Source organism: Quercus suber, unplaced genomic scaffold, assembly GCF_002906115.3.
Source record: "Quercus suber isolate HL8 unplaced genomic scaffold, Cork oak 2.0 scaffold_23, whole genome shotgun sequence".
NCBI classification, from domain to species: Eukaryota; Viridiplantae; Streptophyta; class Magnoliopsida; order Fagales; family Fagaceae; genus Quercus; species Quercus suber.
This window is the reverse complement of record NW_027069488.1, coordinates 2,019,817-2,091,905: the sequence shown is the minus strand read 5'-3', so window position 1 is coordinate 2,091,905 and position 72,089 is coordinate 2,019,817. Positions and strand designations below refer to the sequence as shown.

Genomic DNA, 72,089 nt, shown 5'->3' with positions numbered 1-72,089 from the left:
GTAGCAAATGTGATTGAACAAGGGGGTGATGATTTTAAGATTCTAAGGTTGAGTTATGATAATCTTCCATCATATTTAAAATGTTTTTTTCCCTTTTTTTCTTTGTTTCCTAAAAATTATGAGATTGATAAGATGACAGCGATTCAACTCTGGATGGCACATCAATTCCAATTGTCAAATGATACTCAGCAGTTGGAAGATGTTGCAAATGAATACTTTGAGTATCTACAATGCAATTTTTTGGACAAAGTAGGAGAGTTATATAAGATGCACGATTTATATCATGATCTTGCGCTATCAATTGCATTGCCAAACTATAGACTTGAATATTTGGATGGAAAAACTTGGCATGTATCATTTTCTAGTGTCTCATCTTTTACTAAAACTTTAAGTTTGGTTAAAGCAAGCAACCAGATACGTACAATTCTTTTCACACATGGTTGGTATGCAGCTATGGCCATGGATGGATTAACATTGAGTACATTGATTGAGAGTTTCCCAAAGTTGCGTGCATTAGATTTACATGCATTGAATATTAAAATAATGCCAAATTCCATAGGGAAGTTAATACATTTGAAGTACTTAGATCTTTCTTTTAATCCTATTAAAACTCTTCCTAATTCAATTACTGCACTGTTGAATTTGCAAACACTAAAACTTCAAGAATGTTGTAATCTTGAACAATTGCCTAGGGACATCACAAAATTGGTTAGCCTCAGGCACCTTGATGATAGGGGCTGTTATAAGTTGAGATTGCCTCAAGGATTACGGAAACTAACTGGTCTTCAGTCATTACCATTATTCATTGCGAGGAATAATGGTGGACTAGGTGAATTGAATGGGCTAAACAACCTTAGAGGAACACTTGAGATAAAGATTTTAGAACAATTGGAAGATGCTAACTTAAATTGCGAGGTCAAAAATTTAAGGGAAAAGCAACATCTTGAGAATCTGAAATTAACATGGGCTCACCAAGAAGGACATAATGAGATGATATTAGATAGCCTCCAGCCACATACAAATCTCAAAATTTTGAAAGTGTGTGATTACACTGGTGTGACATTTTCAAGTTGGCTTTCTGCCATCGAAAATCTTGTTGAGATCAATTTAAGGAGCTGTGACAGTTGCAACCACCTGCCACCATTGTCTAGACTCCCATTTCTAGAAAGATTATGGCTTTATAAAATGAAAAATTTGGAATGCATATCAGATCGTGATATAAGTGAGGAAGTTTCTACTTTATCCTTCTTCCCATCATTAAAATCTCTTTCGATTTCAGAATGCCCTAACTTAAAGGGATGGTGGAGGAGCGCATCATTGACAGATCATCAACAACATCAGCATAACCGGTCACTGCCTTCATTTCCTTGTCTTTCTTCTTTTTGGATTGAAAATTGTCCTAATATGACTTCCATGCCCTCCTTGTTTCCTTATCTCGGAGAATACCTACATCTAAGAAACGTTAGCTCAAAGCTTTTTCAAGAGACAATACTTCCCTCTTCCTCCTCTTCTTCGTCCTCTCATCTCTCCAAATTAAAATCTATATGGATATCAGATCTGCCAGATGTTGTGTCTCTGCCAGATGGGTGGGTATCAAATCTAATTTCTCTCGAGTATTTAGACATTTTCTCTTGCAAGGAGTTAAATCTAGGAAGTGACGTGGACGGAATGGAATGGCGACATCTCAATCGCCTCACCCGTCTGTACTTCTCCGGCCTTCCAAAACTGAATTCCTTACCTGTAGGTCTTCAACACGTTACAACCCTGGAAACGCTCTCTATTAGAAATTGTGAGAATCTGAAAACATTGCCTAGGTGGATTGGGAATCTTATCTCGCTTAAATGGTTTACAATTGACAACTGTCTTAATCTGAAATCACCGCCTGACGAGATGCGCGATCTCTCGTCTTTACAAATGCTGCGGATTATCAATTGTCCCGAGTTACAGAGAAGATGCGAAAAGGAAACCGGTCAGGATTGGGGCAAGATCGCACATATCACTACCGGTACGCATTCTATATACCCTTTTTTTTTTTATTGAATTTTTGTTTGCTAGCTGAGAAAACAGTTGTAAATGAAAGAAAGTGAACTTTTTAAAAATTTATTCTCTATCATTTATTGATTTCAATACAATTTTTTGAAAAAAAAAAAAAAAAGAATTTTTCTTTTGGATTTCAAAAATATAGGAACCAATGTATATAATTGAATGGGGCTCACTTTAGCAAAGCTTTTGGTTTTCTATAGTTTTCTAATAATAAAAAAATTTCTGAGATGTATAGAATCTTGGCCAATTTGATTGATTTCATAGCAACCAAATTGTTGAATTGTTTTGAAGTTCTATTATTATTAACATTATTTAATTCCATGACTTGTGTTCTGTCAACAGTTGATATTCGATGAACCATCTGTGGAATATGGTGGCAATAATATTTTTCATAAAAAATTTCCAATTATGTATATGAGTAAATTTTTTCCTGGGCAGAAGTTGACTTTCAAGGTAAAGGCGTGACTGTTCACCTAAATGAGAAAGATTGATGCTTTTAAACGTGAACTTCCTATCTTTGCGGTTGTGGGATGTTGGAATCAATACCAAGGCTTATTAGACTGAACTCATTGGTATTTATTTCATTTCCGTTTTTTACCCTTTATCTGCGCTTAGGATTTTTGATCCTTAATTTATGACTTTGCATATTAAGAGAAAAATGTGACTTTTCCTTCATCATTTACTTCTTTCTAATAAATTGCATCTTTGTATTTCAAATTGAGCTGGATGAAATGATATTTGATGGGCTTCAACTATTGTTTGAACTGAGTAAAATTTGGCTCAAGGTGACATCGAGGTAATATTGCAGGGAGAATTAAATCTTGCAACCATACTGCTGGAATTAGCTCATTGTATAGGAATTTTTCTGGATCAAAGCCTTTTTATATGTAAGCACCCAACTTGCTGTTATATCTTCAAGACAGCTCCTTAAAAAAAGGGTTAAATTACATATTTAGCCCTCAACTTTTGACATTTGATTCAAAAAACCTTATTATACTTTAAAATGTTTCACTTTCGTTCTTAGATTTTCAAAATTACTTTAAAACGATAAGACCTCTTGAACCATTTTAAAATATGAAGATGATTTTAGAATATATCTCAAAAGTTGAGGACAAAATATAGAATTTAACCAGGAAAAAAAGAGACCTAGTTTTCTTTGAGTATTTAAGTACTTGATCTCAAATATGTTACTTATAAATGTGACATCGTCCTTATATACAGTTTGAAAATTCTAATTTTAACTTTATGCCTGCAAAATACATTAATAGAATGCCACACGTTTTTTAAGAGTAAGAAGTACAAGACATGTTGAAATTTGAAAAAGAATTGGAATGTGATATGTTGTAGAATGTAGCTTTAAACAGAGTAGTTCCTGAATAAAAAGCTATAATGATTAATGGTTATTTTGACAGTGTAGACCCTTTGTCGGAACAAAGAAGCAGCAGTGTATATGTGCCTAGGGACGAGGCATTCTCAGAGGTGAAGCAATTGACATTTTCAGCAAAGACCCTAAAATCTGTGATGCATGCACTGCTGCCTCAGCTTGAGATATCACTTCTTGACCCCCACTTGGGATTTCCACACTTCACTACCAGACTCACTATTTTGTGAAGGACTCACATTGCCTAAGCCTACAAATGCCGGCTTCTTTCAGTCAATACTACCAAGGCTAGTGAAGGCTGTAACTGATACTCAAGAGAATCTTTTGCTCTTTGTGACCCCTGCATTCATTAATACTATGCATCTTGTTCTCTTTGTATGACTTTCACTCTCTCTATCTTTGTCTCTGTCTGTCTCTCATTTGTATACATGAATCTTCTTTTGCGGGAGATAAATTTGCTTGGTTCAGGGATGAAGAATTTTCTAGGAAAACTCTAGCTGGTCTTAACCCATATAGCATATAACTAGTTACAGTATGCATTTTTCATGGACTTATACAAAGAAGAATTTATATGATAAAAAAAAATTATTTCCCAATGTCCATCTACGTGTATACACTTAGTGAAGCTACTTCACTACATAGGCAGTTCATGCTAAACACTTGTTTCATCTTCACGATTTGAATTTTGTTAGAGAGAGAGAAAGCAAAAGTCATAACTAATGTGGTGTGACATGGAAGCTTTGCCAGCAGATTTGATTAGAAGGTATTGCAGATGATCTAAATAATATAAGATTGTTTTAGTTTTATTCATGGTTCCTATAAGGCATTATCAGATGAAAAGTTATCTGTGGTTATACTTAGGTTGCTACTTTTTCACTCAGCAGTTTCTCAACTTCTTGATACTTAATGAATTGTCAAGCTTGCAAATTACTTTGCATAACACCCTCAATGAAATTTCAAAACAATAATGATGATCAACTTTCAGGGGAATGGTGCCCCTGACTAGAATGGTGAAATAGAATACATGTGATCAATAATGACTAGACTGTTGAAGTTCCATGGCTGATCCCAAAATTTGGGAACTAAGGCTTGGTTTTGCTATTTTTTCAGGGGAATGGCAGTTGAGGATCCAACGGCTGAGCATGGCTTGAGGTTAACCATCGAAGACTACCCTTTTGCCAATGATGGTTTAATCCTTTGGGATGCCATTAAGCAATGGGTAAGTGATTATGTGAACCACTACTACCCTGAACCATCTCTTGTTCAGTCTGATGGGGAGCTTCAAGCTTGGTGGACAGAAGTTAGAACAAAAGGCCATGCAGACAAGAAGGATGAGCCATGGTGGCCTGTCCTAAAAACACCAGAAAATCTAATTCATATTTTAACAACCATAATCTGGGTAACTGCTGGGCACCATGCAGCTGTGAACTTTGGGCAGTATATGTTTGCTGGTTACTTCCCTAACCGGTCAACTATAGCTTGAACCAACATGCCAACTGAGAATCCATCTGATGAAGAATTCAAGAACTTTTTGAAAAAACCAGAAGTTGAACTGTTGAAATGCTTCCCTTCACAGATTCAAGCAACCAAGGTGATGGCTGTTTTGGATGTTCTATCAAATCACTCACCAGATGAGGAGTATCTTGGTGAGAATATGGAACCATCTTGGGAAGAAAATCCTATCATAAAAGCTGCATTTGAACAGTTTAGTGGTAGACTGAAGGAGCTTGAGGGAATCATTGATGAGATGAACACCAATTTGAAACTGAAGAATAGAGTTGGAGCTGGAGTTGTATCATATGAGCTGTTGAAGCCATTCTCAAAGCCAGGGGTCACTGGAACTGGTAGGGGAGTTCCTAATAGCATATCCATCTAATGCGATGGTAGTAGCATTAGTTTTTGTGTAAATAAAATTGGGTACATGTACTAAGGAATTTCACAACTCTTCCATCCTACATGATTTTCTTGGTCTTGGATAAGATGCTTAAAACTTAAAATGCTATTAGTTCAATTCCAATCACATCTAATTTTTGGTCACCACAATAATTATAGTCAAAACCTCAATAAGCTAAGGAATCAACTTTGAGGTGCATTTTGATGAATTGGGGATTGGAGATTAAAAGACTACATGACTTGCATACAAATCTTAATTGAGATGGGACTTTAGGTAGTATCAGGAGCATCTTGGTGATAATATCGCGATTCGCAAAGAAGCTTTGATGTTGACGTCTCATAGATCGGTGGTGAGATTGGTGGAGCCGGTGATGAGTTGTGGAGGGGGAGAGAAGAACCAAGAGATGGAGGGTGAGTGAGTGACTGGCTAAGTGCCTAAGAGTGAGAGAGATGGGGAGCAAGCAAGTGCAAAATGTGCACATTTACAGAACAGGTAAAGAGAAGGAACAGGCCTAGAGAAGTCACTAAGTGTAGCCCATTACAGAACTTGAGTCAACCCATTACAATCCACAATTTGCATCCAATGGATCAGGGTCTTAGAGAATATTAAAACAAAGGCCAGAACAAATACTATCATTATGGCTTGAACTATTATCTACAGTAATTTTAAGAAAAAAATTTCAATTTCAGTTAAATGAGCTGTTCTAGGCAAATACTAAGTTCACATCCAAGTATAAGTATTACCAAAATAAGAATCCAACGTGCTTGCAATCAGGCCAGCCAACAGGCATGAGCAAAATTTGATGGATACCAGGCCCTAGGCCTATTTGCTGTCTATGCATATTCCTAACCATCATTTTCAAGACTCCAACCAATAGAATTAGTAATCTTGTCATTACTGAACAAATATCGGAAACAAATAACTTTAAACTGAAAAATAAGTAATAGATCAACATTCACTTTGAATTGATAAAATTCACTTACAATGACATTCTGGAAATAGTCTTGCAATTCAAGCATCAAAGATGTATTCTTAAAAAACTTTAGAATTATTTTTAGAATACATATATAGAGAGAATTTTAGCACAAGCTGGCATAAAGAACTTTAAGCCAAAGCTAGTTTTGTCTTCTAAATGCTCAGAATGCCCCTTTATAGAGAGCTCTATCTAGCAATATTGAATTTGAAGTATATCAGAATTTATTTCACAGATATGCTACACTTGAAGTAATGGCATCTGTTTCATAATAAGGTTAAAACTACAACCTTACTCAATATCTTCTATGCTTGTAAAATTTCTACAAAATTAAATATCAATAGCTATGTCATTAATAAATTGTTTAAATTGTTAGTTTTTTTTTTTTTAAGAGATAATTACAACAGCCTGCTAACCCCGCAGCTCGAACCCTTTCCCCCCAAACCCCCATGCATTTTGTGCATTAGGATTTGCCAATTCAGCTACAAGGCCTTTGGCTAAATTGTTAGTTTTTGTAGTTTAAAATTATGCATAAATTATAAGGTTATAAATCATATAGTATATAATATCTGATTGATACAAAATTTATCATGTGTATTAAGAGTGTAAAGAACATACAATTCAACGGTTAGATTTTCAAAATATATAGTAATATTTATTTTATAGTGTAAGGTTGCCTTACACTACAACCAATTTTATAGTTAAACTTTGTCATTATTTTTTATCATCAAATTAAGATATAAATGAGTTTGATTTGCTTTTTCTTTACACCAAACAAGGTCTATTTTATGCAAGCTTGGATTCACATTATAGATATTTTTTTGTTTGAAAATGTGACTAAACTTTTGCAAGGATTTCTTGAATGATTAAGCATTTCTAGAAATTTCTTGAATAATTGAGCTTTTGTAATTGACTTTCTGAACTCAAATAATCATATATATGTAACTAACATAATCAACATTAAATGATGGAAATTCAAACATTTATGAAATATTGTAGCAATTATATATGTAATTGACAAAACTGTAAATATATATATATATATTTCTCTCTCTGGATGTTGCGACCCTCTCTCTCAGTCAATCATAGAATATTGAAGTTGTTCGTTGAATTTGGCTGGTGCAATTTAGTTTGAAATCATTTAGGTTGAGATGTCAATGTATACTTCTTTATGATGTAATGTTTTTTTTTTTTTTCTAAAATTTTTTTAAATTGTTTTTTAAAGGTTCCTTCTCAGGTGATTTTTTAGTTTTCTAAATTTAAATTTATTTTTTCAATAAATCTCTACTAATTCAAAGTTTCTAACAATATCATTTGATCTGCCACCTTTACTAAGCTCACAGTTTAGTGATCCATAAATGAAATTCTTATACAAATTGAAACATAATGGTAATACCCCTTTTTTGTTTAAAAATTAAATATTCTTGAGAAGTTCTAAAAATTTTGGTATGTTAAAGAACCTACACTTCAAATTATCTTGAGTTTCTTCAATTTATGAATCTTCGTTCCATGGTTGATGTTTTTTTCCTATTACAGGATGGTTTTTGCTTTGTATGTCTTTGGAATAATCCTGGATGAACTATGGACTTTGAATTTCCTCTTCAATTTGTATGATTTCTTCTTAATGTGTTAGTTTACTTGCTACTACTTATTAATATATATACTACTAAAAGTTGAAATGTAGTATTTAATGTTACTACGCTCACGTTAAGCCATGTTAGCAGCCATGTCATTTTCATAATATTTTTTTTTGTATTTTCTCACCTTTATCTTCACCATAAAGGCCACCTCTTATTAAATTAATTCTCACCACTATCTCCACCATAATTCCCACCACTATATCTATATATCTATATCTATATTAGTTTCTCTCTTCATCTTTGCCAAAACCTACAATTTCAAACTCTTAATCTAATTCTCACTGGCATTTTCCCTTAAAAACCAACAAACACAACGTTTCGGCTTTAGGAAGTTACGAATCTCAACTCTATCTCCACCATAAAGCCCACTTCCTATTAAATTAATTCACACCACTATCTCCACCATAAAACCCATTTATTAATTCCCACCACTATTTCCACCACTATCTCCACCATAATTCCCACCACTATATATATATATATATATATCTATATCTACATCAATTTCTCTCTTCATCTTTGCCAAAACCTATAGTTTCAAACTCTTAAACTAATTCTCACTAACATTTTCCCTTAAAAACAAACAAACACAATGTTTCGGCTTTAGGAAGTTACAAATCTCAACTCTATCTCCACCATAAAGCCCACTTCCTATTAAATTAATTCCCGCCACTATCTCCACCATAAAGCCCATTTATTAATTCCCACCACTATCTCCACCACTATCTCTACCATAATTCTCATCACTATATCTATATATCTATATCTTATCTATACCAATTTCTATCTTCATCCTTGCCAAAACCTAAAATTTCAAATGCTTAATCTAATTCTCACTAGCATTTTCCCTTAAAAACCAACAAACACAATGTTCCGGCTTTAGGAAGTTACAAATTTGTACCTTTCTGTTAGGTTCTAAAGATTTAGGAATTTGTGTATTTAGAACTCTAATGTGTAATATTGGCAAACCATGATCAAAACAATATGTTTAGTCTTGTTTAGACTTGCTCAAAGTTATATATTTTATGTAAAGTTGGAATTGAGAGGCTGCAGATGCATTGGTGCATTTCGGCCTGGCTCGATCGATTGAAAGTTAGACTCGACCGATCGAAAGTCGGCCAGAATGTTTTTCTGCAGAATTTTCCAACTCGACCCTAACTCATTAAACGTTTTGGGTTTTCTGTTTTTACCCTAGGTATGAAAAGCAAAACCCTAGCCACGTTTTAAGATCTTATTGTATTGTTGCTCATATATTGCGGTTTCTGTGAATTTCTTATGAGATCTTTGAGGAGCTTTCCTTCACAGAAAGTTAGGGTTTTCAAGGTAGAGATAATATCAACATCTTGATGATCAACTCGGTTGCTACCATTGGAGTTAAAAGAATAACAAGCGTGGGTGCTTGTAACTGATTGGAGAATCCAAGAAAGAATGAGTCTGTGGATTCGAAGCTTGCACGTGATCGTGTCAATAAGTTCCACTGGTGGGTAGCATTTGGAAGTCAAGCGGGGAGCTTGTAAGTCCTTTTGTATGAACTTCGATTCTTTCGCATAGTGGATTCAGTTTACCTTGAGGATAGCTAGGTCAAATCCTCCCCAGGTTTTTACCGTGTGGTTTCTTGGGTGAACATATCGTTGTGTTATTTATATTTCCGCTGCTTTATGTTTTTGATATGATTGTATGTTTGTGATAACCTGGAATTGTATAATTTGACTAAGTTAATCACTCGACTAATTAACTAGGTTAATCTAGTTGGTTTAAGGGGTCTAAAACCTTTCACTTACATATTCCTTCTCCTTCAACTTCTTTCTTTATCTCTCTCTACGTTCTTCTCTATGTCCCTCTATCAAAAACGCCAAAGCAACCTTCTCTCATTCTACAACCCTTCCTTCTTCTTACCTCTCGCCTTTCTTTGAATTTAACAACGATGAAGAAGCATGATGGTTGAATCTGAATTGTCTAAATTGGAGCTATTGACAACAGTATTGTTGAAGGCGAGAGTGGCCTTGATGATCGCCTCCTAAGCTGTTCGTTTCTCCAACCCAGAAAACTGAGTCGTCTTGCACAATGATTTAAAGGCTTCCCAACAAGTTTATAACTCCAAAGATCAAAAAAAAAAAAAAAATTTCTTTTTTGTTTGGTAGGTTTCATTGAAATTTACTATATGAATGAAATGTTTTAATTTTGAACGCGGGATTTTAAGAATTTTTACTTATTTTGTAGTATTACATAAAGCCCAATTCGTGGAAATGCAAATCGAAACTTATGGGGAGAATAGAAAGTAAATTTTTTTTTTTTTTTTTTTGGATCAAGAAATGGATGTGTGAATATATATGGAGACTATGGTGATAATTATTTGGTTGATAAATCTTTAATTTGCAAATAATTTGGAGGCCATGCTTAGCAAGTTGTTATATTTAAAGTTTTTTTAATATATGGTTAAATGGTATCCTTTATTGTGAAGCAAACTGGCTGTGTTAGATTGATTATTTAAAGTTTTGTTGTTACATTTGAATTATGCATCAATTCATAATTTTTGTGCTACTATTTAAACCCCCACTTTAAACTTGGATAAATTTCATAGTGTTACTTGTGCACAAATAGTTTGATAAAATTCTTAAGTGATGTTTCATTGACCTTTTTTAAAAATGGCATTTTTCATGCAATATAACAAAAGTTGCCCAACAAATTTTTTTATTTGGATTATGTTTCTCCAACTTAAAATGAATTACTGGCTTCAATGGATGGCACCTATTCTTTGAACTTGATTTTAGGTTTCTTTTGATTCTATTCTTTTAGAAAACATATAAATTCTCCAATTGTAAGTTTTGGTTTGGTTGACAGATCTTGAATTGGCAAGCAAGTAGAAGCTACCTTTAATAGTTTTAAGGTTGGTAATTAAAGTCATTCATTAGCCTAGCAGATGAATTTTTTTTTATAATTTAAATTTAAATTTAAAATTTATTTTATTTTATTTATCTTGGGTCTTATACTATTTTTTTCATTATTTAATCAAAATGTAGAAATTCAGTTTAATTCAAGGTCATCAAAGCTGTTGGCCAATATCTTGTACTCATGGGCCTATCTGTTGGGAACTTAATTGCTTGATGAGATGAAATGGTAAGTGTTTTTTCTTGAATCGTCTTTTTGGGTTGCTTTGAATTAATATATTCTATAGGTGTTCTTTTGGTGTTGCATAACATATGCTCAATGAAATCTCCTTTAAATTTGGTGTGAAATCTTTTCATTCAAAGTTTTTTCCCCTTCTCATGATGTGATAAATCTAAGTAGCTATACTATGGTTGTAAAAAATTAATTTTTCTATGCAAATGATTAATTTGGTTATAATAGAAATTTCCTAAATATATTTATTTAAATAAAATGTTAATTTGATTGTAGACAACTTAACTACTTTCATGACTCCATGAATTGACTAATATGTCATTTACTATGATATACAACAAAATTTGTGCATATTGTTTACAAGTTTAATTTTCTTTCTTGCTTGCTTTGCACTTCCTACAAATGGTTAAAAAAAAAAATTCATTGCTTACTTTGACTAATTTTTCTCATTGTTGATTTCATCAAAGAGCAGTATTACCAACAAAATAAAGAAAAAAAAGAGAAATGGGGAATTGGGGCTGTGGGTCATAATAGGTAGGCTTTTTATTTTTATTTTTATTTTTAAATGTACTGACATGATTTTATGAGATTGTTATGCCCCTTTGTAAATTATTAGCCATTTGCTCTAACCTCTAAATTTGGAATGATGTCCTAGGACTATATAATGGTTGTTAGAGCATCAAAGCCAATTGCAGTGGCTGATGCTGATAGGTTTTCCAGTATGAAAAGGTAGAATGTTGGTGAGTTTTATTTAGTTTCAATTTATTTATAATGTATAAATTGTGTTTCACATCTCTGACCTTATGAAGTTTGACGAGTCCAAACAAGTTCCTATAAGTGCACTTTTGTGAGATTTTTTATCTTCAAAGAATTGGCATAACAATTATCTTGGAATTTATTGTAGCATAGGAATTATAATGCAATCTGCTATATATAGCCATGAATTCTGATTGGATAAAATATTATTTTGGTCCTTAAACTTTGACAAAAATTTGTTTTTGTCCCTAAACTTAAAAAAGTTCTTTTTTCATCTCTAAACTTTGTAAAGAGTTTTTTTAATGGTTTAGAGACAAAAATAGGGATGAACTGATTTCAACAATTTAGGGACGAAATGTAAAGTTTAAGGACATAAATAAAACATTTCAATAGTTTAGGGATGAAAAACGAACTTTTCAATAGTTTAGGGACGAAAAATGAACTCCTTAAAGTTCACGGATGAAAAACAAACTTTTGATAAAGTTTAGGGACCAAAATAATATTTTACCCATTTTGATTCTATCTATTATACCAAGCAATGATTGATGCTTTTGAATGCTTCAAATTCTATCCACAATTTGTTCGGTTTTCATGGATAAGTTTTAGGTTTAGGTTATTCATGATACTCAAATTTAGAGTTTGAACTTTTGGATTAAGTTTACTGTAAATGATTGCATCACTGTGGTGTCTTTCATTGCTATGAAAAGTAAATTTTGACTTGAACAAATAAGATGAACTAAAGTATATATGAATGAAATAAGATGCATGTGGCTGTGTTGTCAATTGCCATTACTCGTATTCTACATCATATATAAACTCTACAATGACGTAGCTCTTCATTATAACGAATGGTCTTGGTTGATGAAAGTGAAAAATCACTACAGACAAAAATCAAAACTGCTATCTTTATTTTGAACTCATGTGCTCAATTAAGATTGATATATATTGGTCTTGGTAAGCAAAGAAAACAAAACTTATTTTTTATTTTGCACACATGCATGCAATGAATATATGAACAAGATGGCTTCAGTCAGTTTGCCAGATAATGTCTTCCAACTCTTTTTCACATTGCTTCACAGAATTAATATCTCATGTTGATGGTGTTTGATGATGTGTAAGGCTATAAGATGTTGAAACATAAGAAACTCTAGGATCTTTTGTTTTTGGTTTTGCATAGGAAGAGCATGCAATTACAAAAGGCAAAACCCACCCACACTCCAAAGGAGAAAAAAAGGGCACTTAGATTTGTCCAAAAGTGACTTTTATTTACTCGAAATCATTGGTTGAAACTATTTCACTTAAAATTGTTCATATGCAGGTTTAAAGAAAAGACATGGGACTCTAGAAGGAGGATGCTTGGGTGAAGATTGTTAGGTGAATTATCTCCAAAATCATATAAGTGTAGAATATATTTATGTAAGGAGGTTTTTTTATATGTAATAATTTATAATAGAAAATAACGTTAATTCATATGTGTAGGGATAAGAGCCCAAATTTGTATATTGGACCTTGGGCCCTATCCGAAAATGTGGATATGTCCGAGAAGGCATAAATGATTAGGAGAGGCCCCAAAGTTAAGAATCACGTAAGTAAAGAATAGAGGAATATAGTACGAGGAGTAGCTCCTTCTTGGATACGATGAATATCGGTCAAACACGTATTTCGATAATTTAGGTGACTTTCCAGGGAGTTCCAACGATGATCAGGATGAATCTCAAGCACGTACAAAGGTGATAAGAATACAGAAATATCTAAAAGAAAAACTGCTACAATCGCATTAAATGCATTGCAGCAACTTTTCTGGCCGCATTTATGTGGAGAAGACCCCTGAACAGTGCAGTCTCAGCTACCACCATTCGCAGAGAGTTAAAGAAGATGTTTGATGGGACATGTACTCAAGTGAAGGCCTAGATGATTAACAAGTGTACGATCAAGAGGGTCTAAAAGGAATTACATAATGTAAAAGACCTCTCATAAGAAGAGGACGAAAAAACAAGGAGAGAAAGATAAGGAAAAAGGAAAATAAAAAATAAAAAAAGAATTACTATAGCATTAAGAACTGTGTTAGCTTCCACAAAGATTGGCTTAATTCATAATTCATCTTCTTGGATACTCATTTCATTGAATTTTAATTGTGTTTTCATGCTTGTTCGTATTTTAAGTCCTTACTAGTCGTTGCTCATTTCACAAAAAGCCCAGCTCTTTCACCCACTCTCTACAAATTTATTGTATTGGGCTCATATCCCATATCTTTCGGGTTTGGGCTACAAACCGTGACCCCACAATATGTAATATGAAGTCGTATAGATTTGTTGGTGCAAAAATGAATGTAGATTTTGCATAAAATTCTCTCATTGCCTTGATTTTTTTTTTTATTAAAAAAAAATTACCATCTTTATTTTCATGTTGTATTCTCCTTTTTCTTTTAGTTTATTTTTGCTAAGCTAATTAGGCTCTTTTCCTTTAGGCTCATATTCCATGTTAATTAGAATTTAGAGGTGCATGTTTAAGAAGAATAAAAAGAATAGATGGGATTCTAGAATGATATTTATGTTAAAATTTGAAAATCCTTTATTTTTTATGATAGCATAATAGTGTTTTAGGTCTAATTATAGTAGATAGCATTTATGATAGCATAATAGTGTTTTAGGTCTAATTATAGTAGATAGCATGCGTGATCCTAAGAAATCACAATTATTATTTTTTAGACCTTAACAGTATCAAATTGGTCTCTTTAATTTTTGGGAAATTATTCTAAAAGCCTTTCTAAGCATTTAGATTCGTTTATATTAATTTATCTTTAATGCAGTCACACATTTGTTTTATCTTTGTTATTATTAATATAAGTGATTTTAAATTTAACTATCCCGTGCATCGCACAGGTTAGCGACTAACGTATATCTAAGACTTAGATTATTAAAAGCTATAGCATTGGCCTATGGATTTATGTTCTTTTCTCCTTTTCTGAATACAGAATTGAACTATGAATAAAAACCAAGATCATAAAATGACTCAAGACTTGCCTTTTGCCTTTATAATTTATACTTTTATAGGGCATAAACCTTTCTATAAAATTAAAAAGAAAAAAAAAGAAAAAGAAAAAAGAAAGGCAATTTGACAATCTTCATTGAAATTTGAAATTGAATAGTGCACAATGATATATAACGAAACTGGAGCAACCAAATCTCACATGCAAAGATTCCTTGGTGCCTTTCTTGCAGGAGATCAAAGAGTGTTCAGGGAAATGAAACCAAAACAAGCTTCTAGGTTGATATACCAAACTTAAAACAACGCTAATCTCTGAAGATAAGTTACAACACACATTAACTGCAAGTCCTACTGAAAACAGGCATAACAACGAGAAGAGATGGCTATGTTTCAGTGACAACAATCCATTATTCTTTTGATAAACATGACAATGGCATTTTATTATAGAGAGAAACATGGGAACACAGAAACTTTTCATCTGAAACATCTGGAAGAAAGGATCCATTAGCATCCGTACAGCTGAAAGCCTCCTGCAATGCACCTCCAATAAAAGCTCTAAAAGCCAGAAACAAACAATAAATTAGTTCATATATCTGATGCATGCAAACAGATTTTTGTTCCTTATATAATATATGCTTGGATTGGGCATAAAGACAATTAAATATTGAGAACCTAAAAAACAACAGCAAAGAGACATAAGATCTCACTTAAAAGAGTATAATATCATGACCAAACATAGACATTAATTAGAAAATTTGTTTAGAATTGATTAATATAAAAACTAGATATTTGCTTCATCTCTCAGCTCATTTCATGTCCAAAACAATTTAAGCGTAAGAAAATGAATATTTCACTCATGAAATTATAAGCAGACAAAGACATAAAAGAGCCAGGGGGAAGTAGTAAACTACAACATCTGATAAGATCCCACATATTCCTTGGATATTTCAATCTAAAAATTCAGTATTAATAAATCATTTGGCAATCACTTCAATTGAAGATTCTACACCCTGAAAAAAACATAAAATTCACAACTTCCTCATGCACAGAGCATCAATGATCATTTTCAAATCTACTCCAAGCAATGAAAACCAAGTACAAATAGCTTTCACCATCAAGAAATAATCCAACCATTCCCATCCATGGGCTCAAGCCTGGAGCACATAAGTCATGGAGAAGAAAGGTCTAAAACTTAGAAAGAACAACAAATGTTGATATCTCATCCATCACACACCATTAAATTTACACATGCCCTTCATGAGAGAGCTGATAATAAGAGTTTTCTTCAATAGGCACTCACAACAACACTAACTAACTACCATATTAGTTGATGAACACAGTGCACATCATAATAGAATCAAATTTAGTAATGCGTTAGCCAATTGAACAATGATTTATCAAATGAATAATCATTAAAATAATATGTGAGTGGATATAATAACATAAAAATTTCTTCCAGGGTAATCTTATTCTACCTATTCTTTAGGTTAATCTTAACCCCTATCATGTTATCATGTCATTCATATTACTGACATCCAATTTAACTGTCAACTCAGGTTAAATTTTGGGTCATGTGAAATCCAAGCATTACTAAATCCACAACAAAATCAGTAAAGAGGCGGCGGAAATTTTTCATTTGATTCCACTTCATACGCAGATCACTATAGGAACTAGAACAAGATTACAAGAATAGCAAAAACCACCAAGAAAGAAAACTAAATATGAAAAACCCCATAGACTATAGTGGTCCCCTGAAGCCAAACCAAGCTCATACATTCACCTAGCTGAAGTTACATATCAATAAGTGATTTCCTCCGTTATTTACTTGAGCTCGCTAAGAGACTCATCATCAATGCATAATTCATAGGCTAAACATTAAAAAAAAAAAAAAAACAAATGGAACATTTTAGTTACAAATATGCCCCAAGCCTACTTCTCCAAGTTACCCAACCTACACAATAACACAAGCCATATCAATCTAGATCCATGACAGCATTTGGCATTACAGGTTCTATTCCAAGTTTAATCACATTAAAACAAGTATCCATATCCATTTCTTCTCCATCTTAAACACAAATTCACTTCAATTCATTACCTTTTATATGCAGAAAGCAGAAGCTAATGCATCCTAAACAACCTAATAATTCATCAAACAAAATATGCACAGCAAGACCGAATAAAAACAAGTAACAACCATTAAAAATGAACACACCACACACACACACACAATCTATTTGCTAATTCTCATCTACACCACACTCTTTGCGTCCAGTTTTCTAAACATCCAAAAATAACTCTATTAACAAATTGAACAAACTAAGGACATACAGGTAAACTAAGAGATCTAAATTACCCGTCAAATTCTACTCCTACTGACAATTCACACACTCACATAAATAAGTCACATTCTCAAATAAAGATTAAATAAAAAAAATTAAATAATGAAAGAAAAAAATTCCATAAATTCACAATAAGAAACACATTCTCATTCACAAAGAGTAGTGAGCAAATTTTCAATTCGAAAACGCAGATAGTGAGTGAGTGGAATACCTGAAATTCTAGGCTGAATTACTTAGTGGGAATCATGCCAGTGTTCCTCGCATAAGCGAAAATGCCGCCGGCCTCGATGACGGGCCCAGCATCCCCAATGGGCTTCAGCTTGTACTCCTTCCCAGTCGTGTGATTGATCAAACGGCTCTCAGCGAGCTCAATGGTGATAGTGTCACCAGTCTTACATTCCTCACAAATTCTACCCTCCGATTCCAGAGGGTACACCTCTCCCGTCGCCACCGAGTTCCTGAAGAATATCCGCGCATACGACTCCGCCACCACCGCCGCCACTCCAGCAGCGCCTAGAGCCACGGGCGCGTGCTCACGAGACGAGCCGCAGCCGAAGTTGTAGCCGCCGATCACGATGGAGTATTTGGTTTGTTCTCGTTTGGTTCAACGAACCGCGTGGTGTAAGAGGATGGGAGGCCGATTAGGGCGTATGAGCCGAGCTTTTCGTACTCGGCGGGGTTAGAGGGGACCAAGGTGAGGTACTCGGCGGGATGATTTGGTCGGTGTCGATGTTGTCGCCGACGACGTAGCAGAGGCCGTGGAATGACGTTTGGGTGGTTGAGGTGGTGGAGGAGGAGGGGGTGGCGGTGGCGCGTGGGATGATGGAGGAGAGGCAGCGTGTGAGGAATGGGTGGTGAGGGGTTTGACAATGAGGTGGGTTGGGGTTTGGGGCGTGTTGGGAAATTTGATAAAATGAGAAGTAGTGTGATAAGAAGGAGAGAGAGAGGATTTATTTGAGATGGTGAAGGTAGGGTTTGGAGAGAGGGACAGTGAGGAGGCTGCCATGGTTTTGGTTGAGGAGAGTCAATCTGTCAAGAGTATCAGATAGCCGAAGGGAAAGAACTAAAAAATCAGCTAAAAAGAGTTTATGATTTTAGAATTAAAGATAGGCCTGGCACAAAATGCAATGGAGCATCGAGCCATCGAGCATGCAAGTCAAAATGGGCGGCCCAAATGTAAGTAAGGCCTTCACGGCTTCACTACTCCCCTTTTTTTTTAATGCATCAATCATCTAAATAAGGGGTTTTTTTTTTTTTTTTTTTGGGAGAAGATCTTAATAAGTATTACCATTGTCAAAATACTCACAAATCATCAAAATTACAATTTGTAAGTTTAGATGCAAATAGAATAATGTTTTAATCCTAAACTATTTTATAACATTTTTACAAACCAATTTTCTCCTCATTTGGGGAATAAAATTTTTTGGTGAGTTTGGTAGAAAACACTCGGGTCTCACCATCTTTTTTTTCTCTCCCCCTCCCAACCAAATACCCTTCAAAAAGTTTTACCTCCTATTCTCTCTCTCTCTCTCCCTAGAATCCACTAATCCAAACATACCCTTACTGACATGGCTAAAAACTAATATGACCGTGTGTTGCCCTACCCCCTCCTCTTTTTATCTCTTCACCAATTTTATTCTTTCTATGGGTCTCCGAATTATTATAAAAATAAATCTAGAAATTAGAATGATAGGAGTAAGTAGTAACATTACAAGAATAAAAAGCAAATATATTATAGTATATTTTAATTAAGTTCTATTTTGGTATCTCAAATTTTTTTAAAGGAAACAATTTTGTCCTTTGATAATTTTTTTTCCATTCTTTGTTGCAATGGCTAATGACATGTTGAGCAAACTTAATTTTATCTATTTATATATATATGACCGAAACCTTTGAAACTCACACAATTTTTCACTTCAGCATTTTTTATTTATATTTTTTAATTTGGTTTAGGACTTTTAAGATGTATTCAAACGCAAACACTTCCTCTCTCATACAATTTTCTATTTTGTTTTGGACTCTTCCTTATCTCTCTCTCTAATTCTCTAGTCACTACATCACTGTTAGGGTTTATTAAGAATTAAATTGAATACTACCACACAATAAACTCACACTCACTCTCAAATAACACAGTCGCCACACCAAACCACAAAGCAGTCTTCTTAATTGTTTTCCCTAACTGTTGTGGATGTTAAGGTTGTTATTTCTTTTCTTTTCTTTTTTTGAGGAACTTTAGGGTTGTTATATTTCTAGGCTTCTGCACCGACTGCATGGTAAACAAGCGTGGTGAAGTTTCCCTCAGATGTCCCCTTTTAACGACTACTCATCAAGTCACTTCTCAAATTCAAGTCTGTCTCTCAACAATGGCACAATATCATTGATGATCCACACCCTGCTTACATGCACCATTCTCGATGTGTTGAAGAACCCAAAATCCTACTTCTTGATCATCACACCCAAAACAAAAAACCAATAGATGTAACAGTTACAAATGTTGGGATCCTCTTGAAAGCTGACTTGAATTTAGTTGCAAAGTTCACAAAATCAGTGACATGTTACCTAGAGGATTGTTGCAATGGTTTGCTTTGCCTTTCAAAAAGTTATGATGATAGATTCTTGGTTTTGTTTAATCCTCTAAGGCAACAACTTCGATCTACCACTACCACCATCTACAGCCTCTCCTAAGCTAGGCAGTAGAAAATATGGATTCTGGTTCGATCGTCCAAAGAACACATACAACATTGTTGTTGTTGCAGTTTTCTTACGCGAAAGTGTTGATGAAAAACCATGCTACAAGTTGTGTGTTGAAGTTTACACTCTTGGTACACCTCATCTCTCATTCGTTTTTATTTTTTATTTTTTTACTCTTCCTTCCCTCCTTCTCTAATTTTCCGGTCACTAGATCACTATTAGGGTTTTTTTAATTATAATTTTACTATGTTTTTGTTAATAAGAATTGTCAATTTATTTGTTATGTAGTTGTATTTTTTATTTTTTTTTTAATTTGCAGCTTTCTGGGGCATTGCACAAACGGCATGAAAATAGCTATCAATGCATTGTAACATGAAACAAAACGTTCTACAAATTTGTCAAGATGGTATGGAATAATCAATAAAGTTCATATCTACCACGCTTGAATATAGGATTGCTTTATTTTTGCACTTTCTTATGGTGTTTTTCTTAGCTTTTACTTTTTTGTATGGTGTGGCAAAAGAAATCATTTGATTGATATTTGGTTTCTATGGTTAATTACCAAGCATCTTAATAAGGACATCAATGGTGCAAATATTTGTTTTGCACCCAACAATGTATCTAAATTCTTTACTCTTTCTTTTGGCTTTTTAGAAGTTTTAACATCTAAATTTTGGGTTCATATTTTGTAATATATGAAATTGTCTTGACAAATTTCAATTGCTATAATCATGGATTATTCTTTTGAAGTAACCTATCTTTCTCTTATATTTTTTTTTACTATGTAACCATATGTTTTTTTGCTGATTCTTCTAATTTTTAAGCCTTTAATAAGTTTAACAACTTAATTTTTTGATTCAATTTTTGCAATATTATAATTTTGTTTCTATTATGTAGTCATATTTTTTTTTAAATAATTTCTAGACACTGATTCTTGACTCTTTCTTTTGGCTTTTTAGAAATTTTAACATTTAAATTTTGGATTCATGTTTTGCAATATATGAAATTGTCTTGACAAATTTCAATTGCTATAGTCATGCATTGTTCTTTTGAGGTAACCTATTTTTCTCTTATATCGTTTCTATTATTAGGAGCATTCCAAGTGCTTCTTAGATTGGTTGTCTTCTATCTCGATTAAAACTCTATGGCCTTTCAACTGGTACATCCTTCTTCTTCTTTTACATTCATATATTCTGATATCTATTCTTTCCAGTGCATTTATTTGCCTTCATTCTCTAACAAAGTCAATTTATTCATCTAATACGCCTTTTTGTTGTTGTTCTTTTATGTGTTAAAATATTATAACTATTGCCTATAACACTAAATTAGCTTTTCCAATTCTCAAAAAAAAAAAAAAAAAAAATCTTTTCCAAAACCTATTGCTCTAGATTAATGACTCTTTCTAAGTGTCAGTGTCATTTCTAAGTGTAAATAATTACTGTTTTCTATATAAAAACTTCTATAGTTTTTATTTTCTTATTTTTGGGTTTTTTTGTTGCATTTTATATGGCAAGAAAAAACCCAGGATTTTGCAAAAAAATTAAGCAATGGGAGGGATTATATTATATTAAAAAAATGATTAAGACTTTAATTTTCATTAAAGAAAGGATGCCATTGATAATAGACATGGCATGCCTAACATTATTGGTGTTAGTATTTTTTTTTTTTTCCCTCTTAAATTGTAACTTATTTTTTCATGTGATCATAACTTTGGCAAATTTGAAATTTAAAATTTTTTTTTAACTAATCCGTGCATTGTACGAGTTAGCGACTAGATTTCAATAAAAGCAATACATATTTTCTCAATGGATCGTATATTGGCCAGGCATTCCTCAAGCCAAACTCTACACATCCAATTAAGCTCCTCAACCCATACACTGTCAACGATTACCAAGCCCCAAACACAACCAAAAGCAATCCGGCCAACATGAAAACATAATCAATTGATTTTACTTCAACATAATCCAACCACCATATCCGAAATACCAAATCAGACATACGTGAACACCTCAAATATTAAAAAACAACTTTTTCGTAGGAAGGTAATGCAATTTCATGGGAAAGCATGACAAGAGTTTATGATTTGAATCATTTGATCATTTCTAATTTTCTATATGTACAATTCGTTCTGTCATGATATATAAACTTGGGAGAGATGTGTTATTAACATACAATGTTACAATTACAAAGTGTTCACCATTGCAAATAGGGGGCGAGGAGATGTGGAAGACTCATTTACTAGTTGCAAAATTGAAGATAAAACAACTAAAATATTGTACAAACGAATGCAGCTAGTAGTTAGAGGTTTGGGATGAGCTTTAAATTCAGATGTCTTAAGTTTGATCCCAGTAGGAGTTCCCTCCAATTACACAAGTCAACCGTAAATTTGAGTTTGCTAAATCTGGAATAGGAATACTAAAAACATTATAACACATCACAGCAGGAATTAGTCCCATATTTCTATCTATGTATATGAACATGTTTTTCAAACAAAAGGAATTAGGTCCTACATTTCTATCTATACATGATCAATATATCACAAACCATAGAAAAGTATCGATCTATATATCTAAAGAGCTATCATGTAAAATCATCCAAGAAAGTCGACCTACACATATCCCTCAATACCATGAAACCATCCACGAGTATCTATGAATCTATATATCCAAAATCTATAGTGTCATCATGGAAAAATCGTCCCAATAGCACCAACAAGGAGCAAATGAAGCCTTAAGGGCCTACACACCATGCAAGACGGTGACCGATCACCTGGCCAGAATATCTGATCCCCGGAAGCTAAGTAAAACCAACCACGGAATAGACATGAGCATAGACACCAGATCGTAAAGTATTAGCAGGGGCCAAACCCAATGGTCCCATGAGCATACAGGTACCATCTATACATCACAAACCATCATATCTATCTATATATCCATCCACCAATCTATGTATCTAAAGTGTCATCACGAACCAACAGTACCAATAAGGAGCGCATGAGGGCTCAAGGGCCAACAAACCATGCAAGACGGTGACTGATCACCCATACAACATACCTGATCCACATGACTGCACGGAAGGCTAGTAGAATCACCCATGCAATAGTATGTATGACAATGGAAACCATCAAGTAGAGCAGCAGTAGAGGCCAAACCAGCCCAACGGTGAGACCTGACGTCATCAAACATGCTGTGTCCACAATAACCATCATCAGTATGCAAGCAACAAGAAGATACCAAGTCAACATTACGTAGTCTCGCATAGGGCAGATTTTGAACGTTCTCCTAAACTGATCCATAACTCTGACCAGGAAGTGTAGTGGTTCCTTACAAATTCTGCAACGCTGTCCCCCAGACTTCATCTCGACCAGTGCACAGTTCTTGCAATAGGAATGGTCGCAATATGTGGGCCTGAAAGGATCTGTAGTCTGTGTCTGGCATACGACACAAGTCTCATAGGTCACTGCTATCGGATCCATCATAATCTGCATATGTTTAGAGAGAAAAATTAGATTCAGCCTAAAACCATCCATATGAATCTATGTATTTAATATGTGTCATCATGGTCAGCCTAAAACACTTTTAATTTGATCTGGATTTTACACCACACCAAACAACTAAAAAACACTAAAAACCATTTTAAGCCGAAAACAAACACAACTGCAATTTATAAATGGTACGTAGTAACTAATTTAACTTAATTTATCATTATAAAAAAAAAGTCTGTTTGGTGGCTCAGAATTGAAAATTTTGCTATAATTAAAGAAAAGTGCCGTAATATAAATTGTAAGTATACAGAGATATGTATCGGTGAGCATGTGGATGTCTCTACTGGTAAAAAAAGTCATTTTTGGGAAGAGCAATGCTGAAAATACAATTTTATTTATTTATTTTTAGATAGATATTGGAGGAGACGGGAGGTGGAATTCAAACAATAAACATTTGAATACCACAAAGAATGTCATTATCACTAGGCTATTGCTTGGGGTTCATTTTTGGACAATTATTTTCAACAACTTGCTAAGGTGACATGTTTTGATTAGGACAACAACACATACATGAGCCTACCAATATCATTGAGACTATTTTTATTATCTACCAATCACAAAAAGTCAAGTAAAAATTTTGCATCACTAGATTTATTGTTTGGGGAAATAAAACCACAGGTATAGAAACTTGGGGATTGTGGTTCGTGATTTTATTCATAATTCAATAAATGCCACATGTTGGTGATTTCTCAAACAATACTATTATTTTCCAATTTACAATTCTCAAGTTTCTCGTTTCTTAAGCATAGTTATTAAATCTGGGTTGGAACTTGACCTAGTATAGCATTCGAATCATTGGGTCACTGGTCAAACAGTTGGTTCTATTAAAAATTTAAATTTTTTTTAGAAAACATCTAACCAGTTAAAAATAAATAGATCAATTTTTAGAAAATTTTGAGCATATGACTAAAAACTCTATTAAAAAAAACTACTCGATTCTCATCCCTAAAATCCGTAGCTCATGAAGAATGCAATGATTTCGGCCAATAAGCCTTTGCAACATTATCTATAAGGCTATATATATATATATATATATAAATAAATAAAAAACACTTGTAAATAGGCTTAAACCCTTGATGGATTCCCTAATCACTCCCTTCCAAAGATGGATTCACTAATCACTCCCTTCCAAACACTTGTTTAGATGATTACCTAAGATGGAATTTCCTGAAAGTAGTTCTCTTGAAGATGAATTATCCCGCTCATTGGATGACCAACATAATAGAATGCTTTTCTAGTTTCTGCGATGACCTACCAATTCCTTCTTGATGGTTCTCTAATCTCTACCCTCCCCCATTCAGCCTAAGAGAGGAATTAGACAGGAAGATCCCTTTTCCCTTTGCCTCTTTCTCCTATGTGCAAATGTGTCCTCGTGGACATTGATCAAAGGAGAAGATTCTAACTCTGTAGTGGGATTAAGATAGCTAGATCAGCCCCTGCCGTCAACCATATCCTGTTTGCAAATGACTCTCTGTTGTTCTTCAAAGTAAATGATAAACTCCCTTTGGTTTCTAGAAGACAAACTATCTTGGTTCTGAAGGATGTCAGGCCAGTTGATTAACATCCAAATATGAAATCTTTTTTAGTCCTAATACCCTCACAGACTTAAGAACAAAATAGGAAAAAACTCTCAACATTAGGTCTGTGAATCAACCAGGGAAATATTTGGCCTTCAATTTCAATTATAGTAGGAACAAAATCTCTCATTTTCAAGCTTTATTAGATAAAGTAAACTCGAAGCTTCAAGGTTGGAGGGCAAAGCTGCTTTCACAAGTTGGAAGGTAACCTTTAAAATCTGTACTCAATTCCATCCCCCTCTATTCTTTTGCATGTTTCAAATTCCCTAAACCTGTTTGTAAAGAATTGGATAGGTCCATTTGCAACTTTTGGTGGGGGCATTAAAATGATAAGAGAAAACTCCATTTAATGAGTTGGGAAGCTTTGTGTCAACCAAAATATTGTGGGGATTAGGTATTAGAAAATCATCTAAACAAGGCTATGTTAGCCAAGAGGGTATGGAAACTATACAACCAACCCAACTCACTCTTCTCAAAAACAGGCCAAGCCAAGTATTTCCCCAAAGGTTCCCCTTTGGATGGAACACAGAAACCACAGGACTCTTGGTTCTAGAAAAGTGTTTGCTATTGCACAAACACCCCTCTTGCTAAAGACCGAATGGAGACTAGGTGCAGATAGAAGTGTAGAAATAAATGATACGGCTTGGTTTCTCCCCAAGCTCAGCTCTTCCCAGCTGGATAGTTTGAATATTCATTGAGTTTTTGATCTCATAGATCAGAACTCTAGAACCTGGAACTATCAAATAGGTGTATAATTATGAGGAAGCAAAAGTAATCAGTTCAATTCCCATTACAAGGACAGACGGTGAGGATAGAGTCATCTGGCCTTTTTCTAACAGCAGGGAGTAAGTATGAAGTAAAAAAAGGCTACCAATCCATTATGGTAGCCCAACAAGATAGGAACAACAACAACAAACAAAACCTTAGTTCCAAAATTTTGGGGCCAACTATGGATCCTTAACATATTAGTTAAGGTCGGCCAAATGTATTCTTTGCCATCATTCTACTATAACTTAATGAGTACTCTATGATCACACAACACTCCTAATGCACTTCTCCACTTCATCCACCTTGCTCTTATCCTATGATTCGCATCCTCTTCAATTTCTCCATCTAGTGCCACAACAACTAAGGAAAAATTCTTAAAATACAACTATTTTTTCAAAAACAATAATAAAGAATAAAATTCAGCTGTTAAACCTCAACCACAAATAGTAAAAAACAGCAAGAAAATTACCTCAATTGCCACAAGTCCACCTTTCACTCTTCTTTTGCAAGCTTCTCAGTTTGCAAAAACTCAAGCTACAAAGATAGATAAATAATTAACTAACCATATAATTTTAAGTGATTTATAAACAATTAAGCCAAAATTACGAACATTAAAGTACATAAAAAAAAAAAGAAAAAAAGAAAAAGAAAAAAGAATCGGAATATGAGATAGGAGAACAATTTTAAATATAATCGGAAATTAGAGCAAGCTTCTCAGTTTACAAAAACTCAAGCTACAAAGATTGATAAATAATTAACTAACCACATAATTTTAAGTGATTTATAAACAATTAAGCCAAAATTACGAACATTAAAGTGCCCAAAAAAAAATGAATCGGTATATGAGATAGCAGAATAGATTTAAATATAATCGGAAATTAGAGCAAGCTTCTCAGTTTACAAAAAATCAAGCTACAAATATTGATAAATAATTAACTAACCATATAATTTTAAGCAATCTATAAACAATTAAGCCAAAATTACGAACAATAAAGTACCTAAAAAAATTGAATCAAAATATGAGATAGTGGAACAGTTTTAAATATAATCGGAAATTAGAGAAAAAGATTTACAAATATAAAGAACATAATCAGTCCAAAGAACTTGATTTAATCAAAATCCCCAAACACATGCTAAGGCCAAAAAAAATATATATATATATATATATAGATAATTTTACAGGATAAGTAATTAACTAGACGTATAATTTTAATCAAACTATAAACAATTAAGCTAAAAATATGAACTATAAAGTACCTAAAACAAATTGAATGGGAATGTGAGATAGCAAAACAGTTTTAAACATGATTTTAAGGAACAGTTACAAGTTGAGAAGAAATGCGCAGATCGGTTCTAGAAGTTAGCACGAGCTAGAAAAAATGCGCAGATACTTACAGAGCTTTAGTTGAGGTGCGCACACTCGATCTTCGCAAGCGATCTCAGTTCTTCTCCTCTAATACAAGAACAAGAACAGATTCTAAGTTAGAGAGAAGAGCAGAGAGAGAGACATGCAAAATTTTAGTTGAGAAGCGCACTCGATCTCGATCTCAGATCTCCATTCTCTAACACAAGAACAAGAACATGTTCTAAGTTGTAGAGAGAGAGAGAGACTCTTACAATTTTTTGATTCGAAGAAAAGCGCGCAAAACACAAGACACTGATTCGTATGTTATGTATTTATAGTGTTCCCGCTGTTTTTCTAACAGGGACTATTTAAAAAAAAAAAAAACTAATTCGTAATTAAGTTCTATGAAAATATCTTACAAGTATCAAAAAGTCCTCGTTTCTTTTTTTTCCATTTTTATTATATTTTTTTTAGGATACAAGTTCTCATTTTCATTCGTAAAATTGGTGTGAGTATGGACTTCCAAGGACTTTTTTTTTTTAGAATGACTTCGAGAACTTAGCACTACTTCGTTTGTAGTATTCAATTTTTACTGATTAACTTAGTTGATCTATTCAAAAATGGTCCGGCTTGTGTCCAGTAAAAGTTTTCATTGGACACGTTGGATTGTGGACATGTGTCCACTCTTGGACACGTGTCCGAATCTGGACGTGTCCAGTGGAAATTTTCAATGGATACAAGCCCCTCCCATTCAAAAATTACCATGTCAATTAAAAATTTAAGTCTACCTATTGGCTATCACACTTGTTAGGCAAAATGGTACTCTCTCCACATGCTAGTCTGGTTAGAGGAAGAGGGATTCGAGCGGTAGTGTCTTTTTAATAATTTTAATTTTTTGTCCATTCTTTAATAACACTAGCTTGTAACACCATGTATATGCATAAATACACTAAAAGATATAAAATAAAATGTATAATATAATTAGGAGCAGACACTATATATTGAAACTCTAAAAAAAAATGCATAATATAATTCATATATAAATAATTTAAATACTATTGATAATCATTTTTATATTTTGTCAACTCTTTAAAAAATTTTGTAAGGATATTATTAGGTATAAAATGTAAATTGTCCATTTTTTTTATAATTATTGTGAAACGCTTTTTTTTTACGATTCATTTATTTTAATTTCTTTGATTTTTGTACTTAATAACTCACTTGGATAAATATTTATGATGTGATCCCACGTTTAATTCTAAAATTAAGAAATAAAATTCTTTAAGAATAAATAATTTAGGATATATGGCACAAAATTGGAACTCCAATTTGGAATTTTAATTTAAATTTCTCTCAGTTTCACTTATTATTATATATATAGATGGCTAATAAGATGTTGAGCAAATGGTCTTTTTAATAAAAGCTACACATATTTTCCTTGTGATGAAACATCATAGGATAATAGTCGTGAATTCCTCAAGCTAAATTCCATAGTCGGCTAATTTCCCATTTTTAATCAGTACTTTCCATGGGTTAGTGTCCCACCAAATAAATAATTGGAGGAGTGAATTAGGTATAAAATGTAAATTGTCCATTTTTTTATAATTATTGTGAAACGCTTTTTTTTTTTACGATTCATTTATTTTAATTTCTTTGGTTTTGTAGTTAATAACTCACTTAGATAAATATTTATGATGTGATCCCACGTTTGATTCTAAAATTAAAAAATAAAATTCTTTAAGAATAAATAATTTAGGATATATGGCGCAAAACTGGAACTCTAATTTGGAATTTTAATTTAAGTTTCTCTCAATTTCACTTATTATTATATATATAGATGGCTAATAAGATGTTGAGCAAATGGTCTTTTTAATAAAAGCTACACATATTTTCCTTGTGATGAAACATCATAGGATAATAGTCGTGAATTCCTCAAGCTAAATTCCATAATCGGCTAATTTCCCATTTTTAATCAGTACTTTCCATGGGTAGTGTCCCACCAAATAAATAATTGGAGGAGTGAAATCCTAATATAAATGAAAAATAAGTAGTAAGTCCTTGGAGATAAACTACCATAAGCTAATTGTTAATAGAACCATTTTTTTTGTTCCAATGTGACATTTTTGGTTTGACCTCCTCTTTCTGCTCCCTTTCTTCTACAACCGCGAACCACTTGAAGTCTTATAAACTACCCACAACACGGTATTGACTGAAAAACCACTAGTCAACACCACTTTAACAAACCCCAAACACTGCCAAAACCATTCCAGCCACTGTGGAAACACAATGAATTTGATTTCACTTCTCCAAAGTAATGAACTACTACAAGCAAAGAAATGGAAAGCTAGAGGACAGAGGCCAGAGGCCAGAGCTCTATAACTTTTACTCAAGAGAGTGATTACAATTGATGACTACTAATACAATTAAGTCTTCGTTTTACATGCATTCAAAATTTAGAAGAAAAAAAATGCAAAATAATTTTTTTTTTTATTTAAAAAAAAAGAAGAAGAAGAAAGAAAGAAAGAGAGAGAGAGATGTCCCTGTTATTCTTTTACATATATATACACAGAATAAGTGGGGAAAATAACAACTTTGTTTGGGGTATGTAATACGGTGTGTTTCTTTTAGTTGATTAATACACTTTGAAATCCTAGCCCCGCCAACCACTCCCTCTAGGCATAAGCACTTGAGAAATAATATGTTTACAATATTTTTACAACAAATCCTAAGTGGCAGATTGTTACTGGTTGTTATTATTGAGAGCAAAAAAGTAATCTTAATATCAATTTCAAATTTGAACCAATAACAACTAACTACCTGTGATTTGTTGTAAAATTGTTGTAGACGTAGCATCTCTCTAAGCACTTAGGGTCAGATGGAGCGAGCACAAAACCACTAGGACAATTTCAAGAGAAATAAGAGTACAATGCTTATATAGACTACTAAATATAAACTCTCATTCTAACAGAAATAGGAATTTTAAGCCAACCTATTTTAATTCTGGTTGACTTAGGAAACCTAATTCTAAACAACTTATGAAATCCCAATTGTTGAATTATAAAAAGACCCTTAATTAAATAAAATACTAAAAACCTAATTAACTACTGAGCCTAAAATAGAATACCAATTAAAATACAATAGACTCCAAAATCAAATAAGACTAAATTAAAATAAATCTTTGCTTAAATTTCCCACATCACCCTCAACTTCTTTCTAAACTCCTTTTTGATGCATTAAGATCTACACACACATGAGAATCCCTTTAAGTACCTCTCACGCGAAAGGCATCTCTACTAGTAGAACTCTGAACCCAAGAGATTATCTCATCAACAAGCAAGCCATGAGAATAATTAGACATATTATGCTCCAAGTGGCTCAAACCAACGGTAGATTTACATATTTGTAGAACAAGCAAATTAATATTGGGTTAGTCTATGGTTTGCATAGGGTTAACTTGGACAATGCTTCCACATTACCCCACAGGAAATAAGATCAACTCCTATACACGTGGAGGAAGATTAGATTCCTGGAAATTCAAATTTCTAGTATCTCTCCTCAGTCTCCTCATCAAACTGCAAAAATTAATGGAGTCATTAGCTTCCAAACCTCATTAGTTCCCATTAATTTGCAAAGCACATGATATAACTATCACCACATCTCATCCACCAGTACAAATAGTGGTAACCAAATGGAGTTGCCAAATTGCAATTGGGGAAGGAGAAATTAGATATGCCAATAATTAATTGCCTGATCTAAATGTCAATATATAGTCAACTTCATGTTTTTAGGGATTTATATTAATTGAAATTATGACGAAAACTTGGAAAGTAATCAGAATTACCCAAAAATGAAAGGTATTAATCATATTTTCCTTTAAAGGATTCCATGGTCCCTGAAAAGATCTTAGAAAGAAAATTACAGAGCACTCTAATGCTAATCCGAATCCGATATCACATCAAGAGTCGCGAGTGATAAGAGTCATGATAAACATCCAGGCGACAAACAGAGGGCGCATGGCTCTGAACGGAGACCTAACAATGTAGAATAGGAAGGTGAAAGGCAGGAAAAACAGCGAAGCCACGGGTTCGAACAAGCGCCACCACGAGCATAATGCGGCCACAATTGCGCTCCCGTGTGACACCAATGGGCAACCGTTACACCCTGTAACCAACACATTATCAATGATTAATCTCTTCATGAACAAAAGCACTTTGGTTATCACTAATAAAAAGGTAAATTTTCTTTAACCTATTTGCAAGAGTTTTAGAAGCCAATTTATACACAACATACATAGGCTAATAGGGCAAATTATCTAGTAGGATTTTTGTTTTGGGAATGAGAGTTCTATGTGCCCAAAATTCCCTTAACAAACAAGGCTTGAAATTGAGCTCACAAATTACTTGTATAGTGGGCTTAGTGTTTCCTACTAAGGGTCGTTCCTTGCAAAGCGACCCAATGACACCCCTTAGCTCTCACGAACTCCCTTTCTTTCCTTTCTAAGTTGCTTCCCTCTTGGTGGTATTAGCTCTCTCTCTCTCTCTCTCTCTCTCTCTCTCTCTCTCTCTCTTGTTTTCTCCCTAGAATTGCCCCCCTCCCCACTCTTCACTTACTTCTGCTATTTATAACTTGAGATTAGTGGAGGTTCCATGATTACATTATGGTCTTACTCATGTGTGTGGGATCCAATTTGATTATTCCTAACAAGAGATAAGCACTATGAAACAGTGGTGATGGCATTGGAACTGGTTCCTGCCTCAAAAAGATTGCTCAGCAGCGCATTCCCCAAGCAATACCAGTTGCCAAGGACATGGATGTTCCAAGCGAACACATTCCAGATCAAGTCACAATTGACTGGTATGGGCTTGTCTATCATGCATCCAGAATGAAATGGACTTACTATGAGGTTTGGGCTCAATTTTGGTCTTTGAGAATGTTTGGGCCAAGGCCCAAGACTCAATGGGCCTGGATCATACCCGTACAAGAGTAATATGAGTTTCATTCAAATTTGGCTGCACAATACTCTTATTAAGAAAATCCATACTGTTTCAGTTACAGAAGTATTTACAGAAGGCCAAAAATGTCAGGAAAAAAGATGGGGCATAACATCAAGGTCAGGAGCAAGAGTTGCATACATTTGTTTAAATGCTTGAGAGACTTAAAAAGCTTAATTTGAAGTCAGCATCCAATTCATCTCTACTGTCACTTTCGAATGCACAACATCTAAAATTTCACTAAATTTCGTAGGTTGATCGGTGGTAAAAATATCAAAATAATATCCTACTTAATACTTCCTCAATCTTGTGATCCTCCTCTTTCCATATACCACCCACATCAAAAATACCATTGATTTGGCTTCATTGTAACTGACTAGAGGACTTTGCATGGAAAAAATGAGGTATTTCGGTCACCTAATTACAATAATGTGATATGAGATCTGATTCCACATTACATTCTCTCAAACCATCCATTCACTTAAAAAAAAAGTTTATTTATCCCGAATAGATTGAATTATTTCTGCTGGAAATGGAATGAGTATATGTCCAAACATTTTTTAAATTACTTTTTAATTGACTACAAGCAAAAAAAAAAAAAAAAAAAAAAAAAAAAAGCCTAAAATGCAAGCAAGAAAGTATATACATTTTCCGAGTGGGTTAAGTTGGGTCCTTTCTTCTTAATTCGGGCCCACATAGTTTCCTTTGGGACAAGCTGAACACTTCGCTGGTCCAGACCACACTCATTAGTCACTCCCACTATAAAGCCTTAGATAGCCAGTACAGTAGTACACACATGCACACTCACTCCCCTTTAATAAGCGAGCGAAAACGGAAAACACGTCTCCTTACTGCGCAGTTGGTCTCTGATCCCTCCGGTACACTCTCTGTCTCTCTGAAACCCTAATTTTAACTCTTACTTGATTCAATCTCCTCCTTTGCTAGAGATACGAAGTTTTGGATTTCTCTTTAATCAGTCAGCTTTACTGAATCTCTGAAAGTGTTTTTTTGTGAATGATTGATCGCATTGACAGTATCGATGTCCTTTCGTCTAATCCTCTTTGGCGTTCTGGTTGGAATCGTAAGCCTGACACGGCGTCTATCCAGACTAATGGCGGACGAAACAAGTCACAGTAGCAGGAGAAGGGACTCTGTACCTCCTCGTCGTCGGTGGTTATGCACAACTTGTCGATTTGCAGAGATACTTAACGGCGGCGGTAGCAGTGACGAACTTCGCCGATTGACAGAGACTCTTTTGAGCGGCGAAACTCGCACTCATGCGANTGTAACGGTTGCCCATTGGTGTCACACGGGAGCGCAATTGTGGCCGCATTATGCTCGTGGTGGCGCTTGTTCGAACCAGTGGCTTCGCTGTTTTTCCTGCCTTTCACCTTCCTATTCTACATTGTTAGGTCTCCGTTCAGAGCCATGCGCCCTCTGTTTGTCGCCTGGATGTTTATCATGACTCTTATCACTCGCGACTCTTGATGTGATATCGGATTCGGATTAGCATTAGAGTGCTCTGTAATTTTCTTTCTAAGATCTTTTCAGGGACCATGGAATCCTTTAAAGGAAAATATGATTAATACCTTTCATTTTTGGGTAATTCTGTTTACTTTCCAAGTTTTCGTCATAATTTCAATTAATATAAATCCCTAAAAACATGAAGTTGACTATATATTGACATTTAGATCAGGCAATTAATTATTGGCATATCTAATTTCTCCTTCCCCAATTGCAATTTGGCAACTCTATTTGGTTACCACTATTTGTACTGGTGGATGAGATGTGGTGATAGCTATATCATGTGCTTTGCAAATTAATGGGAACTAATGAGGTTTGGAAGCTAATGACTCCATTAATTTTTGCAGTTTGATGAGGAGACTGAGGAGAGATACTAGAAATTTGAATTTCCAGGAATCTAATCTTCCTCCACGTGTATAGGAGTTGATCTTATTTCCTGTGGGGTAATGTGGAAGCATTGTCCAAGTTAACCCTATGCAAACCATAGACTAACCCAATATTAATTTGCTTGTTCTACAAATATGTAAATCTACCGTTGGTTTGAGCCACTTGGAGCATAATATGTCTAATTATCCTCATGGCTTGCTTGTTGATGAGATAATCTCTTGGGTTCAGAGTTCTACTAGTAGAGATGCCTTTCGCGTGAGAGGTACTTAAAGGGATTCTCATGTGTGTGTAGATCTTAATGCATCAAAAAGGAGTTTAGAAAGAAGTTGAGGGTGATGTGGGAAATGTAAGCAAAGATTTATTTTAATTTAGTCTTATTTGATTTTGGAGTCCATTGTATTTTAATTGGTATTCTATTTTAGGCTCAGTAGTTAATTAGGTTTTTAGTATTTTATTTAATTAAGGGTCTTTTTATAATCCAACAATTGGGATTTCATAAGTTGTTTAGAATTAGGTTTCCTAAGTCAACCAGAATTAAAATAGGTTGACTTAAAATTCCTATTTCTGTTAGAATGAGAGTTTATATTTAGTAGTCTATATAAGCATTGTACTCTTATTTCTCTTGAAATTGTCCTAGTGGTTTTATGCTCGCTCCATCTGACCCTAAGTGCTTAGAGAGATGCTACGTCTACAACAATTTTACAACAAATCACAGGTAGTTAGTTGTTATTGATTCAAATTTGAAATTGACACTAAGATTACTTTTTTGCTCCAACAATAACAACCAGTAACAATCTGCCACTTAGGATTTGTTGTAAAAATATTATAAACATATTATTTCTCAAGTGCTTATGCCTAGAGGGAGTGGTTGGCGGGGCTAGGATTTCAAAGTGTATTAATCAACTAAAAGAAACACACCGCATTACATACCCCAAACAAAGTTGTTATTTTCCCCACTTATTCTGTGTATATATATGTAAAAGAATAACAGGGACATCTCTCTCTCTTTCTTTCTTTCTTCTTCTTCTTTTTTTTTAAATTTATTTTGCATTTTTTTCTTCTAAATTTTGAATGCATGTAAAACGAAGACTTAATTGTATTAGTAGTCATCAATTGTAATCACTCTCTTGAGTAAAAGTTATAGAGCTCTGGCCTCTGGCCTCTGTCCTCTAGCTTTCCATTTCTTTGCTTGTAGTAGTTCATTACTTTGGAGAAGTAAAATCAAATTCATTGTGTTTCCACAGTGGCTGGAATGGTTTTGGCAGTGTTTGGGGTTTGTTAAAGTGGTGTTGACTAGTGGTTTTTCAGTCAATACCGTGTTGTGGGTAGTTTATAAGACTTCAAATGGTTCGCGGTTGTAGAAGAAAGGGAGCAGAAAGAGGAGGTCAAACCAAAAATGTCACATTGGAACAAAAAAAATGGTTCTATTAACAATTAGCTTATGGTAGTTTATCTCCAAGGACTTACTACTTATTTTTCATTTATATTAGGATTTCACTCCGCCAATTATTTATTTGGTGGGACAACCCATGGAAAGTACTGATTAAAAATGGGAAATTAGCCGATTATGGAATTTAGCTTGAGGAATTCACGACTATTATCCTATGATGTTTCATCACAAGGAAAATATGTGTAGCTTTTATTAAAAAGACCATTTGCTCAACATCTTATTAGCCATCTATATATATAATAATAAGTGAAATTGAGAGAAACTTAAATTAAAATTCCAAATTAGAGTTCCAGTTTTGCGCCATATATCCTAAATTATTTATTCTTAAAGAATTTTATTTTTTAATTTTAGAATCAAACGTGGGATCACATCATAAATATTTATCTAAGTGAGTTATTAACTACAAAACCAAAGAAATTAAAATAAATGAATCGTAAAAAAAAAAAGCGTTTCACAATAATTATAAAAAAATGGACAATTTACATTTTATACCTAATAATATCCTTACAAAATTTTTTAAAGAGTTAACAAAATATAAAAATGATTATCAATAGTATTTAAATTATATATATATATATATATATGAATTATATTATGCATTTTTTTTTTTAGAGTTTCAATATATAGTGCCTGCTACTAATTATATTATACATTTTATTTTATATCTTTTAGTGTATTTATGCATATACATGATATTACAAGCTAATGTTAGTAAAGAATGAACAAAAAATTAAAATTATTAAAAAGGCACTACCGCTCGAATCCCTCTTCCTCTAACTAGACTAGCACGTGGAGAGAGTACCATTTTGCCTAACAAGTGTGATAGCCAATAGGTAGACTTAAATTTTTAATTGACATGGTAATTTTTGAATAGATCAACTAAGTTAATCAGTAGAAATTGTATAACTACAAACGAAGTAGTGCTAAGTTCTCGAAGTCATTCTAAAAAAAAAAGTCCTTGGAAGTCCATACCCACACCAATTTTACGAATGAAATGAGAACTTGTATCCTAAAAAAAATATAATAAAAATGGAAAAAAAAAGAAACGAGGACTTTTTGATACTCGTAAGATATTTTCATAGAACTTAAATACGAATTAGTTTTTTTTTTTTTTTTTTTAAATTTTAAATACTCCCTGTTAGAAAAACAGCGGGAACACTATAAATACATAACATACGAATCAGTGTCTTTTGTGTTTTGCGCGCTTTTCTTCGAATCAAAAAATTGTAAGAGTCTCTCTCTCTCTCTCTCTCTCTCTCTACAACTTAGAACCTGTTCTTGTTCTTGTGTTAGAGAATGGAGATCTGAGATCGAGATCGAGTGCGCTTCTCAACTAAAATTTTGTATGTCTCTCTCTCTGCTCTTCTCTCTAACTTAGAATCTGTACTTGTTCTTGTATTAGAGGAGAAGAACTGAGATCGCTTGCGAAGATCGAGTGTGCGCACCTCAACTAAAGCTCTGTAAGTATCTGCGCATTTTTTCTAGCTCGTGCTAACTTCTAGAACCGATCTGCGCATTTCTTCTCAACTTGTATCTGTTCCTTAAAATCATGTTTAAAACTGTTTTGCTATCTCACATTCCCATTCAATTTGTTTTAGGTACTTTATAGTTCGTATTTTTGGCTTAATTGTTTATAGTTTGATTAAAATTATATGTTTAGTTAATTACTTATCCTGTAAAATTATCTATATATATATATATATATATTTTTGGCCTTAGCATGTGTTTGGAGGTTTTGATTAAATCAAGTTCTTTGGACTGATTATGTTCTTTATATTTGTAAGTCTTTTTCTCTAATTTCCGATTATATTTAAAACTGTTCCACTATCTCATATTTTGATTCAATTTTTTTAGGTACTTTATTGTCCGTAATTTTGGCTTAATTGTTTATAGATTGCTTAAAATTATATGGTTAGTTAATTATTTATCAATCTTTGTAGCTTGATTTTTTGTAAACTGAGAAGCTTGCTCTAATTTCCGATTATATTTAAAACTGTTATGCTATCTCATATACCGATTCATTTTTTTTTAGGTACTTTAATGTTCGTAATTTTGGCTTAATTGTTTATAAATCACTTAAAATTATGTGGTTAGTTAATTATTTATCAATCTTTGTAGCTTGAGTTTTTGTAAACTGAGAAGCTTGCTCTAATTTCTGATTATATTTAAAACTGTTCTGCTATCTCATATTCCGATTTTTTTTTTTTTTTTTACACTCCTCCAATTATTTATTTGGTGGGACACTAACCCATGGAAAGTACTGATTAAAAATGGGAAATTAGCCGACTATGGAATTTAGCTTGAGGAATTCACGACTATTATCCTATGATGTTTCATCACAAGGAAAATATGTGTAGCTTTTATTAAAAAGACCATTTGCTCAACATCTTATTAGCCATCTATATATATAATAATAAGTGAAACTGAGAGAAATTTAAATTAAAATTCCAAATTGGAGTTCCAATTTTGTGCCATATATCCTAAATTATTTATTCTTAAAGAATTTTATTTCTTAATTTTAGAATTAAACGTGGGATCACATCATAAATATTTATCCAAGTGAGTTATTAAGTACAAAAATCAAAGAAATTAAAATAAATGAATCGTAAAAAAAAAGCGTTTCACAATAATTATAAAAAAAATGGACAATTTACATTTTATACCTAATAATATCCTTACAAAATTTTTTAAAGAGTTGACAAAATATAAAAATGATTATCAATAGTATTTAAATTATTTATATATGAATTATATTATGCATTTTTTTTTAGAGTTTCAATATATAGTGTCTGCTCCTAATTATATTATACATTTTATTTTATATCTTTTAGTGTATTTATGCATATACATGGTGTTACAAGCTAGTGTTATTAAAGAATGGACAAAAAATTAAAATTATTAAAAAGACACTACCGCTCGAATCCCTCTTCCTCTAACCAGACTAGCATGTGGAGAGAGTACCATTTTGCCTAACAAGTGTGATAGCCAATAGGTAGACTTAAATTTTTAATTGACATGGTAATTTTTGAATGGGAGGGGCTTGTATCCATTGAAAATTTCCACTGGACACGTCCAGATTCGGACACGTGTCCAAGAGTGGACACATGTCCACAATCCAACGTGTCCAATGAAAACTTTTACTGGACACAAGCCGGACCATTTTTGAATAGATCAACTAAGTTAATCAGTAAAAATTGAATACTACAAACGAAGTAGTGCTAAGTTCTCGAAGTCATTCTAAAAAAAAAAAGTCCTTGGAAGTCCATACTCACACCAATTTTACGAATGAAAATGAGAACTTGTATCCTAAAAAAAATATAATAAAAATGGAAAAAAAAGAAACGAGGACTTTTTGATACTTGTAAGATATTTTCATAGAACTTAATTACGAATTAGTTTTTTTTTTTTTTAAATAGTCCCTGTTAGAAAAACAGCGGGAACACTATAAATACATAACATACGAATCAGTGTCTTGTGTTTTGCGCGCTTTTCTTCGAATCAAAAAATTGTAAGAGTCTCTCTCTCTCTCTACAACTTAGAACATGTTCTTGTTCTTGTGTTAGAGAATGGAGATCTGAGATCGAGATCGAGTGCGCTTCTCAACTAAAATTTTGCATGTCTCTCTCTCTGCTCTTCTCTCTAACTTAGAATCTGTTCTTGTTCTTGTATTAGAGGAGAAGAACTGAGATCGCTTGCGAAGATCGAGTGTGCGCACCTCAACTAAAGCTCTGTAAGTATCTGCGCATTTTTTCTAGCTCGTGCTAACTTCTAGAACCGATCTGCGCATTTCTTCTCAACTTGTAACTGTTCCTTAAAATCATGTTTAAAACTGTTTTGCTATCTCACATTCCCATTCAATTTGTTTTAGGTACTTTATAGTTCATATTTTTAGCTTAATTGTTTATAGTTTGATTAAAATTATACGTCTAGTTAATTACTTATCCTGTAAAATTATCTATATATATATATATATATATTTTTTTTGGCCTTAGCATGTGTTTGGGGATTTTGATTAAATCAAGTTCTTTGGACTGATTATGTTCTTTATATTTGTAAATCTTTTTCTCTAATTTCCGATTATATTTAAAACTGTTCCACTATCTCATATTTTGATTCAATTTTTTTAGGTACTTTATTGTTCGTAATTTTGGCTTAATTGTTTATAGATTGCTTAAAATTATATGGTTAGTTAATTATTTATCAATATTTGTAGCTTGATTTTTTGTAAACTGAGAAGCTTGCTCTAATTTCCGATTATATTTAAATCTATTCTGCTATCTCATATACCGATTCATTTTTTTTTGGGCACTTTAATGTTCGTAATTTTGGCTTAATTGTTTATAAATCACTTAAAATTATGTGGTTAGTTAATTATTTATCAATCTTTGTAGCTTGAGTTTTTGTAAACTGAGAAGCTTGCTCTAATTTCCGATTATATTTAAAATTGTTCTCCTATCTCATATTCCGATTCTTTTTTCTTTTTCTTTTTTTCTTTTTTTTTTTATGTACTTTAATGTTCGTAATTTTGGCTTAATTGTTTATAAATCACTTAAAATTATATGGTTAGTTAATTATTTATCTATCTTTGTAGCTTGAGTTTTTGCAAACTGAGAAGCTTGCAAAAGAAGAGTGAAAGGTGGACTTGTGGCAATTGAGGTAATTTTCTTGCTGTTTTTTACTATTTGTGGTTGAGGTTTAACAGCTGAATTTTATTCTTTATTATTGTTTTTGAAAAAATAGTTGTATTTTAAGAATTTTTCCTTCGTTGTTGTGGCACTAGATTAGTAATTTTCGATGTTTAAAGATTAAAAAAAAAGAAGAAGAAAAAAGGAAGCAATTTCTACTGATTTTAGGTTTACAAACTAATATGGTAGTGAAAGTGATTTATGAATTTACTACTTAATATATTAATTTTTGTGATTAGTGACATGTTTGTTTATAAATATTATTTAAAATATTGTGAAATTTGTCACCTTAACATTTGAATTTGTTTATAAACCGTCACCTTAACATTTGTGAAATTTGTCATATCATTAGGCTTATTATAGTAGCCTAAGGTTTATCACCATACATTATCCATTATACATTTTTGTTTTAAAAAATTGTTGAGCTCTTTATGTTTATCTTCTGCAAATAGTGTTCAGCAATTATATATTAATATTGCATTTTTTTATGACCACACAAAATACTGAGTTACAGAAATAGCCTAAGGTTCCATGTAGTTTATAGTTTATACAAAACATTGTTGCCGGTTTAGCCCATTTTGTAACAACATCTAGGACCTGCCTATTAACTTTTATGCTCCCTACAGATATTCCTTCAGCCTTCCATAGAGCCATGTCATCCACTCGACTTGACATAGTCGAACCAGCTTGTTTTTTTCTTTTCACTATTTCATGGAGTTGCTTGTCCTTTGTCAAAATTACCATGCCTGTGAACTGTCTCACCATTGCTTGGTATAGTGCTTCCTTTACAGCTAGAATGACTGACTGTTTTCAACTGGGGTTGTTACTGGAATAGCAACCTTTGAATATTTCAGTCCCTTCTCGGTCTTTAGCCAGAAATACAAATCCCCCTCTGCCTTCCTTGCTTTTGCCATGTCCTGCCACTAGCAGTATGAGTTGCCAATCTTGTTGCCCACTTTGTCTCTCCTCTGACAGGGGCTTAGCTACTGTGATGGCACTGTCTGCTCCTTGTATGTAGGCCTTGTGATACCTGTCAATCAAAAGGTTACAAGATATTTGTGTCTTGTGGATTTGGATTCTTACCCTCAATTAGGAACAAATTCCAAACGTCTAATGGAAAAATGTAGAGAGGTATTTAAAGATCTTCATATGATTTTAATTGATCTAGAAAGCATAGGATAGGATCCCTAGAGACGTTATACGGTGGATTTTGGAAAAGAAAGGAGTTTCTTTGAAGCATATTAAGAATATGTACAAAGGAGCTGTAACTAGTGTGAGAATAAGTAGAGGAATCGCAAGTGAGTTTCCTATCACTATATGTTTGCATCAAGGATGAGCTTTAAGTCCATTTCTTTTTGCACTAGTGATGGATGAGCACACTAAATCAATCCAAGAGGAAGTGCCTTGGTGTATGCTTTTAGCACATGATATAGTTTTAGTGGATGAAACTAAAACTAGAGTTAATGCTAAGTTAGAAATTTAGCGAGACGCTCTAGAATATAGGCTTTCGATTAAGTAGGACTAAGATAGAGTACAAGGAATGTAATTTAGTAAAAGCAGAAACATAAACGAAGGGGAGGTAAGACTTGATGGTTAAGAGATACAAAAGAGCAACAACTTTTGATAACTTAGATCAATAATTCATAAAGATGGAGAAATTGAAGAGGATGCGAATTATAGGATAAGAGCAAGGTGGATGAAGTGAAGAAGTGCGTTAGGAGTGTTGTGTGATCATAGAATACTCATTAAGTTATAGTAGAATGAAGGCAAAGAATACATTTGGCCGACCTTAACTAATATGTTAAGGATCCATAGTTGGCTCCAAAATTTCGGAACTAAGGCTTTGTTTGTTGTTGTTGTTGTTCCTATCTTGTTGGGCTACCATAATGGATTGGTAGCCTTTTTTTACTTCATACTTACTCCTTGCTGTTAGAAAAAGGCCAGATGACTCTATCCTCCCCATCTATCCTTGTAATGGGAATTGAACTGATTACTTTTGCTTCCTCATAATTATACTCCAACTGGAGGATTTGATAGTTCCAGGTTCTAGAGTTCTGATCTATGAGATCAAAAACTCAATGAATATTCAGACTATCCAGCTGGGAAGAGCTGAGCTTGGGGAGAAACCAAGCCGTATCATTTATTTCTACACTTCTATCTGCGCCTAGTCTCGATTTGGTCTTTAGCAAGGGGGGTGTTTGTGCAATAGCAAACACTTTTCTAGAACCAAGAGTCTTGTGGTTTCTGTGTTCCATCCAAAGAGGAACCTTTGGGGAAATACTTGGCTTGGACTGTTTTTGAGAAGAGTGAGTTGGGTTGGTTGTATAGTTTCCATACCCTCTTGGCTAACATAGCCTTGTTTAGATGATTTTCTAATACCTAATCCCCATAATATTTTGGTTGACACAAAGCTTCCCAACTCATTAAATGGAGTTTTCTCTTATCATTTTAATGCCCCCACCAAAAGTTGCAAATGGACCTATCCAATTCTTTACAAACAGGTTCAGGGAATTTGAAACATGCAAAAGAATAGAGGGGGACTGAATTGAGTACAGATTTTAAAGGTTACCTTCCAACTTGTGAGAGCAGCTTTGCCCTCCAACCTTGAAGCTTCGAGTTTACTTTATCTAATAAAGCTTGAAAATGAGAGATTTTGCTCCTACTATAATTGAAATTGAAGCCCAAATATTTCCCTGGTTGATTCACAGACCTAATGTTGAGAGTTTTTTCCTATTTTGTTATTAAGTCTGTGAGGGTATTAGGACTAAAAAAGATTTCATATTTGGATGTTAATCAACTGGCCTGACATCCTTCAGAATCAAGATAGTTTATCTTCTAGAAACCAAAGGGAGTTTATCATTAACTTTGAAGAACAACAGAGAGTCATTTGCAAACAGGATATGGTTGACGGCAGGGGCTGATCTAGCTATCTTAATCCCACTACAGAGTTAGAATCTTCTCCTTTGATCAATGTCCACGAGGACACATTTGCACATAGGAGAAAGAGGTAAAGGGAAAAGGGATCTTCCTGTCTAATTCCTCTCTTAGGCTGAATGGGGGAGGGTAGAGAACCATCAAGAAGGAATTGGTAGGTCATCGCAGAAACTAGAAAAGCATTCTATTATGTTGGTCATCCAATGAGCGGGATAATTCATCTTCAAGAGAACTACTTTCAGGAAATTCCATCTTAGGTAATCATCTAAACAAGTGTTTGGAAGGGAGTGATTAGTGAATCCATCTTTGGAAGGGAGTGATTAGGGAATCCATCAAGGGTTTAAGCCTATTTACAAGTGTTTTTTTTTTTAATTTTTTTATAGCCTTATAGATAATGTTGCAAAGGCTTATTGGCCGAAATCATTGCATTCTTCATGAGCTGCGGATTTTAGGGATGAGAATCGAGTAGTTTTTTTAATAGAGTTTTTAGTCATATGATCAAAATTTTCTAAAAATTGATCTATTTATTTTTAACTGGTTAGATGTTTTCTAAAAAAAATTTAAATTTTTAATAGAACCAACTGTTTGACCAGTGACCCAATGATTCGAATGCTATACTAGGTCAAGTTCCAAGCCAGATTTAATAACTATGCTTAAGAAACGAGAAACTTGAGAATTGTAAATTGGAAAATAATAGTATTGTTTGAGAAATCACCAACATGTGGCATTTATTGAATTATGAATAAAATCACGAACCACAATCCCCAAGTTTCTATACCAAGGGATCTTCCTGTCTAATTCCTCTCTTAGGCTGAATGGGGGAGGGTAGAGAACCATCAAGAAGGAATTGGTAGGTCATCGCAGAAACTAGAAAAGCATTCTATTATGTTGGTCATCCAATGAGCGGGATAATTCATCTTCAAGAGAACTACTTTCAGGAAATTCCATCTTAGGTAATCATCTAAACAAGTGTTTGGAAGGGAGTGATTAGTGAATCCATCTTTGGAAGGGAGTGATTAGGGAATCCATCAAGGGTTTAAGCCTATTTACAAGTGTTTTTTTTTTTAATTTTTTTATAGCCTTATAGATAATGTTGCAAAGGCTTATTGGCCGAAATCATTGCATTCTTCATGAGCTGCGGATTTTAGGGATGAGAATCGAGTAGTTTTTTTAATAGAGTTTTTAGTCATATGATCAAAATTTTCTAAAAATTGATCTATTTATTTTTAACTGGTTAGATGTTTTCTAAAAAAAATTTAAATTTTTAATAGAACCAACTGTTTGACCAGTGACCCAATGATTCGAATGCTATACTAGGTCAAGTTCCAAGCCAGATTTAATAACTATGCTTAAGAAACGAGAAACTTGAGAATTGTAAATTGGAAAATAATAGTATTGTTTGAGAAATCACCAACATGTGGCATTTATTGAATTATGAATAAAATCACGAACCACAATCCCCAAGTTTCTATACCCGTGGTTTTATTTCCCCAAACAATAAATCTAGTGATGCAAAATTTTTCTTGTGAATTTTTGTGATTGATAGATAATAAAAATAGTCTCAATGGTATTGGTAGGCTCATGTAAGTGTTGTTGTCCTAATCAAAACATGTCACCTTAGCAAGTTGTTAAAAATAATTGTGAAAAAAGGAGCCCCAAACAATAGCCTAGTGATAATGACATTCTTTGTTGTATTCAAATGTCTATTGTTTGAATTCCACCTCCCGTCTCCTCCAATATCTATCTAAAAATAAATAAATAAAATTGTATTATCAGCATTGCTCTTCCCAAAAATGACTTTTTTTACCAGTAGAGACATCCACATGCTCACCGATACATATCTCTGTATACTTACAATTTATATTACGGCACTTTTCTTTAATTATAGCAAAATTTTCAATTCTCAGCCACCAAACAGACTTTTTTTTTTTTTTTTTAATGATAAATTAATTACTTGTTAAATTAGTTACTACGTACCATTTATAAATTGCAGTTGTGTTTGTTTTCGGCTTAAAATGGTTTTTAGTGTTTTTTTAGTTGTTTGGTGTGGTGTAAAATCCAGATCAAATTGAAAGTGTTTTAGGCTGACCATGATGACACATATTAGATACATAAGATTCATATGGATGGTTTTAGGCTGAATCTAATTTAGTAATTTTTCTCTCTAAACATATGCAGATTATGATGGAGATAGCAGTGACCTATGCACTACAAAAAAATCGACTTGTCCCAGCGTTTTTTTCCCGGCGTTTTTACAAAACGCTATAATAGATAAGCTTGTATCAGCGCTTAAAACCGGCGCTTTTCAAAGCGCTGCAATAGGAGACCTATAGCGGCGTTTTTCAAAAACGCTGGTATAGGAAGCCCAAAAACGCTAGGATAGGGTTACTGACTTTCCTTGTGGAAAAGACCTATCCCGACGCTTTTAAAAGCGCTGGGACAGCTCTTTCTCCATAAGGGAATGAGAATGACCTGTCCCAGCGCTTTTAAAAGCGCTGGGACAAGTCCCTCCATTCCCTTATGGGAAAAGACTTGTCCCGGCGCTTTTGAAAGCGCTGGGACAGGCCTCTCTCTGTAAGAGAATGGAGGGACCTGTCCCAGCGCTTTAAAAAGCGCCGGGACAGGTCCCCCCATTCCTTTATGTGAAAAGACCTGTCCCGGCGCTTTTAAAAGCGCTGGGATAAGCCTTTCTCCGTAAGAAGATAGAGAGACCTGTCCCAGCGCTTTTAAAAGCGCTGGGACAAGTCCCTCCATTCGCTTACGGAGCATGACCTATCCCAGCGCTTTTTGAAGCGCTGCAATAGGGTCAACCTATTCCAGCGCTCCGAAAGCGCTGGGATAGGTCACCTAAAACGCTGGAATAAGTCATATAGGAAATGACAAAAATACTCCTAAAAACATAAAATGACCAAAATACTCTTGAAACTCAAAAAATTACCAAAATACCTCCGAAACCTAAAAATTGCAAAAATACCCCCAAATCCCAAAAAATGACCAAAATACCCCCAAAACTTAAAAATTACCAAAATATCCCCAAAACCCCAAAAATGACCGAAATACCCTCAAAACCTAAAAATGACTAAATATACCCGAAACATAATAAAATGACTGAAATACCCCAAAAATCCAAAAAATGACCAAAATACCCTCAAAACCTAAAATTACCAAAATACGCCTAAAACCTAAAAAATGACCAAAATACCCCCAAAACTTGAAAATTACCAAAATCCCCCCCGAAACATAAAAATTGACCGACTTATAGGTTTAGGGTGTATTTTTATCGACTTACAGGTTTAAGGGGCATTTTGGTCATTTTTTAGGTTTCGAGGATATTTTGGTCATTTTAAGGTTTAGGGTTATTTTGGTCATATATACGTATTTCAGTTAATTTCTAGATTTTGAGGATACTTCGATCATTTTTTAGGTTTCGAGGGTATTTCAATCATTTTTAGGTTTTTAGATTATTTTGGTCAATTTTTAGCTTCGGGGTTGTTTTGCCATTTTCAAGGTTTCGGGGGGTATTTTGGTCATTTCTAAGTTTCACGGTTATTTTGGTTAATTTTTAGGCTTCGAGGTTATTTTGGCCATTTTTTTGGTACTATTCATGTATTTTGGTAATTTTTTAGGTTTTAGGGGTATTTTGGATATTTGCTTTTGGTTTGGGGGTATTTTGGTCATTTTTAGGTTTCAGATGTATTTGGTCATTTTTTGGGTTTCATGAGTATTTTAATATTGTTGGTTCTCGAGTCTAATCTTACATTTTTTTTAGCTATTACATTATATTTTACTAATTTTTTGTGAGGAATTATATTTTATTAATTTGAAGTATTAAATTAAAATATATTAAATTAGTTTGAAGTATTAAATTAAATTAAATTTTGTTAAATTGAATTATTAAAAAATATTTTTATTAATTAATATAATTTATTTTATTAATTTGTACCGTTAAATTATATTTTATTAATTTGAAGTATTATATTCAATCTTATTAATTATTAGATTATACTCAATTAATTTGTAGTATTAAAATGTATTTACCTAATTGAAAGTATTAATTATATTGTTATTAATTAGTAAATTATATTTTATTGACAATTGTATCATTAAATTTAATTTTAGTAATTTGAAGTATTAAATTATATATTTGTTAATTTGTAGGATTAAATTATAGACATATACAAGTCACATGTAAGGATATATTTCTCAAAATATATTGTCAATCATATGCACCTGAAACTTAATTTGTAGCATAATAATATTAAAATTTAAAGTTAAATTATATAACTATGCTTATATTATATTATATATATATATTTACTTACAAAATTTTAGGACTAAGAATAATTATTACGTTAAGAATCTAATTATCTAAACTTCTTTTATCAAATTTTTTTTTTTTTTTTTTTTTTTGTTTATCATTTTTGAAAGGTAATAACAACGTTGCCATCACGAATGGCTTGATTGAAACATTTGGTATTAAATTACGTTCTTATAAAAAAGGTATATCCAAAAAAAAAAAAAAAAAGCATGTCACGCTTTAGGAAAGAAAAAGAAAAAAGAAAAGTAGAAAACAAGGAGGATCAGCACAAATAATAAATAATTAGAATTAAAAAAAAATCAATGGATAAAAACAAAACACCAAGAAAGATCAACGGATAAAAACAAAAGGCAAAAGTTAGGGTTTTTTTACCCTATCACATTTTCAGCCGCCTCACTCTCTCTTCCTCATCCTCAGCTTCGAGTCTTTCTCTCCCTCACTTCGCCAGCTCTCCACACCTTCTCTCTCACTTTCCCAGCGAAAAAGCAATGGAAACAGACGCAGACACAGATGTGACCTGGTTCCAACCAACACCGAACCCGAGGCCGAGTCCGCCTCCTCAAGCTCAGCCCTTCTGGCTTCTTCGTCTTCTTCTTTTAAGAAAAACAACAAACGCTTCGAAATCAAAAAGTGGAATGCCGTTTCTCTTTGGGCTTGGGGTTATTTCTCTTATCAATTTTCCCTTCTTATCTCTTTTTATTTTTGTCTGAATTTGGTTGCTTAATTTGTTGGTTTTGTTTGATTGCAGATATTGTGGTCGATAACTGTGCCATCTGTAGGAACCACATCATGGATCTCTATATGTACCCCCTAATTTTGAGCCTTTTTTTTTTTTTTTTTTAAGTTTTAATTTTTTGGGTTTTTTCTAATATGGGGTTTTGATTAGGCATTGAGTGCCAGGAAAATCAGGCTAGTGCTACTAGCAAGGAATGCACTGTTGCTTGGGGTAAGAACTAACCTTAATCCTTTTTCTTCTTTTTTTGTTTTGTTTTGTTTTTTTGTTTTTTTGTTTTTTTTTTTTTGTTCTTATGAATATTTGTGTAATCTTACCCAAAAAAAAAAAGTGAGATATGAAAACCTAACTACAAAACCCTACACTCAAGTTTAGAAAACCTAACTACAAAATTAAATCCAAGAAAAACACTCAGAAAATCGATTGATATTCTACAGAAAATCGATTGAGTTATTCGTTTTGTCGTGAATCTTTATTTGTGGTTTTTATGTGTCAAGGATCTTCTTCCTCTTTCTGGATCATGGATCTTCTTCCTCTTTCTCCTTCAAATCATATGCAATATTTCAACACTTTCCTTTCTGTAATTGTTGGTATGAGATAAAGGACTCTCTAGAAATAAACTTTTTTAACATCTTAATTAGTTTGGGGAATGGCTTTGTTGATTGCGCTAAGTTGTGGAATAAAATGTCTATTGGTTACATTTTATGTATGTGTGTGCTGATTCTATATCACTTTGATTATATGATCATCACTGTACATTTGTTTACATATTATGTTTGCATTGTATTGCAGATTCCACTTGGGGTGGTTTTAGCCATTCCCCCATTTAACTATCCTGTCAGCCTTGCTGTGTCAAAGATTGCTCCTGCACTGATAGCTGGAAACTCCATTGTGCTCAAGCCTCCAACTCAGGTACTTTGCCCTATGAATAAAATTATGAGTTATATTGCCAATTGCTCATCATGATAGTGTATGTAATCTCCATACATATCCACCTCTAACCCTCATTACTGAAACTGAATGAAGAGGTCTAGAAAAAGTAAATATATCCACAGCATTTGAAGGAGGAACTCTCCATCCTTCAAAGGGATTCTATGCCAAAGACTGAAGTCATGGCCAAAAATGAGTAAAAACTAAGATCAAATACTTATCCTGTCTTTGTTGTTCTTATTATAGTATTAATTAATTTCTCTGTTTTTTGTATTTGAAATTTTTTTTTAAAATTTTGTTGCTGTAATGGAAGTAGGACTAAATAAAAATGAAATGATACTAATCACTGCAATGGTTGAGTCCACAAAACCAAACCAAAAATAAATAGCAAGATTTCTTGGCAATAACCATAGACTAAGACTCCTAGTGTAAGTGTAAAAAGTCATAAACAGTGCACAAAGATCCCATTTTAGCAGGTCTTGGAGAGCTCATTGGCAGTGGTAGATCTTCTTCTTCTTCTAGAGACATTTTCATTACTCAGACAGACCCACTCTACACATATTATGTATATTTGATATAAGGTAGTGCAGTGGGTGTTATACAGACACTTGGATTGTTCCCTTGTGTGTAGGAAATCCTTGTCCATTGAAATATATGATATTTTAGCAAATTAAATGCTACTAATTAGTTGTCATCATAAATAATTATCTTGAGAAAGTAGAAACCAATTGGTGAAGCAATTATTTCTATATTTATAAATGGTCACTTTGCTTTTGCAGGAGTGGCAGCTTATTTGAAGTTTACCTTCTTCTTTCCGTGGGCAAACAGTGGGCAAACAGTGGGATTGCTAAAGGATGAGTAAAATCTGCTTCTTAATTCCCTTAAATTGTAAAATGATGTGTCTAAATTACTGCTGTGGTGGGTTGTTGTTTTGGAGCAAGCGGGTGGCTTGCATGGAGAGAAAATGTGGTGTTTTTTTTATATGAGGAGTGTTGTTTGTTTTGTGAATAATGTCTTATTGTTCAATTTGTTGTCAATTTCTCATATTTTGTCTAAGTAAATACATATAGTATGCTGTGGTGGAGTATTTTCTATTATGAGTGTTGTTTGTTTTGTGACTTACATTTTTGAAAATCAATAATGTGCAATGGTGATCGAGATCGTAGTGTAGGTACGCCTCATAACATTCTAGACACTTGGGATATATTATTTTGTGTATAACATTCTAGACATTTGGGATGTAATTATTGATTTGGTGTAATTAAATATATTTAGTTTCTTGGTTTAATGTGGTATTGTATTTGCTATTGGAAAATATGAATTGTGGTTCATTACAGTTGCTATAAAACAGGTATTGGAAAATATGTATGGTAGGTACATTACAGGTGCTAAATTTTTTTTTTTTTTTTAAAAAGGACCTATACCAGCACTTTCAAAAGCGCTGGCATAGGTCCTTTTAAATTATATTGATTCAAGGCCTATACCAGCGCTTTCAAAAGCGCTGGTATAGGCCTTTTTAATTTTATTCATTAATGACCTATACCAGCGCTTTTGAAAGCGCTGGCACAGGTAGTAAAAAGCGCTGGTATAGGTTATGTTCACATTTTCATAAAGGCTGTCTCGACACAAGTAAAAACGCCGGAACAGGGTCTGAAAGCGCCGGGACCTATCCTAGCGCTTTTGAAAAGCGCTGGTACAGGTCTGCATGACCCTATCCCGACATTGAAAAACCAGCGGTTTGAAGCGCCGGGAAAAAAAACGCTGGGATAGGAATTTTGACCCTATCCCAGCGCTTTTTGGGGCTATCCCAGCGGTTTTGAAAACGCTGGGATAGTCCCGTTTTTTTGTAGTGATGAGACTTGTGTCGCATGCCAGACACAGACTACAGATCCTTTCAGGCCCACATATTGCGACCATACCTATTGCAAGAACTGTGCACTGGTCCAGATGAAGTCTGGGAGACAGCGTTGCAGAATTTGTAAGGAACCACTACACTTCCTGGTCAGAGTTATGGATCAGTTCAGGAGAACGTTCAAAATCTTCCCTATGCGAGACTACGTAATGTTGACTTGGTATCTTCTTGTTGCTTGCATACTGATGATGGTTATCGTGGACGCAGCATGTTTGGTGACGTCAGGTCTCACCGTTGGGCTGGTTTGGCCTCTACTGCTGCTCTACTTGATGGTTTCCATTGTCATACATACTATTGCATGGGTGATTCTACTAGCCTTCCGTGCAGTCATGTGGATCAGGTATGTTGTATGGGTGATCAGTCACCGTCTTGCATGGTTTGTTGGCCCTTGAGCCCTCATGCGCTCCTTATTGGTACAGTTGGTTCGTGATGACACTTTAGATACATAGATTGGTGGATGGATATATAGATAGATATGATGGTTTGTGATGTATAGATGGTACCTGTATGCTCATGGGACCATTGGGTTTGGCCTCTGCTACTACTTTACGATCTGGTGTCTATGCTCATGTCTATTCCGTGGTCGGTTTTACTTAGCTTCCGGGGATCAGATATTCTGGCCAGGTGATCGGTCACCGTCTTGCATGGTGTGTAGGCCCTTGAGGCTTCATTTGCTCCTTGTTGGTGCTATTGGGACGATTTTTCCATGATGACACTATAGATTTTGGATATATAGATTCATAGATACTTGTGGATGGTTTCATGGTATTGAGGGGTATGTGTAAGCCGACTTTCTTGGATGATTTTACATGATAACTTTTTAGATATATAGATCGATACTTGTCTATGGTTTGTGATATATTGATCATATATAGATAGAAATGTGGGACCTAATTCCTTTTGTTTGAAAAACATGTTCATATACATAGATAGAAATATGGGACTAATTCCTGCTGTGATGTGTTATAATGTTTTTAGTATTCCTATTCCAAATTCAACAAACTCAAATTTACGGTTGACTTGTGTAATTGGAGGGAACTCGTACTGGGATCAAACTTAAGATATCTGAATTTAAAGCTCATCCCAAACCTCCAACTGCTAGCTGCATTCGATTGTACAATATTTTAGTTGTTTTATCATCAATTTTGCAACTAGTAAATAAGTCTTCCACCTAATCAGAAAAGGTGAGATATTTAAACCTCCTTCCCACATCTCCTCACCCCCTATTTGCAATGGTGAACACTTTGTAATTGTAACATTGTATGTTAATAACACATCTCTCCCAAGTTTATATATCATGACAGAACGAATTGTACATATAGAAAATTAGAAATGATCAAATGATTCAAATCATAAACTCTTGTCATGCTTTCCCATGAAATTGCATTACCTTCCTACGAAAAAGTTGTTTTTTAATATTTGAGGTGTTCACGTATGTCTGATTTGGTATTTCGGATATGGTGGTTGGATTATGTTGAAGTAAAATCAATTGATTATGTTTTCATGTTGGCCGGATTGGTTTTGGTTGTGTTTGGGGCTTGGTAATTGTTGACAGTGTATGGGTTGAGGAGCTTAACTGGATGTGTAGAGTTTGGCTTGAGGAATGCCCGGCCAATATACGATACATTGAGAAAATATGAATTGCTTTTATTGAAAACTAGTATGTTACTCCGTACTACCGCACGAAACTGGTTAATTGTAATTATGTTATTAGCCAATTTTTTGTTTTTTTTTTTGTTTTTTTGGGTTTATCACACGGATGATAAAATTAAATCAAACAATGAAAAATATATATTGCATTTTATTATTTAACTAATGCTGTTGGTCTTTTTTTTTTTTGGTTTATCATACATAGGATAGTATTAGATAAAACAATGAATAAAGAAAAGAGAATATTGTATTTTATTATTTAAGTGATGATATAGTGAAGAAAAAAGAGTATACTACATTTTATTATTTAAAATATATAAAGGGACATTAAAAAATAAAAACTGATCATTGAGCTTGGAATCTTCTTGGAGGTGCCAATAAAACGCTAATGTATGAGAGTGCGAAGCAAGGAAGAGTGGGATTGAACATTGTGTTTGAACCTGGCCTTACTTTGAGAAATTCGTAAGGAGGAGGAGAGGGTAGTGTGTGGATCTAGTTGGTAGAGGTTGAGAGAGGAGGAGACATGGGATGACGATATGAAATTAAGAAGAGATTATGTTTTGCTTTTATAGTCTTTCTCGTTGGACTTCTTGGTTCTGGTTGTGGAATTAGAAGAGCTCCAAACTCTATTGAGATCACCTATAAAAGTGTGCAGGTGAGATGTTCTTACTTAGACTAATGAGTATTATTATTATGGTTTTCTTGGTTTCCGTGTTAAATGTTAATACATTATTTATTTGGGTACAAAAATTAGAAAATTTAGATAAGATACATGACACAAAATTTGAGTTCAATTCATAATCTCCATAAAAGTGTGCAGGTAAAATGTTCTTGCTTAGGCTAATGAGCATTATCATTGTGGTTTTCTTGGCTTCCGTGTTAAATGTTAATGCATCATTTATTTGGGCACAAAAATTAGAAAATTTAGATAAGATACATGACACAAAATTTGAGTTCAATTTATAATCTCCATAAAAGTGTGCAGGTAAGATGTTCTTACTTAGGCTAATGAGCATTATCATTGTGGTTTTCTTGGCTTCCGTGTTAAATGTTAATACATCATTTATTTGGGCACAAAAATTAGAAAATTTAGATAAGATACATGACATAAAATTGGAGTCAAATTTATAATCTAATTAGAGTTTTTTTTTTTTTTTTTGAGTTTTGGTTAGGACAAGTGGCGCAAAATTGAGAATCCAATTGAAATCTAATTGGATTTTCTCTCTGCTTCACCTATTATTATATATATAAATATATAGACTAGTCACTAACCCGTATAATGCATGGATTAGTTAAACAAAATTTTTAAATTTCAAATTTGCCAAAGTTATGATCACTTGAAAAAATAAGTTACAATTTAAGAGGGGGAAAAAAAAAAAACTAACACCAATAATGTTAGGCATGCCATGTCTATTATTAATGGCATCCTTTCTTTAATGAAAATTAAAGTCTTAATCATTTTTTTTAATATAATATAATCCCTCCCATTGCTTAATTTATTTGCAAAATCCTGGGTTTTTTCTTGCCATATAAAATGCAACCAAAAAACCCAAAAATAAGAAAATAAAAACTATAAAAGTTTTTATATAGAAAACAATAATTATTTACACTCAGAAATAACACTGACACTTAGAAAGAGTCATTAATCTAGAGCAATAGGTTTTGGAAAAGATTTTTTTTTTTTTTTTTTGAGAATTGGAAAAGCTAATTTAGTGTTATAGGCAATAGTTATAATATTTTAGCACATAAAAGAATAACAACAAAAAAGCGTATCAGATGAATAAATTGACTTCATTAGAGAATGAAGGCAAATAAATGCACTAGAAAGAATAGATATCAGAATATATAAATGTAAAAAGAAGAAGAAGGATGTACCAGTTGAAAGGCCATAGAGTTTTGATCGAGATAGAAGACAACCAATCTAAGAAGCACTTGGAATGCTCCTAATAATAGAAAAAATATAAGAGAAAAATAGGTTACCTCAAAAGAACAATGCATGACTATAGTAATTGAAATTTGTCAAGACAATTTCATATATTGCAAAACATGAATCCAAAATTTAGGTGTTAAAATTTATAAAAAGCCAAAAGAAAGAGTAAAGAATCAATGTCTAGAAATTATTAAAAAAAAAAAAACATATGACTACATAATAGAAACAAAATTATAATATTGCAAACATTGAATCAAAAAATTAAGTTGTTAAACTTCTTAAAGGCTTAAAAATTGGAAGAATCAGCAAAAAATATATGATTACATAATAGAAAAAATATAAGAGAAAGATAGGTTACCTCAAAAGAATAATCCATGATTATAGCAATTGAAATTTGTCAAGACAATTTCATATATTACAAAATATGAACCCAAAATTTAGATGTTAAAACTTCTAAAAAGCCAAAAGAAAGAGTAAAGAATTTAGATACATTGTTGGGTGCAAAACAAATATTTGCACCATTGATATCCTTATTAAGATGCTTGGTAACCATAGAAACCAAATATCAATCAAATGATTTCTTTTGCCACACCATAGAAAAAAGTAAAAGCTAAGAAAAACACCATAAGAAAGTACAAAAATAAAGCAATCTTATATTCAAGCGTGGTAGATATGAACTTTATTTATTATTCCATACCATCTTGACAAATCTGTAGAATGTTTTGTTTCATGTTACAATGCATTGATAGCTATTTTCATGCCGTTTGTGCAATGCCTCGGAAAGTTGCAAATAAAAACAAAACAAAAAAACAAAAAAAATACAACTACATAACAAAAAAATGGACAATTCTTATTAACAAAAACACATTAAAATTATAATTAAAAAGCCCTAATAGTGATTTAGTGACCGGAAAATTAGAGAAGGAGGGAAGGAAGAGTAAAAAAATAAAAAATAAAAACGAATGAGAGATAAGGTGTACCAAGAGTGTAAACTTCAACACCCAACTTGTAGCATGGTTTTTCATCAACACTTTCGCGTAAGAAAACTGCAACAACAACAATGTTGTACGTGTTCTTTGGACGATTGAACCAGAATCCATATTTTCTACTGCCTAGCTTAGGAGAGGCTGTAGATGGTGGCAATGGTAGATCGAAGTTATTGCCGTAGAGGATTTAAACAAAACCAAGAATCTATCATCATAACTTTTTGAAAGGCAAAGCAAACCATTGCAACAATCCTCTAGGTAACATGTCACTGATTTTGTGAACTTTGCAACTAAATTCAAGTCAGCCTTCAAGAAGATCCCAACGTTTGTAACTGTTACATCTATTGGTTTTTCGTTTTGGGTGTGATGATCAAGAAGTAGGATTTTGGGTTCTTCAACGCATCAAGAATGGTGCATGTAAGCAAAGTGTGGATCATCAATGATATTGTGCCATTGTTGAGAGATGGACCTAAATTTCAGAAGTGACTTAATGGGTAGTTGTTAAAAGATTTCAAAGAGGACATCTGAGGAAAATTTCACCACACTTGTTTACCATGCAGTCAGTGCGGAAGCCTAGAAATATAACAACCCTAAAGTTCCTCAAAAAAAAAGAAAAGAAGTAACAACGTTAACATCCACAACAGTCAGGGAAAATGATTATGAAGACTACTTTGTGGTTTGGTGTGGCGACTGTGGTATTTGAGAGTGAGCGTGAGTTTATTGTGTGGTAGTATTCAATTTAATTCTTAATAAACCCTAATAGTGATGTAATGACCAGAGAATTAGAGAGAGAGAGATAAGGAAGAGTCCAAAACAAAATAGAAAATTGTATGAGAAAGGAGATGTTTGCGTTTGAATACATCTTAAAAGTCCTAAACCAAATTAAAAAATATAAATAAAAAATACTGACGTCGAAAATTGTGGGAGTTTCAAAGATTTCGGTCATATATATATATAGATAGATAAAATTAAGTTTGCTCAACATGTCATTAGCCATTGCAGCAAAGAATGGACAAAAAATTATCAAAGCACAAAATTGTTTCCTTTTTAAAAATTTGAGATACCAAAATAGAACTTAATTAAAATATACTATAATATATATGCTTTTTATTCTTGTAATGTTACTACTTACTCCTATCATTCTAATTTCTAGATTTATTTTTATAATAATTCGGAGACCCATAGAAAGAATAAAATTGGTGAAGAGAAAAAAATAAGAGGGGGTGGGGCAACACACGGTCATATTAGTTTTTAGCCATGTCATTAAGGGTATGTCTGGATTAGTGGATTTTAGGGAGAATGAAAAAAGAAAAGAAAAGAAAAGAGAGAGAGAGAGAGAGAGAGAGAGAGAGGAAGGAAAACTTTTTGAAAGTTATTTGGTTGGAAGGGGGAGAGAAAAAAAAAGTTGCGAGACCCGAGTATTTTTTACGAAACTCACCAAAAAATTTTATTCCCCAAATGAGGAGAAAATTGGTTTATAAAAATGTTATAAAATAGTTTAGGACTAAAACATTATTCTATTTGCATCTAAACTTACAAATTGTAATTTTGATGATTTGTGAGTATTTTGACAATGGTAATACTAGGGGTGGCAAAATTTGACACGACCCGCGAACCCGACACGACTAACCTGTTTATAAACAGGTCATGGGTTGAGACTAAATGGGTTCGGGTCATATTCAGGTCGACACGGCTGACCCGTTTAATAAACGGGTCGTGTTCGTGTTTAACATGTGAACCCGTTTGACCTGTTTGACCCGTTTAGGTAATAAAGGTATTAAATTTTGTTATTATTGCTTAATTTTTGTTGTTGTAATTATATGTTTATTATTATATTTATGGTTGTAATTGTATTTTAATTTTAGATATATAGAAATTAATAATAGATTATTTAGATCATGTATGACCTATTAATCAAACAGGTTATTAGATCATGTATGACCTATTAATCAAACAGGTTATTAGTATTAATTTTTACATGACTTATTAATTAAACAGGTTAAACGTGTCGGGTTGGGTCAACCTGTTTAATAAACAGGTCGGGTTAGGGTTGAAGTTGTAATTATATGTTTATTATTATATTTATGGTTGTAATTGTATTTTAATTTTAGATATATAGAAATTAATAATAGATTATTTAGATCATGTATGACCTATTAATCAAACAGGTTATTAGATCATGTATGACCTATTAATCAAACAGGTTATTAGTATTAATTTTTACATGACTTATTAATTAAACAGGTTAAACGTGTCGGGTTGGGTCAACCTGTTTAATAAACAGGTCGGGTTAGGGTTGAAGATTCTTGACACGTTTACTAAACAGGTCGGGTTCGGGTCAACCCATATAGTAGAGTACTTATGACTCGACACGACACGAACCCGACCCGCGAACACGAATTGACACCCCTAGGTAATACTTATTAAGATCTTCTCCCAAAAAAAAAATCCTTATTTAGATGATTGATGCATTAAAAAATAAAGAAAAGAAAAAGAAAAAGGGGAGTAGTGAAGCCGTGAAGGGCTTTACTTACATTTGGGCCGCCCATTTTGACTTGCATGCTCCATTGGCATTTTGTGCAAGGCCTATCTTTTAATTCTAAAATTTTAAACTCTTTTTAGCTGATTTTTTTAGTCCTTTCACCTTCGGCTATCTGACACTCTTGACAGATTGACTCTCCTCAACCAAAATCATGGCAGCCTCCTCACTCTCTCTCTCTCCAAACCCTACCTTCACCACCTCAAACAAACCCTCTTTCTCTCCTTCTTATCACACAACTCGTTTTATCAAATTTCCCAACACATCCCAAACCCCAACCCACCTCATTGTCAAACCCCTAACCACGCATTCCTCACGCGCTTCCCTCTCCTCCATCATCCCACGCGCCGCCGCCACCCCCTCCTCCTCCACCACCTCAACCGCCCAAACATCATTCCACGGCCTCTGCTACGTCGTCGGCGACAACATCGACACCGACCAAATCATCCCCGCCGAGTACCTCACCTTGGTCCCCTCTAACCCCGCCGAGTACGAAAAGCTCGGCTCATACGCCCTAATCGGCCTCCCTTCCTCTTACACCACGCGGTTCGTTGAACCAAACGAGAACAAAACCAAATACTCCATCGTGATCGGCGGCTACAACTTCGGCTGCGGCTCGTCTCGTGAGCACGCGCCCGTGGCGCTAGGCGCCGCTGGAGTGGCGGCGGTGGTGGCGGAGTCGTATGCGCGGATATTCTTCAGGAACTCGGTGGCGACGGGAGAGGTGTACCCTCTGGAATCGGAGGGTAGAATTTGTGAGGAATGTAAGACTGGTGACACTATCACCATTGAGCTCGCTGAGAGCCGTTTGATCAATCACACGACTGGGAAGGAGTACAAGCTGAAGCCCATTGGGGATGCTGGGCCCGTCATCGAGGCTGGTGGCATTTTCGCTTATGCGAGGAACACTGGCATGATTCCCACTAAGTAATTCAGCCTAGAATTTCAGGTATTCCACTCACTCACTATCTGCGTTTTCGAATTGAAAATTTGCTCACTTTTCTGTGTGAATGTGTTTCTTAAGATTGGAAAAAATATGGGAAGCAGCATTGTCCAGCAAGACTGGAAAAAATACCATGTTGAGATTTCATGCATTTAAGATTCAATACATGCAACTGGATGAGCAAAAGAAACTAACTACTCAGCTTATAAATGCATTAGATTTGTGCCAACCTGGTTTTCTGGGTGAATTTGTTGATATTTCAAATTTCTAAGACTATTTTGAGTATAGAACCTAGATTTGTGGTTAACCCTCGAAGCAATCAAATTTATCCACACAAAAACGATTGAGGAGTCAGGGGTACACAGCTTTGGATCCAATTGTGTTCAACTCTGAATAGGTAAATTTTGTTGTCAACTTGTGCAAGAAAAGGTTCTCTATAAATTATAGACTATAATCTTATTTATCCGCACAGTTCATACCAGGAAAATCTCATTGGTCAAAGTTGGAAAAACCAAGAACCAAAAATGGCAACAAAACTACCCCCAAAGTAAAATATAAACAAAAAAGTGTGTGTGTATATATATATATGTCCATAAAAAAAAATAAAAAAAAAACCCTTGAAAGAGATGTGGGTTAAAATAGAACCCACGCAAATTATGTCAGACAATAAAACAATTTAATTGTGGTTTAAATGACCACACCCACAACCAGCAAAATTAGATAAAATTTCCTAGAGACGAATCTCAACTTAAGAATCCAGACGCAAGAATGCAGTAGCAAAGCTCAAAATCCAGATTGAAACACGCTAAAGGCAAAAGCTTGAGAATCATTAATTGCACCAGAATAAATATCAAAATAACAAATAAAATGCAGTGAAGAACCAGATCAAGATATCAACTAATAAAATTTTTAAGTAGAACATAATTCGAGTCTTTCAATATCCAAAATTTCCAGCTCCAAATAACCACTACCATTCCGCCAGACAATATCCAAAAAAGAGATGCAAAAGTTGAAAGCAACAACAAAATCTAACGGTAGCAACGAAGGGAGAGGGTGTTATTTCTCTTCCAGTTTGCCCTGCGAGAAGGATGTGCCTTGTGGTGGAGGTGACCCTTTCCACGTAATCCCCTGTATTTCTTACCAGCAGAAGTGAGACCACGGAGCTCCCTGTGCTTGTGTTAAGCACCAGCAAGCCAATTGATTCTTGTGTCAATTTTGATTGCATTATGAGCAACATCAACTAGAATTACCTCATAGTACTTGTAAGTAGAGTCCTGTACCAGGAAATTGCAACATACAAGAACAAATCAGAAATCACCCCCAGCAACAATTACACAGCAGCAACGTGGTAAATGAAAGAGTAGGCAACAAACCTCGTTCAACCAGTATGAATTCAGAACCCTGAGACCACCCAACTGAAGACCAGCCCGTTCCTCTGCAACTGACCTCTTGCTGCGCTGAAACTTCAGTTGTGTAACACCCTGGTTTGTGGGCTTCCTGTACACAATACCCTTGGGAACAGGCCTCTTCTGACCACCACGTCTAACACGAACACGATAGACCACATATCCCTGCAAACAAGAAAGTGTTCACTCAGAAATACATATGGATGACATACTGTTTGTGAGCATGTTCACAAAAGACAAATTATATAAGAGAGGATGAAATGACATGTTGTAAAGTCATGGTGAGCAAATGTCAATAATGATTCACATTTTTCATTACTTAACCAAATTTTGGATTTATTTATCAGAAGAAATAAAATTCATCAGCAACATTGAATTCACAACTAAACATGCCTCTGTTCCAACCGCATCTTAACTTGAGCTCCAAAGAGGGACTGGGGCTGCTAGGCATATCGGATCAAGACAAAAGCAAGATTCAGAAGATGAGAACTTGCTTTGGTCAGACGATTGATTGTAAATTTAATGTTGCTGGTCTCAGGAAGCATCTTTTCATGTTTCATAAACACCCTCCAAAGGAGAAATGCATTCACATTAAGATGCAGCTAATCCAGCACTAAAGGATTGACACATTGTAAATCTTACAAAATTAAGAGATCGCTTGTATAGGAAAGCAATGGTATAGGGGGTGTACTAAGAGTGTCTTATTCCTGGAGTGCTACTAAGAAACTAAATCCTTAACATCAAAGTAAAAAGAAAAAAAATTATAAACAGACCACAGAACAGGTTGCAGATACAATGGTGAAGAGGAAAAAGGAACATGCAAGCATATCATAGAAGCAAATTCAATCCTAGTTGTTTTAGAATGAGGAAATTTCAATAAAGCTGATAAGATATTTCATGGGCATATATCGCTCAAATGTGGCTAAAGCTCCAACCAAGCCTAACCATAATTCAATTACAGTCAACATATAATCTCTACAAGGTAACTAAAGCACCTCCTACCTGCTTTGCCTTGTAACCCAAGGGACGAGCCTTGTCAGGGTGAGTAGGCCTGGTGACACGAACAATGGCAGACTGTTGGCGGTACTCCCAACACCTCACCCTCTGCAAGAAACGCATAACATCAGATTGTTTCTTCCTCCATAGCTCCGACACGTACTTGTAAGCCCCTATTGTCACCAAAACAACAACGTAAATAATAATATACCACATATTATTCACACTTGGTATACAAAACCTCCATCTGCTTTAAGCAAATGTTTTTCATATGGTAAAAAAGGATCAGAAAATCAACCCACCAAAGAGAAAAATCAAACACAAGTTTTCCTTGGTAAATAGATTACAAAATATAATCACACTATCTCATTTTCTAGACCTTTTATAGTTTGTAGTGTAATTAATTATTTGCTTATTGTGAATTTATGGTATTTTTTACTTTCATTATTTCAAATTTGTTTTTATCTAATCTTTTATTTTGAGAATGTGACTTATTTATGTGAGTGTGTGAATTGTTAGTAGGAGTAGAATTTGACGGGTAATTTATATTTCTTAGTTTACCTGTATGTCCTTAGTTTGTTCAATTTGTTAATAGAGTTATTTTTGGATGTTTAGAAAACTGGACAGCAAAGAGTGTGGTGTAGGTGAGGATTAGCAAATAGATTGTGTGTGTGTGTGTGTATTCATTTTTAATGGTTGTTTACTTGTTTTTATTCGGTCTTGTTGTGCATATTTTGTTTGATGAATTATTAGGTTGTTTAGGATGCATTAGCTTCTGCTTTCTGCATATAAAAGTTAATGAATTGAAGTGAATTTGTGTTTTAAGATGGAGAAGAAATGGATATGGATACTTGTTTTTAATGTGATTAAACTTGGAATAGAACCTGTAATGCCAAATACTGTCAGGGATCTAGATTGATATGGCTTGTGTTATTGTTTAGGTTGGGTAACTTGGAGAAGTAGGCATGGGGCATATTTGTAACTAAAAATGTTCCATTTTTTTTTTTTAAATGTTTAGCCTATGAATTATGCATTGATGATGAGTCTCTTAGCAAGCGCAAATAAATAACGGAGGAAATCACTTATTGATATGTAACTTCAGCTAGGTGAATGTATGAGCTTGGTTTGGCTTCAGGGGACCACTATAGTCTATGGCGTTTATCATATTTAGTTTTCTTTCTTGGTGGTTTTTGCCATTCTTGTTCTAGTTCCTATAGTGATCTGTGTATGAATTGGAATCAAATGAAAAATTTCTGCCTCTTCACTGATTTTTGTTGTGGATTTAGTAATGCTTGGATTTCACATGACCCAAAATTTAACCTGAGTTGACAATTAAATTGGATGTCAGTAATATGAATGACATGATAACATGATAGGGGTTAAGATTAATGTAAAGAATAGGTAGAATAAGATTACCCTGGAAGAAAATTTTATGTTTATTATATCCACTCACATATTATTTTAATGATTATTCATTTGATAAATCATTGTTCAATTGGCTAACCCATTGCTAAATTTGATTCTATTATCATGTGCACTGTGTTCACCTTCATTGGTAAGGGTAGGAGCAATGACAGAATCTTTGTTGGGTAAGTGAATGAGGGGGAGACCTTGGTAGAAAGATGTGTAAATTTAATGGTTTGTGATGGATGAGATATCAACATTTGTTGTGCTTACTAAGTTAGACCTTTCTTCTCCATGATTTATGTGCTTCAGGCTTGAGCCCATGGATGGGAATGGTTGGATTATTTCTTGTTGGTGAAAGCTATTTGTACTTGGTTTTCATTGCTTGGAGTAGGAAACATGAGTAGATTTGAAAACGATCATTGGTGCTCTGTGCGTGAGGAAGTTGTGAATTGTATGTTATTTTCAGGGTGTAGAATCTTCAACTGAAGTACTGAATTTTTAGATTGAAATATCCAAGGAATATGTGGGATCTTACCGGATGTTGTAGTTTACTACTTCCCCCTGGCTCTTTTTGTCTTTGTCTGCTTATAATTTCATGAGTGAAATATTCTTTTTCTCACACTTAAATTGTTTCGGACATGAAATGAGCTGATAGATGAAGCAAATATCTAGTTTTTGTTTTAGACCTATATATTAATCAATTCTAAACAAATTTTCTAATTAATGTTTATGTTTGGTCATGATATTATACTATTTTGAGTGAGATCTTATGCCTCTTTGCTGTTGTATTTTAGGTTCTCAATATTTAATTGTCTGTATGCCCAATCCAAGTATATATTATATAAGGAACAAAAATCTGTTTGCATGCATCAGATATATGAACTAATTTATTGTTTGTTTCTGGCTTTTAGAGCTTTTATAGGAGGTGCATTGCAGGAGGCTTTCAGTTGTACGGATGCTAATGGATCCTTTCTTCCAGATGTTTCAGATGAAAAGTTTGTGTGTTCCCATGTTTCTCTCTATAATAAAATGTCATTGTCATATTTATCAAAAGAATAAAGGATTGTTGTCACTGAAACATAGCCACCTCTTCACGTTGTTATGCCTGTTTTCAGTAGGACTTGCAGTTAATGTGTGTTGTAACGTATCTTCAGAGATTAGTTTTGTTTTAAGTTTGGTATATCAACTTGGAAGCTTGTTTTGGTTTCATTTCCCCGAACACTCTTTGATCTCCTGCAAGAAAGGAACCAAGGAATCTTTGCATGTGAGATTTTGGTTGCTCCAATTTCGTTATGTATCATTGTGCACTAGCAATTTCAAATTTCAATGAAGATTGTCAAATTGCTTTTCTTTAAAAAAAAAAAAGAAAAAATTTTTTTTAAATTTTATAAAAAGGTTTATTCCCTATAAAAGTATAAATTATAAAGGCAAAAGGCAAGTCTTGAGTCATTTTATAATCTTGGTTTTTATCCATAGTTCAATTCTGTATCCAGAAAAGGAGAAAGGAACATAAATCCATAGGCCAATGCTATAGCTTTTAGTAATCTCAGTCTTAGATATACGTTTCATTTTCATCATTGGTGGAGGAAAGTTTTTCGATCTAAGAGTCTGTTTGGATATTGCTTATTGCTGAAAACTGAAAATAATGTAGCAAAATAATTTTTAAATGTGTGAATAGTGCCGTGAAATCCAGTTTTAAAGTTGTTTTTGCTAAAAAAAAGTATTTGTGGTTCTCGTAAACAGTGCATAGGACCTAGAACCTACTAAAAAAAACACATCTGCTGGAAAACTCGCAAAACGTGCTTTCCAAACTCACACTAGGATTCACCATATTTAGAACACATTTTGGATAGCCATTGGATCAAAAGGATGATTATCATCCATAATATGCTACTGCAAACTTTCATTTAGGAATGGCTCTCAATAAAGTCTTCTGTCAACAACTCGAGGCCATTACATTCCCACTTCTATTCACTATAGTGATTATGAAGTTTACACAGAATGCATACTCGTTAATTCTTACCAGATTGTCATAATTGCATTGTTCATAACCATTTCAACTAGTTCAAAGCTTACCAATATTCAGGAAGTATTCTGATGTGATATAGGAAGGGTGGGGATTGGGCTTGGTAAGAACCAAAGATACTAGTGGAATGGACCGGAATATTAGGGGCTTATCATGTATCATGTGTAGTGTGCCTCTACAACAAGAGATTACCTTCACTACGAGGATTCTTAAGCTGTTGTGTGACTGAGTTTATCTTTCGACCACCCATAAGATAGTTGGGACTACTTGTGTAAACAAGATTTGTTTTTGGGAGGGCTCTCACTTCGACGGATGGTTTTTGTTGGTGTCTAGAAGACCACAAGTTGTGGTTATTGGCCTTGTACTATAAGCTAAGCTGTTCACCTTGTAGGATGGTTTTTCTTACCCTATGGAGCCGTCATCGCGTATAGGGTAGCATGGGTCCGGGGGCACGTACTAAGAACAACATGTGGTCTAACCAACCCCAAGCCCTCCTTGGAGGGCTCACGACGATGTTCCTTTCCCCTTCCGGTCCATGTTCCATTTCTGGAACAATCACTGCCTTCTTGTCTTATTGCATAAATACCGGATATCACCAAGAAAGATTTAGGGGTAAGCTATCCCCAGTGTACTGGTTTTTGAATAAAAATGCTACTTACCTAGTTGTCTATGATCAGCCATGTGGTTCTCAGCTTGTGTATGAGAGTTGGGATGATCATAATGTAAGGGGGAAAAAATTGTGTCCAGCTTAGTTCATTTTAGGTGCTAATAAGTTCTGTTTGCTTTGTAGATTTTACCCCTGCCATAAATATGATTTAAAGTCATGGCCTCATATTTCACGATAGTGCATTGTTTCTTAATCTTCGGATTTCTACTAGTGAAGACGAAGCTTGTGTGAAATTTTAGTCTTGCTAGTTACGGCCATTGCATGGCATTGACTTGCACCACACCTTGCTTGCAGTGTTATGGTAAATAGAGAAATGGGGTTTAGTTCGATAAAAAAAAAAAACCCAAACCACTTGGAAGGAAGCCATAAAACCACAAAGTGAATCCCCCAACCTCCTCAAAGCCTCCACTGCAGTCTGATTGTAAGAAATTTTATGCATCAAAAGGAAGGGATGTCTACTCACTATTGGACGTGTGACAACCTCACATCCCCAAAAATTTGAGGGAAGTTACATGTGGGTGATTGTAAAATAATAACACACATGTCTGTATCTTACGCACACCACTTTTGTACATAAATCGTGATTTGAAAGTGTATATGTGTACAGTGTGTGTAAGAGATATTTCCCTTGTAAAATAATAGCACACATGTATGTTACGAATATCTTACACACAACACTTTTGCACATAAATCGTGACTTGAAAATGCATGTGTATCGTGTGTAAAAGATATTTCCTAGCATTTAATGCATGACAGTTATATCCATGAAATCCTCAATAGCGAGGGTCATGTCATTCTACTGATTGATTGTCAATCCAAAATTACTTTAATTAGGTTGATGTTGGAAATGGGTCTTTCTATGTTTATTTAGTAAGACTGTTTTGTTCAAGAGGAGCCTTTTAGGTTAGCAAGGGCTTCTTTGTTGTACCTAGCATAGAGCGTGACAAGGTCAATAGTTACAATAAACTTTGCAATGATGAATGCTTGTAAGTCAGAAGGTTTGATTGGCAATGAACCGCTATCTGTATTGGGTTTATAGGCCTACTGACCTATCTAAGCTTGGTCATGGGCTCATGATCATGGGTCCCTCACACACATGATCAAATTAATCTTATATAAATGAATGCATCCTAATCGATGATAACTGAAACAAGTGTTGTTCTTATTTCTTATATCTTATTTGGATAGAAAATCCCTCAATGTGAATTACATGGAGTATTTTTTTGGCACTAAAAAATTAATGAAAAAAAAAAAAACAATTTCATAAAGATGCCATGGTTTTATGAGTCCCTCCTACTAAAATTCTTATCATTATTCATGTGACATGTCTTTTATTATCCAAATAAGTTTTAAACATAATTTACATGACTTTTTATTACTTTTAATTAGTTCATAATCACTCATTGCAAGAGCAAATTGAAACACTTTAAAAAGTTAAAAAAAAAAAAAAAAATTTCTTAAATTTTTTTAGAAGTCTATGACATACTATTTGAAAGCACCCCTGGGATTATTATGTAACTTATCTAATCATTATATTGAAGTTTGCAATCTAGCACAAATGGTGATAAGCCATAAAGGGTCGAATTCAAATCTTCAATTATTGAAATATTATTCGGCTGTAAGGCCATTGCAAAAGAAGAATTAATGATACCAAAAAGTGAATTGCGGGATGCCAGTGGTTGGACTTGGATCTAGTTCATTTTATCTTCTTCTCTTTTTTTTTTTTTTTTTTTTTTTTTTTTTTTGAGAAAATAGTTCATCTTGATGGGCATGTTAAGTCATTAGAGACTGTCAAGGTGTAGATCATTTTTGTCTATTGTCATTAATTAATGTTGACTAGCCAGTTACATTAACTTGATTGGATATCAGACTAAGCGTGCATTTGGAAGTTGATTATTAGTTGGCTTATTGCTTCTTCTTTTTTGGGTCTTATTTGTGGTTCTTATATGACTATTTTCAAATGGCTTTTTCCTTTTGTCTATAAAAAAGTACTGGTAAGTTTTTATAAATTAAAGGCTATAAAAAGTAATTTTACGAGGAAAACCAACCCATAAATTAAACTCAAATAAACTCATCTCATTTCATTCTCTGAATTTATTTGCTATCTCTTACAACCACTAAATATGATACTCCCTCTAAAATAATAACTCTGGATGATAAATAATTGTTCAAAAACAATCAAGATAACAATGAAAGAACAAATAAAATTTCAGTGAATAACAAGATACTTGATGGCTTAGAGGCACATTAAAATCACTTTCTTCAAGATAATACTTTTCCCCACTCAAAGTTGCTAAAGGTGTTATAGTTCTATGATCGAACTAAGCCAATAATTCTTTGTATTGGAACTTGAGAATTCTTGTGAATTTCTATTATGGTGAAAAATTATATAAAGTATTGAAAATGGAATAATAACTATTTATAGACAATGTGGTGTGGCACTTCAATAGGCACTTTTGTAAAGTCACATTGGTTGATTCAACACTAAAGACAATTAAAAAGACCTTTACAAACAATTTTTGCAAAAAACCTTTGTTACAAAATTTTAACCAACTTATTTTTTTTAACCTTGATAAGTTTTTTTTTTTTTTTAAATGAAATAACCTTGATAAGCTAATGAATATTGATGATGCCAAAATCGTCAGTTGAGTCACTCATCCAATCCGAAGTATTAGACGATCTCGTAGGACCTGCAAAATAAAGGAGAGATAGATCAAAGAGACCATCGGGTTGTGCCCGGTGGTGGAGCCTTCAATGCTTAAGTTAGTATCAATCCATATATTTTGTATTTAGATAGTGTTTTGTAGTAGTTTTTGATGTACCTCCACAAGTGAGACGGACTGTCCCTTTTATAGGTGATTGGATAGCTATTATACATAATTGGAGGTGATTATTACCCATGTGTAACAGTCATCATATTGATGGGCGTTTAAGACCGATGAGTAACGGTCGCCATTAATGTGTTGAATGTGCTTGAACGGTTACATCTTTTGGTCTACTAATGATGCAAGGTTGTCCATATTAATGGACGACCTTAATGATTTTTAGGACTCATCAGTTGCCCCCCCCCCCCCATTCCCAAGTCTGATTTTGCTTTATGCTGGTCAGACTTAGGGAATGTTCTTGACTTGTTTAGATTCAGGCTTCTTTATCTTCAACTACTTTCTTCTTCAAGAACGATAGTATTTTTATAAATACTTCTTAGTATTTGCCTTTTGAAGGTCTTTTTGGACGTTCGAGGGATCATAGCTTGGTCTTGAAAGTGAGCAAATTTCTTTGGACGATCATTTTTTATCACTGCTGAAGAACAAGTTAATTTCTTTGGACGACCATTTTTTATCACTACTGAAGTGTAAGGTGATTTCTTTGGATGACTATTTTTTATCACTACTGAAGAGCGAGGTGATTTCTTTGGACGACCATTTTTGATCACTTCGATGCTTCTTTTTTTATTCATTTTCTGGTTGTCACATCTGATATTATTGATTTGCATTTGACTTGCGTTTGTGTAAGAATCCTTGTTTGCTTACACTCGTCTAAGGGTATTTAGTCACTTAGCCACTTTTGGGTGACTTACATCCAGTTACGGAGCTTCGTCATTTAGGCTTCGTCAGTGATTTACATCCGTCTTGGCAGAATTTTATCATTTAGCCATTTTTTGGGTGACTTACATCCAGTTACAGAGCTTCGTCATTTAGGCTTCGTTAGTGATTTCCATTCGTCTTGGCAAAATCTTATCACTTAGCCATTTTTTTGGTGACTTGCATTCATTTAAGAAATCTTGTCACTTACGCTACGTCAGTGATTTACATCCGTCTTGGCGGAATCTTATCACTTAGCCATTTTTTTGGTGACTTACATCCATTTAAGGAATCTTGTCACTTAGGCTTCGTCAGTGATTTACATCCGTCTTGGTGGAATCTTATCACTTTTTTTGGTGACTTACATCCATTTAAGGAATTTTGTCACTTAGGCTACGTCAGTGATTTACATCCGTCTTGGCAGAATCTTATTACTTAGCCATTTTTTTGGTGACTTACATTCATTTAAGGAATCTTGTCACTTAGACTTCATCAATGATTTACATCCGTCTTGGCGGAATCTTATCACTTAGCCATTTTTTTGGGTGACTTACATCCATTTAAGGAATCTTGTCACTTAGGCTTCGTCAGTGATTTACATCTGTCTTAGTGGAATCTTATCACTTAGCCATTTTTTGGTGACTTACATCCATTTAAGGAATCTTGTCACTTGCTGCTGGAAATATTCCTTGACGCTACGTCATTTTAGACCTTCTTAAGGCCATGTTGATATCTACATTATGTAGCACATGCACTTGCCAAGACTTGGTTAAACAAGAATTTTAGAACAATTCATGCATGAATAATAAGTTACCAATAGCTTAAGTAGACATTTTTCTTATTTCCTTGTAATCCTGGAGTTTTACCTCTTTTATGATCTGTCTAGTAATGCATACATTTTTGCATGAAACCTTACTAGGTGTAAATTTTTATAGACAAATATAAAAGTGACAAAGATAAATGTGTTATCTTAAATGATGATATTATTTTGTCACATACCTTGATCTTTTTATTACTGAGATCTTCTTGACAAGCTCTTCCCTTTTTAAGATGACGAGCTCTTCCCTTTTCAAGATTTTTTTTTTTTTTTAAGCTCAACATGATACTTCATGTCTAAGGCCTAGATCTTTTTTTCTTCATTCTTTTGAAGGTGCAAGGACTAAGGCATGTTGACTGTTCGTGGTTATATTCCCTTCCTTTAGGGATGGAGGCTATCTTGGGGACTTCTATTAGTACTTCCTTTATCATTTGATGGCAACCAGTGAAATGACCATTGCTTTTTGTCTCTTTGTTAAGACAGTGGCCTAGTTGGCCAATGTCTTTTCTTATTCTTCTCGGGCTATTCACTTGACTGTTATGATCAACTATCTAAAGTCCTGTCATTCTGCAATTTATACACATACTTGCAAAGTGTTTCATTAAACACTTGTCATATGAGTAAAAGAGACCACTGGTAAGAATTTATAGGGCTTTTTGCCTTTGCTCTAGTTTGTTTTAAGGGGTGATCCCATTAGGGTTAAGATTGGCATGTGCATAAGATAAGATTCTTCCAAACACATGCCTAATTGGTTATGCATATACTACAATTTAAAAAGAGTACTTATGCTTGATACATGATCTATCATCATACTTTCACATTCAATAAATATTCAAGCTAAATTTTTAACACCATGTCTTTTACATATCATTGTGTGAGCCATTATATATCAAACATATAGCATACTGATATAACAATTATGTATCAAACATATAGCATACTGATATAGCATTTTTTTTTTTAAAGAAAGAAATATTCATGATGCTATGGAAAGATTCTAGGCTTTTCCATGATTTTTGGCCTTGGTACAAAATTACATTATAGCAGTGTCAACAATTATATATAGATAGAGATAGGGTGGTATGATGCTATCATGTCACATACCTCTAATCTCCTTTTTAGTAAGCTCTTCTTGATGAGTTCTCATTCTTAATCCTGTGGACTTGAGATTATATGTACAATCGAGATAGTCTAGATACTCTAGTCTAGTTGTTGTACTACATGTATTCTTGCTGCGTAAAACATTAGGCTTGGAGCAACATTGTCAAGCAAGAAATTACAAATGTTATTAACCACAAATATATAAAATTTGTTGTGGCTTATGGGCGGTTGATGCGTCCATAACATAGTCTTTAGCATAGTATACCTTTTGCATAGCACAAATATGCATGTGCATAACATAAAGAAAATGTAATTTAATTCATACTGAGCACTAAAATAATGGCTCAATTTGTGAAAGTATGGTGCTCAAATATATAGAAACCACAAAAGTTTTCATGAAACCATGTAGTGGATTTATGCATCAATTGTTAAAGCATGTTCGATAAGCAGACAAGTGTACAGGAGGAAAACTCAAAACCCCAAACACATACGTAACCAAAGATTTTGGTATGACATGTTATATCATGAGCTATGTGAATAATGATGTCTCCTATTGTTGATATCTTTTTCATTTAAAGAATTCATATGGATATAATCTGATACTATTTTGAGAGTAGATTGTATGATGACAATTTGAAACATGTTCATTCTCAAAGTCAAAGCAGCATGTATATGCTCATGATCATTATGCATGAATTTGGTAATCATTTATGCGCTTATAGGATTTCTACTAAAAACGATTCTGTTGAGAATTATTCCTTCCATAGTTCCACTACTTGCATCCACTAGTGTATAACATATGTGATATTGTTGATCAAAAAGAAAATAACTTCTCACACATGTAACCAATTTAGTTGTGCACGTACATATGCTAAAAGATATAATTTAGGCATGTCACGTTCCAAATTTAAAGGGAGCAAGAATCTCTTGTTAGATGAATTTCAATCCTAATAAAATCTGGTTCCATGCTATTAAATTTCCAAATCGAGATTTTGGTATTTGGTAAAGCAATTAATTAAATTTGACTTTTACTATCTTTAATAACGAAAATTAAGATACTTAAATTTGATAAAAATAATGGAGGCTGAGAGCCTTTACCTTAAGTGGTCCTTAATTG

The 72,089-nt window shown here is 33.8% G+C and overlaps 6 protein-coding genes, 2 long non-coding RNA genes and 1 pseudogene across 9 annotated transcripts in view; 6 read left to right on the top strand and 3 right to left on the bottom strand.

Moving 5' to 3' along the window:
* The window catches only part of LOC112016711 (putative disease resistance protein RGA4), a 3,891-nt gene extending 1,417 nt beyond the window's left edge, over nucleotides 1-2,474 (top strand). The window contains exons 1-2 of the mRNA XM_065765538.1: nucleotides 1-2,005; nucleotides 2,386-2,474. The exon at nucleotides 1-2,005 is cut by the window's left edge and continues 1,417 nt beyond it. Of these exons, the coding sequence (XP_065621610.1) occupies nucleotides 1-2,005; nucleotides 2,386-2,399 (2,019 nt within the window). The 3' untranslated portion in view covers nucleotides 2,400-2,474. The remainder of the gene's footprint in view (nucleotides 2,006-2,385) is intronic.
* Nucleotides 1-5,426, top strand: part of LOC112037831 (disease resistance protein RGA2-like) — a 23,032-nt pseudogene extending 17,606 nt beyond the window's left edge.
* Nucleotides 4,914-5,300, top strand: LOC112016713 (linoleate 13S-lipoxygenase 2-1, chloroplastic-like). The gene has a single exon (XM_065765926.1). It carries the CDS (start codon nucleotides 4,914-4,916, stop codon nucleotides 5,298-5,300), a length of 387 nt encoding a protein of 128 aa, XP_065621998.1.
* A 9,485-nt stretch (nucleotides 5,427-14,911) lies between the features above and the next one.
* LOC112033683 (3-isopropylmalate dehydratase small subunit 1-like) lies at nucleotides 14,912-18,231 on the bottom strand. The gene is given in 5 exon segments (XM_065765526.1): nucleotides 14,912-15,350; nucleotides 17,346-17,722; nucleotides 17,725-17,847; nucleotides 17,850-17,970; nucleotides 17,973-18,231. Coding segments are annotated over 4 exon segments (771 nt in total). The 5' UTR covers nucleotides 18,141-18,231; the 3' UTR covers nucleotides 14,912-15,350; nucleotides 17,346-17,363.
* A 4,066-nt stretch (nucleotides 18,232-22,297) lies between these two features.
* LOC112033681 (uncharacterized) lies at nucleotides 22,298-27,359 on the bottom strand. The gene is made up of 3 exons (XR_002885266.2): nucleotides 27,110-27,359; nucleotides 26,184-26,248; nucleotides 22,298-23,306 (listed from the first exon to the last, which is right to left on the bottom strand). It is a non-coding gene; the product is annotated as an uncharacterized LOC112033681 (long non-coding RNA).
* Nucleotides 27,360-38,891: 11,532 nt separating this feature from the next.
* On the top strand, nucleotides 38,892-45,236 carry LOC136064198 (uncharacterized). The gene is made up of 3 exons (XR_010625889.1): nucleotides 38,892-39,141; nucleotides 40,003-40,067; nucleotides 45,209-45,236. It is a non-coding gene; the product is annotated as an uncharacterized LOC136064198 (long non-coding RNA).
* A 2,449-nt stretch (nucleotides 45,237-47,685) lies between these two features.
* Nucleotides 47,686-50,299, top strand: LOC111992642 (uncharacterized). Of its 2 annotated transcripts, XR_010625816.1 has the most exons (5): nucleotides 47,686-48,007; nucleotides 48,097-48,151; nucleotides 48,235-48,294; nucleotides 48,874-48,993; nucleotides 49,791-50,299. XR_010625816.1 is itself a non-coding variant. In XM_065765523.1 (3 exons), exons 1-3 carry the CDS (start codon nucleotides 47,837-47,839, stop codon nucleotides 49,806-49,808), a joined length of 309 nt encoding a protein of 102 aa, XP_065621595.1. In that variant the 5' UTR covers nucleotides 47,687-47,836; the 3' UTR covers nucleotides 49,809-50,299. The 2 variants fall into 2 exon arrangements, 1 of the variants encoding a protein (XP_065621595.1); XM_065765523.1 differs by lacking the exons at nucleotides 48,097-48,151; nucleotides 48,235-48,294 and having other exon boundaries at nucleotides 47,687-48,007.
* A 7,809-nt stretch (nucleotides 50,300-58,108) lies between these two features.
* On the top strand, nucleotides 58,109-64,129 carry LOC111992687 (3-isopropylmalate dehydratase small subunit 1). Its single transcript, XM_024024550.2, has 2 exons — nucleotides 58,109-58,977; nucleotides 63,692-64,129. The coding sequence occupies exon 1, from the start codon at nucleotides 58,183-58,185 to the stop codon at nucleotides 58,957-58,959; it is 777 nt and encodes a 258-aa protein (XP_023880318.1). The 5' UTR covers nucleotides 58,109-58,182; the 3' UTR covers nucleotides 58,960-58,977; nucleotides 63,692-64,129.
* LOC112028032 (large ribosomal subunit protein eL15z) lies at nucleotides 59,778-61,594 on the bottom strand. Its single transcript, XM_065765521.1, has 3 exons — nucleotides 61,380-61,594; nucleotides 60,345-60,542; nucleotides 59,778-60,245 (listed from the first exon to the last, which is right to left on the bottom strand). The coding sequence occupies exons 1-3, from the start codon at nucleotides 61,587-61,589 to the stop codon at nucleotides 60,150-60,152; spliced, it is 504 nt and encodes a 167-aa protein (XP_065621593.1). The 5' UTR covers nucleotides 61,590-61,594; the 3' UTR covers nucleotides 59,778-60,149.
* Nucleotides 64,130-72,089: the final 7,960 nt, after the last annotated feature.

Bases quoted from the DNA above. Each gene is read 5' to 3' on its own strand.
- LOC111992687 (XM_024024550.2), top strand. From the start codon at position 58,183: ATGGCAGCCTCCTCACTCTCTCTCTCTCCAAACCCTACCTTCACCACC.
- LOC112016713 (XM_065765926.1), top strand. From the start codon at position 4,914: ATGCCAACTGAGAATCCATCTGATGAAGAATTCAAGAACTTTTTGAAA.
- LOC112028032 (XM_065765521.1), bottom strand. From the start codon at position 61,589: ATGTGGTATATTATTATTTACGTTGTTGTTTTGGTGACAATAGGGGCT. The intron at 60,543-61,379 runs GTAGGAGGTGCT...TCTTGTTTGCAG, and splicing joins TGGGTTACAAGGCAAAGCAG to GGATATGTGGTCTATCGTGT. The intron at 60,246-60,344 runs GTTTGTTGCCTA...TTCCTGGTACAG, and splicing joins ATTCATACTGGTTGAACGAG to GACTCTACTTACAAGTACTA.
- LOC111992642 (XM_065765523.1), top strand. From the start codon at position 47,837: ATGGAAACAGACGCAGACACAGATGTGACCTGGTTCCAACCAACACCG. The intron at 48,008-48,873 runs GTTATTTCTCTT...ATTGTATTGCAG, and splicing joins CGTTTCTCTTTGGGCTTGGG to ATTCCACTTGGGGTGGTTTT.